The sequence below is a fragment of the Phacochoerus africanus genome, chromosome 1 (genome assembly GCF_016906955.1).
Source record: "Phacochoerus africanus isolate WHEZ1 chromosome 1, ROS_Pafr_v1, whole genome shotgun sequence".
NCBI lineage: Eukaryota > Metazoa > Chordata > Mammalia > Artiodactyla > Suidae > Phacochoerus > Phacochoerus africanus.
Window position 1 is genome coordinate 276,960,038 of NC_062544.1, and position 54,720 is coordinate 277,014,757.

A 54,720-nucleotide genomic window follows, 5' to 3' on the forward strand; every position below is an offset into this window, starting at 1 on the left:
GAATGGAAAATAAGAATAATAAGCAAATAATCAGGAAAGACTGAGGAAAACTGAATAACAAATAAAACAACAAGCAAGACTGGGTCACCCGAGAAACAATCCATGTTCTCTGACGCAAACATGGAAATTGTTTTCCTAGGAAAGCCCCAATTTTTCCCCATCAACATCAAAATGAGAGCTGTGTAACCTGAGGCCTGCCCTCGGCTTGTGCCATACAGGTAGGTCTCAGCCTGACCAGAAGCCCACCTTCGACACGCACCATTCAGGTGAGCTCCCTTCCTTGGTTAGGAACCTGCCTTCAGGTTTTTTTGCCATCAGGCAAGGTCCTTTTTTTTTGAGTCCGTGCTTCTTCTCAGCTCCCTGCAATTAATAACTGGGAACATCCCCCAATAACTGGATTGGAGGTAAGGGGGGATGGATGGATGGATTGGGGGTTCAGGATTGGCATATGCACACTGAGGCACATGGAATGATTGGCTGCAGGGAGCCGAGAAGACACAAGGAGCCAAGGAAGGGAGCTTGCCTGAACGGTACAATTCCAAGGGCTAGCTTTGATCGGGATAAAGTCCTGTCTGAACGGTGCAATTCCGAGGGCAGGTTCCTGAACAAGGAAGTGCCTGCCTGTACTGCGGCGCAATTCTGAGGACAGGCCCTAGAAGACTTACCTGCTGACCTAACAACAACAAAACAAAGGGGCTGCTTAGCAGCACAAGAATGGAAACTACTTCTTGGATAATTCAGTCTTTCCTGTTATTTGCTATTTTTATTTTCCTATATTGATTTGTGACTCAATAAACTGGAACAATGATAGAACAAAAAGAGTTTCACCCTGGTAGAATTCTCCCATTCAAATCTAATTTAGTTAAAATAAGAAATTATATTCATTAGTTTGTTATAAGTAACAATAGGTCTTAAAGTTAGGTATTTTGGAGTACACAATAGATCAAAAAATAGGTTAGGTATGCATTATTCACTGTAAAAAAACATAATAATAATAAAACTTGTTTTTAATTTCCTGGGAAGCTTTTAAGTTTTAATAAATTGGTTGCTTTTAGAAATAAAAATAATTTCTTATTTTGTCCCCTTGCCATAATACTTTGAAGTTTTTACCCTAGGTTTCAATCTAAAAATGACCTTTGTTCATGTCAGATTCTTATGTCTGTGACCTTCTGGCTGTTAATGATTAACTTAACATAATAATAGGTAGTAACCACAAGATGCTTTGTACCGAATCTCCTTATTTTCACATGACGTTTTTTTCCACATAATGTTTTGTATCCATTTACACATGATGTTTTGTGCCCATTAATTCTGGTTTGTTAAAAAATCTTTAGAACATAATGTATATCTATTGTACTGTAAAACCTGGAAACGATGATGGAATCTACAATTAAGCTGTATAAATAATCACCTATGCCAATAAAATTTGAGCAGTTCAGCGCCCTGAAGGAAGGGACAAAGAGGCTGTCTCTGTGTGCGTCTGACCACACTGTCCATCCCCGACAGGGTGTGCCACTCCCTGGCTGCTAGAGCTGGTCTCTGGCAATTGGTCAATGGGGACCTTCTGTGATCATCTATGTGGGAAATGAATCTGAAAGAGAATGGATGGATGGACACGTACACCTGAGTCACTTTGATGTACAGCAGACATTCATTATCACAGCATTGTAAATCAACTGTACTTCAACAAAAAATTTAAGAAAGAGTCGTGGTAAAGGCTTTTAAATGAGTATGATTAATAAGTGCAACCAGGAACTTCCTTCTTCCCTTTAGATCCCCAGATTCTCCGGGGGTATTTTTCCACCTATGCTGTCATTAAAGCAAAACACTAACAAACTGAGAATCAAACCTGAAAATTGATGTCACAAAATAATAATCCAATGTGTTTAAAAATGAGGCCCAAAAACTGGATAAATTTACTGAAGTCATTGTTCACTTAAAATGGATGAGTTTCACAGTATGTAAATTATACCTCAAAGTTTTTATAAGGCAATATACAAGCCCATAGTTCTCTACAAATACTCATTTAACCTTACAATTTATAATTAAATCGTTTAGTTGTAATTAACAGCTAAGCATTTGCTTATTTCATCTTTCACCCTTTATATTTTCCCTTTTGAGTATTTTTAATTCTTTAAACAGTTTATTTATATTTGCTTTTTATTTTTAGGGCCCCACCCAGGGCATATGGAGGTTCCCAAGCTGGGGGTCGAATGGGAGCCACAGCTGCCGGCCTAGCCACAACCACAGCAACGCCAGATCCAAGCAGCGTCTGTGACCTACACCACAGCTCACGGCAATGTCAGACCCTTAACCCCCTGAGCGAGGCCAAGGATTAAACCCGCAACCTCATGGTTCCTAGTCGGATTCGTTTTTGCTGCGCCAGGCCGGGAACTCCCTCTTTGCGAATTTTTATAAGGTACATAATTGATTATTAAGGTGCTTAAATAACCATTTGAATGATGGACTCAAACCGTTTACTGATATGGGCAGAAAATCAAAAGAGCTTAGAGAGCGTTGTTCTGGACACCACCCCCAAAGCCCAGAAGCCGTCACGGTCTTCTCAAAGAGGCCCTTGTCCCCAGGCCAAGATCAACGCGTCTCGGCTTCACTCGGAGGCGCCTGCACTTTGCTCACAGCGCTCCGAACAAAGGAAATGGCCTGGCCCACTCGGAAACTCTCCCCACTGCTTCCTCCCTTAGGACCAAACCGCCCCAACACCGCTTTGCTAGACTCCGGAGTCCGAGACCGGGGCACAGTAGGGTACGAACAGAGAGCGCAGAGGTTGCCCGCCGGCTGCAATTAGCAAGGGGGTTGGGGGGAGGAAACACCCGCCTCGAAATTTGCGCAGGCGCACTGGCAAATCTCCGCGTTCCTGCCAGGGTCAAGCCCTCCAGTTACAGCGCAGTCTTCCCGGAAAGGGAGGGTGGACAGCAAGTGAGCTGTCACTTTCCGGAAAGGGGGCGCGGGGAAGGCGGTGGAGTCTGGGCGGCCCCTGCCGTCCCACGCGCGTGCGCGGACGGTGGCACGCGCAGAAGGCACAGCGCGTGCGCGGGAGTCGAGGGCGGGGGGTGATGAGGGTGGGGCGGGGCGGGGCGACTGTGGAGGGGCGGGGCGCGGGCGGTGTGAGGGGCCAGGGCCGCATGGGTCCGAGGCCCTGGGGTGGCCTGTGCACCCAAGTTTCCCTTGCGCCGCGCTTCCTGATGTGGCCGAAGACGTGATTGGAAGGGCCGGCGGCCGCCCGCGGACGATGCTCGGGTTTCTGGGTGCGACGACCCTGATGCTGGTCGCTGGGGCTCCGTGGGTGTTGCCCGCAGGTGAGAATTAGGGGTCCCGGAGCAGGTGGGGGGCAGGGCGCGAGGCTGGATGGCGGCGGCATGGGAGACCTCGGCCAGGGGAAGTGGGTGGGAGAGACAGACATCCCCTCTGGGAGGCCTCTAGTTTCAGGGCTCACGTTTCCACAAAGAAGTGACGTCAGAGATCTTTCCACACCGCTCCTTTGGGGGCGTCCTCCTCGCCATCACTTCTGCCCTGTGCCTGCTCCTTGGATTCCCACCCCTGCGGGGATGGGTGTGCCTGATCCTTGGGGTGAAGTCTCTTTCTTTCCGAAAAATCCGGTAGCTCGACTGGACCGTTAAATAATAATAAAGGCCTTTAGCCATGAGCTATGCTGCCGATCTTGAAACGCGTTTCCTCCACTTAGTAAATAGTTACTTGGTCATACGTGGGAGGATTTCTCTGCCCTCAGGATTCGTACAGTCTAATAAAAAAATAATAATAAAAGAAAAAGTACACAGCCAAAATGCAAAGGCTGGGAGTCACCAGGCTCGTTTGCTGTCTTTCTTGGCTTAGCTGGGTTGGGTGGAGGAATGCAGCTGTGATAAGGTTGACTTTGTAGGAGGAGGAGGACCCACACACAAACAAGGGCCTAGCAAAGGAGAGCAGGAGTCCAGGGGTTGGTGAGGCCACCTAGAGGGCTTGAAAATACTTAACTGCTTAGAAAACCAGACCCTGATTTTCTGGGGTACATGGTATCCGATCTTGTCCTAAAAAATAAAACGGGCAGTTATTTTACCATCACAATGAGTTTCTTCCAGAATAAGCAGAGAATGGCAATTTGGGACAAGCAAGCTATAGCAAAAATCATACGCAATTCCAACAACCAAAAAAAGAAGAATGTTACTTTACAGAGAAAAAGGAGGAAGTCCAGTGGGGTTGTTTTGAGCAAAGTCCATTGGATGAAAGCAAGGGTTGAGGAGAGTTTGGCTTTTCCCATTGGCGGGGCTTGTTAGGGAGAGGACAGTTCCTCCTGCTGAGGGAGGTAATTGACATTGATTGAGATTATGGCTGGCTCCTGTAGTTGATGGTGAGGGCAAGTGCCTGAAGACTCCCAGGTTCTGGCCTTCTGACTTCATTTTAAATGAGGTTACCTGGAGTTCCCTTGTGGCTCAGCAGTTATGAACGCAGCTAGTATCCAAGAGGATGCGGGTGTGATCCCTAGCCTTGTCCAGTGGGTTAAGGATCCGGCATTGCCATGAGCTGTGGTGTGGGTTGCAGATGTGGCTCGGATCTGGCATTGCTGTGGCTCTGGTATAGGCCAGCAGCTGCAGCACCAGTTCGACCCCTAGCCTGGGAACTTTCATATGCCTCAGGTGTGGCCCTCAAATAACAGTAAATAAATAAATAAATAAATAAGGTTTCCTTTATTCTCTTTCATAAACTCTTCCACAAATACAGCATATAGTATAGTATATGGGTACTAGGGTCTTGGTATAACCCCTGGTAATTTCTTCAGAGTCTTTTGTTCATGTAGATTTTGCATGGAACTCATGTTTGCCTTTGTATTAAAAAGAATTTCCCAGAGTTCCTGTCATGGCTCAGCGGAAACGAGTCAGACTAGCACCCAGGAGGAGGACACAGGTTCGATCCCTGACCTTGCTCAGGGGCTTGGAGATCTGGCATTGCCATGAGCTGTGACATAGGCTGGCAGCTACAGCTCCAATTCGCCCCTTGGCCTGGGAACCTCCATATGCGAGAGTGCGGCCCTAAAAAGACATGACCAAAAAAAACCAAAAAGGATTTCCCCAGAATTTTCCTGTAAAATTTATATTCCAGGAGGACATTCACTAAGATCATAGTTTTAATCCAGATTAGAGGAGAGCAACTGCCATTCATGGCCCTCAACTATGTGCCAGCTGCTATTCTCAGTGCTTTAAAGATATGACCTCGTTCAGCTTTCGGAACAAAGCTAGTCACTATTATCCTCGTTTTACAGATGCGCAGACTGAAGCCATACAGCTAGCCCGTGTTTTAGGAGGAAATCCAACCCTGAGACTCTGGCCTCAAAGCCCTGGAGCCTAAGGCTAGACTTTTTTCTAAAGGTCATATGATTTGATTATCCACCTATATGTTAAAGGCTCAGTTATCTTTGAATTAACTAATCGACTTTTTTTTTTTTTTGGTCTTTTTGTCATTTCTTCGGCCGCTCCCGTGGCATATGGAGGTTCCCAGGCTAGGGGTCCAATCGGAGCTGTAGCCTCCAGCCTACGCCACAGCCACAGCAACATGGGATCCGAGCCATGTCTGCAACCTACACCACAGCTCACGGCAACACGGGATCCTTAACCCACTGAGCAAGGCCTGGGATCGAACCCGAAACCTCATGGTTCCTAGTCAGATTTGTTAACCCCTGAGCCACAACGGGAACTCCTAATCGACTTTTTTCTCAAAGGAAAAGCAATGTTCAAAACTAAATGAAATGTTGGAGTTCCCGTCGTGGCGCAGTGGTTAACGAATCCGACTAGGAACCATGAGGTTTCGGGTTCGGTCCCTGCCCTTGCTCAGTGGGTTAATGATCCGGCGTTGCCGTGAGCTGTGGTGTAGGTTGCGGCTCGGATCCCGCGGTTTCGAGTTGCTGTGGCTGTAGCGTGGGCCGGTGGCTACAGCTCTGATTATAGCAAAAAGACAAAAAAAAAACTAAATGAAATGTTAACCCTACCTTGAGATCATAATGTTACTTTGTTTTTCAAAGCCATCAAAATATTCATACTTTTAAACTTAGTACATTCAGTTCTGGGACCCTCATCTAAGAAAACTATCCAGAAGATGGGAGGAAACTTATATTCGTATGAATATATGTGTTGGGATTTATGTCAGGCTTAAAAACGTAGTAAACCATTTTTGGTCATCAATATGCCTGTGAAAGGTTAGAAGCAACCAATTGTCTGCATAGAAGTATTGGATGAAGTTTCCATTCATATAGTTTACATGCTCAAAGAGGGACATAAACTGTCATCACATTCCCGTTGTGGAGCAGCAGACAAATCTGACTAGGATCCATGAGGATGCAGGTTCGATCCCTGGCCTCGTTCAGTGGGTCAGGGATCCAGCATTGCCATGAGCTGTGGTATAGGTCGCAGCTGCAGCTTGGATTCCGAGTTGTTGTAGCTGTCGTGTAGGCTGGCAGATGTAGCTCTGATTCGACCCCTAGCCTGGAAATTTCCATATGCCTCGAGTACGGCCCTAAAAAGCAAAAGCAAACACAAACAAACACACAGGAACTATTCACTATTCTCAAAGAGATATTGCTAATACAAGTGGATCAAAATCTGTGACATCTAAAATCCTCTTTACTGTTTCCAAAATCCCACCCATTGATGAGTCAATTATTTGTCAGTCTCCCAAAGGCTAAGATGCCTCTAACTCCTGGGTCTCCTTCCCTTCGTAGCAGGTGTTTGGCCCTGAGGAAGTACCTAGCTCTACCCCAGGCATCGAATCTTCTCGTCTTATCTCAAGGCCCAGAATTGCTAGAATTAGATTCTGGGCTGGAGACTACAAATATCACCAGACCTTTTGTTAACCCCATACACTCCGTCACTGTCCTTTGGCTGCATAGAATCTCTAAAGTTCCAACAACCAGGATGGGAATTAAGGTTAGAGTGGAAAAGGGGAAGTAACTCTCTTTAGCAATCAGGTCTCAGAGACTATGAGTGTAAAATAGAAAATTGAGGATGGGGAGATTCTGTGAGTACTTCCCCATATTAAAACAAACAAACAAACAAAAAATCAGCAAATATTTTCCCAGATGTCTCTCCTTTTGACTCTTGAACCATACTATCTCTAACTGCAAAGCCAAGGTGGCAATCTCAGTTTTAAAAAGTTTCTATCTCTATGGTAGAAAGTCTACGAAGAGGTAACATGCTTGCCCTGTAACAGAAGTAAAGGCTAAAAATAATGTAGGGAAAAAAATTTTAAAGCTGGGCTTTTAAAAACTGTGATTTATTGGAGTTCCCATCGTGGCTTAGCAGTAACAAACCCGACTAGTATCCATGAGGTTGCGGTTTGATCCCTGGCCTCGCTCTGTGGTTTCAGGATCTGGCTTTGCCATGAGCAGCGGTGTAAGTCAGAGATGCAGCTTGGATCTGGCGTTGCTGTGGCTGTGGTGTAGACCGGCAGCCGTAGCTCTGACTTGACCCCCTAGCCTGGGTACTTGCATATGCCATGGGTGTGGCCCTAAAAGGAAAAAAAAAAAATGTAGTTTTTCATAGTGAAAGATCAGTCCTTTGTGATAGTGAAGTTCCTTGCTGAGGACTCTGAAAAAGAGATTAAGTATGAAGTTCCTTGCCTTAAGGAACTTGCCATCTGGCTGGAGATTTGCATTTCACACAAAGAAGCAATTTTTTTATTGATGGTCAATGAGGTCGTGCTGTATCAGCACAGGGACCTCTACCCCACATTCTGTGATAACCTATATGGGAAAAGAATCTGAAAAAACGATGGACATGTGTATGTGTATAACTGACTCACTTTATTGGACAGCAGAAATAAACCCAATATTGTAAATCGACTGTACTTCAATAAAATTTTTTTTTTAAAAAAGCAACTTTTTAAAAGACATCTTCTTTCAGCAAGTTTGGAGAGCCTGCTAGATGTCAGGTACTTTGCTGAGCGCATCTTCTGTAGTGTGAAAGCGAGTGGTCAGATTCATGACGCAGCCTGAAAGCAAGATCAGTGGGGGAGTTCCCACTGTGGCTCAGCAGAAACGAACCCTGCTAGTGTCCATGTGGATGTGGGGTCAGTCCTTGCCTTGCTCAGTGGGTTAAGGATCCGGCGTTGCTGAGAGCTGTGGTGTAGGTCGAAGATGCAGCTAGGATCTGGCATTGCTGTGGCTGTGACGTAAGCAGCAGCTATAGCTCTGACTCAACCCCTAGCCTGGGAGCTTCTATGTGCCGCACCTGTGGCCCTCAAAAAAAATTTTTTTTTAATTTAAAAATCAACAAGAGCTGCAGAATTTGAGGAAGGTTTTCTATTAGGGGGCAAACTTGAGCTGAGTCTTAGAGGATTTGGGTGGTCAGAGAGGAGGAGAAACATGGGTTGGAGGAGCCAGAAAGAAAAATCAGAGAAGGCATCCAGCTGGTGGAAGATTTGTCCTCCAGTGTGAGAAATAAAGAGATAAGTTAGGGATTCATAAATACAACCTACTGTACATAAAATAGATAAGCAACAAGGATCTACTGTGTAACACAGGGAACTGTATCGAATTTCTTATAATAACCTATAAGGGAAAATAATCTGCAGAAAATATATATCACTGAATCCAAGAAATAAAGTGGGTCTCTAGTTAGGAGTCCTTAACAATAAACAGAAGGGTTCAGACTTGATCCGTTCAGCAGTCAAGGCCTTTTCAGTTTCCTGTAGGGCTTGGCCGAGGTAATAAACTTTCACATCTCTTGCTGTCGTTCTGTGAATGTTTGGTTCCTGTGAATAGCGCTCAACTCTGATCAACTCTGAAACCGCATCTGTTCAGTTCTCTATCAGGGTATATCCCTCTCTGAACATAGAACGTGAAACCAAACTGAGGCTCTCAAACCGTTGAAGCTTTATCCTTCATGTCAGTATCACGTCTAAGACCAAAGAAAGGTGGTTTCTCTACAGAGACTTTTTCACAGTGAAAAGCCAATGCTTCCCTTTTTATGAGTTTTTTTTCTGCCTCTATTGAGGTATAATTGACCTGGAATGTTTGCTTTTTATAGATATTTTAAAACTCACCCTTTTTCCACCTCTCTCAAATGCAGAGATGGAAGTAATCAGCAACCTTCCACCTGCTGAGAGCAAGCACTCATTTTCTTTAGATTTTTTTTATATACTTAATGTGGTTATATTTAAATGAATTCACTCTTTAATCAGTAATGTGAGGAAGAGAATAACATTTTTAAAATATTGTGTATGTCAGAGTTCCCGTCGTGGCTCAGTGGTTTACGAATCTGACTAGGAACCATGAGGTTGAACGTTCGATCCCTGGCCTCACTCAGTGGGTTAAGGATCCGGCGTTGCCGTGAGCTGTGGTGTGGGTCACAGACGTGGCTCAGATCTGGCGTTGCTGTGGCTCTGGCGTAGGCCGGTGGCTACCGCTCCGATTAGACCCCTAGCCTGGGAACCTCCATATGCCGTGGGAGCGGCTCAAGAAAAGGCAAAAAGACAAAAAAAAATTGTGTATATATGTGTGTGTGTGTGTGTGTGTGTGTGTCACTGTTTTCTTTCTTCTTGCCTTTACAGGGGGTGCAGATCTCAGATCTCCTGAAAATGTCATGGTCTCTATCATTGATGACAACTTCATCCTGAAATGGAAGAGCAGCAGTGAATCCGTCAGCAATGTGACTTTTTCAGCAGATTATCAAATGTATGTTACTCTGCTTACTGATTTGCTAAACCATTTGTAGACTTTTAACACCATGATGATTTTTTTTTCAGATTTGGGAGACATCTGGTTTTTCCTTTTTTGGTTTTTTTTTTTTTTTAAGAAGATGTGTGGCTACTTTGCATGATGTGATAACTTCGTTTCTACAAACAGAGGTGTAGCCAGCTTCAGCTTTGGGTCCTGAAGCAAGAGAGTTGAGAGATGCGGAGAGCAGAGGGCTTTTCCGGTCCACAGCCACACCGGCTCTGTCCTGAGTGGTCCAGGTGCTTTAAATATAAGTTAGGGTCTGACCTAGAGCATTAACTTGAGGATATGGGAGATCGAGAGCCCCTGAAGCTCTATCCACAGTCTCGGACCAGGCCCCCAGGGCTCCTGTACTCAGGCTTTCCTGTTATCTCCATCAGGCACAGCGTTTTAACGTTAGATACACGTTATGAACAGCAGTATGTTGGACCCTCCATTCCTACAGACTCCAGGTTTTTGGAGTTTCCACCTCCTCCCTAGGGCTGACTTTCTACTTAAAGATTGCCAGGAGGATAAGCAGACGGGGAGTTTCAGAAGAAAGGATTGCAGAAGGAAAGAGAGCTCAGGGAGTGGAGCGCTTTGCTTCTGGCCTCAGGGTCCTGTCTGCTACCCATGATCCCGGTCCCAGAAAGAACAGGCAGAGAGCATCGGGCAGTGAAGACGTGGAGCAGGACCTGGGAGTTCCCGTTGTGGCGCAGCGGAAACGAATCCAGCTAGGAACCATGAGGTTTTGAAGTTCGATCCCTGACCTCACTCAGTGGGTTAAGGATCCACAGTGTGGCCCTAAAAAGCAAAAAAAAAAAAGAAAAGGAAAGAAAAAGAAATGGGAGTTCCCATCATGGCTCAGTGGTTAAGAATTGGACTAGGAACCTTGAGGTTTCGGGTTCGATCCCTGACCTCTGTCAGTGGGTTAAAGATCCAGCGTTGCCATGAGTGGTGGTGTGGGTCACAGACGAGGCTCAGATCCCGAGTGGCTGTGGCTCTGGTGTAGGCCAGCTGCTACAACTCTGATTAGACCCCTAGCCTGGGAACCTCCACATGCCTCTGGTGCGGTCCTAGAAAAGGCAAAAAAAAAAATTTTTAGTCCAGAGTTCCTGTCGTGGCTCAGTGGTTAATGAACCTGACTAGTATCCATGAGGATGCAGGTTCCATCCCTAGCCTTGATCAGTGGGTTAAGGATCCGGCATTGCTGTGAGCTATGGTGTAGGTCACAGAGGTAGCTTGGATCCCAAGTTGCTGTGGCTGTGGTGTAGGCCAGCACCTGCAGCTCCCATTAGACTCCTGGTCTGGGAACCTCCATATGGCTCAGGTGTGGCCCTAAAAAAAAAATCTTTTTAAGTCAAGAAAAAGTTAACTATATATCAGAATTATTCCATCGTATAGATAATAACTTGATATGTGTGCATTGAAAGAGTGGGATGGTACATACAAAAATGCTGTCAGGACATTAACTCAAGTAGAGGAAATAGCTACTTCCACTAGTTGTATAAAGTTAATGTAAATAGGAGACAGGTTTGTCACTCTTTCATATTTATAATGTTCACTCATTCATTTGCTCTTTTATTTTGAAGAACAGGGATGGATAATTGGATAAAGTTGCCTGGATGTCAATATGTTACTAGCACTGAATGCAACTTTTCTTCCATCAAGCTTAAAAGCGTGTATGAAAAAATTAAATTGCGTATAAGAGCAGAAACAGGAAACAGCACTTCTCCGTGGTATGAAGTTGAGCCGTTTATACCATTTCAAGAAGGTAAGAAAAAGTTGCCAGCTGAATTATGCTAAATTCTTTATTAAATATTACCAGAAGAGTTCACTTCCCAAGTTCATTCGTTTGCATGATATAAAAATCTCCCATCTTGGAGTTCCCATCGTGGCGCAGCAGAAACGAATCCGACTAGGAACCATGAGGTTGCGGGTTCAATCCCTGACCTTGCTCAGTGGATTAAGGATCTAGCGTTGCTGTGAGCTGTGATGTAAGTCACAGACTCGGCTTGGATCCCTTATTGCTGTGGCTGTGGTGTAGGCTGGCGGCTGTAGCTCTGATTTGACCCCTGGCCTGGGAACCTCCACATGCCACTAATGCGACCCTAAAAAGCAAAGAAATAAAAAAAATTAAAAAAAAAAAACTCCCATCTTAAAAAAAATAAGATTTCCTTAAACCAGTATCTCTTTCTGCTATGGTCTCGTTTTCCTGCTTTTCCTATAGAGGTTGTTCTCAAAATGTGGTCCCCAAGTCTCCTTCAGGAAGTCTATAAAGTCAGAACTATTCCCCTAACAATTCTAAGGCTTTCTTGCCTTTTTCATTTTCCTTTTCTCCTGAGCATGCATTGGCGTGTTCCAGAGGCTGTTTGATGTGATACGGTGACTGACTGAATGCAAAAGTCAGTGTGCGCCACATCTGTCCTCTCTGTTAAGCCGGACATTAAGGAGATTTGAACAAAAGGTCAATAGCACCAGTCTCGCCACTAAGTTTTTTGGCTTGTTTGTTTGGGGAAATATAGTCATTTTTTTAATCACAAATATTTTTTATTATGTAACAGGTGTCTCATGACTTTTTTTTTTTCTTTTTACAGCCACACCCAAGGCATATGGGAGTTCCTGGGCTAGGGCTCGAATCTGAGCTGCAGCTGCCCAAGGCCAGGAGTTGAACCTGCATCCTCACGGACACTGTCAGATTCTTAACCCACTGAGCCACCATGGGAACTCCTCATCATTATTTTTTTTTTAATGAGTTAATGAATATTTTAAATTTTTATCAGTTTTTAAGTGAAGTCAGTCAGAAAGAGAAAGACAGATCCCATATGATATCACTTATATCCGGAATCTAATATATGGCACAAATGAACCTTTCCACAAAAAAGAAAATCACAGACTTGGAGAACAGACTTGTGGTTGCCAAGGGGGAGGGGGAGGGAGTGGGATGGACTGGGAATCTGGGGGTTAATAGATGCAAACTATTGCCTTTGGAATGGATAAGCAATGAGACCCTGCCGTCTAGCACAGGGAACTATATCTAGTCACTCCTGATGGAGCATGATATTGTGAGAAAAAGGAATGTTTATGTGTGTGACTGGGTCACCTCGCTGTACAGTGGAAAATTGACAGAACACTGTAAACCAGCTATAATGGGAAAAAATGAAAATCATTACATAAAAAAATAAAAATAAATTAAAAAATAAATTTTTATCCGTCTTAGTTCCTGTCGTGGCACAGTGGAAACAAATCCTCCTAGGAACCATGAGGTCAAGGGTTTGATCCCTGGCCTCACTCAGTGGGTCAAGGATCCGTGAGCGTTGCCGTGAGCTGTGGTGTAGGTCGCAGACAAGGCTCGGATTCTGCATTGCTGTGGCTCCGGCGTAGGCCGGCAGCTGTAGCTCCCATTAGACCCCTTGCCTGGGAACCTCCACGTGCCCAGGGTGCGGCCCCAAAAAGCAAAAAAAAGAAAAAAGAAAAAAAAATTTGTATCACTCTTAATGTTCAATATGCTAAATATTCAAAGACGTAGCCCATGTAGACAGAAGCTCTTTAGGACCTGTGTCAGAACTCAGAGAAGAATGATCTGTACCCCTTCTCTGGACTTCCCCCCCCCCCGCCGCCCCCACTTCTCCCCCCTCCATTCCAGCTTCATTCCCCATCACTACCCTAAAACCCCTCTTGCCAAGGTCACCTTGACCTCCACAGTGCCTGGGAGAGTCCCAGTCCGCTTCTGGCTCAGTTCCTCTGGGACATCAGCGTGGTTGTCGCTCCCTCCTTCTTGGAAACCTTCCGGCTCTGATCTCCAGGGCCCTGCTCTTTCCTGGCTCTCCTCCTGCTCCTTCTCGGGTTTCTTCTCACCGCCCCAGACCTTTAAGTGTTGGGCAGCCGCAGGGCTCGGTCGTTGAACCCCTTCCGGCTCCATGCCCTCCGCTGGGCGTTGTGCGGCGTTCAATGCCATCTGTGCTCTTGGCTCCCGAAGCGATCTCAGCAGCTCCACTCCTTCCCTTCACCTTAGACTCCTATCACCAGCCCTGTATCAGCTTCTCCACGTAGCGATTTGAAAGTCATCTCACAATTAAAATGGCCATGGAGTCGTGGCTCAGTGGTTCACGAACCCAACTGGTATCCATGGAAACAGGGGTTCGATTCCTGGCCTCGATCAGTGTGTTAAGGATCTGGCGTTGCCGTGAACTGTGGTGTAGGTTGCAGACACGGCTCAGATCTGGTGTTGCTGTGGCTGTAGCATAGGCCTGTGGCTACAGCTCCCACTGGCCCCCTAGCCTGGGAACCTCCATATGCGGCGGGTGTGGCCCTAAAAAGACTACATAAATAAATAAAATGGCCAAACAGAGCTCTATTTGTTCGTGCCAAGAGCCCTGGCATCTCCTTTGATATCTCATCCTGCATCCAGTCCATCAGCAAATCCTCAGAGTTCCCTGGTGGCCTAGCAGCTAAAGGATCTGGCTCGGGTCACCGCAGTGGTGCAGGTTCAACCCTGGGCCTGGGAATTCCTGCATGCCACAGGCAAGGCCAGAAACAAAAACAAATTCTGAAAGATAACTTTCAAAATAGATCCTGAGTCAGATCCCCTCTCACATCCCCCCCTGCGACCAGCCTTCGCCAGGCTCCTCTCACTGTCACTCAGCCTCCTGCCGCAGCTTCCCTATTCCTCCCATGGTACAGGGTGAGCGCCCCAAAGGGAGAGTCACATCTCTGCAGCCCTCCAGTGACTCAGCGCCCAGAGGTCTTCCTGTTACCTGGCTCCCAGCAACCTCGCTGATCTCATTTTCAAGCACTCAGCCATTTAAGCATCCCCTGTCGTCTCTTGAAAGATCAACTGCCTTACCTTGTTCAGGTCCAGCTCAGACCCTACAGGGAGCCTCTTCTCACCATCTTCTCCAAAAGTTTTTGCTGCCGTTCTCTGCCCCTTTATGTTCTTTTTTTTTTTTTTTCTTAGCGCATATGTGACATTGTGACATTATATGCATGTGTTTATTTGCAGGGTTTTTTTTGCCGCATCCCCCACTGAAACATGAGTTCCATGAGAGATTTTCATATGCCAGCCACATATTGCATGCCTAGAATTGTTTGCTCTGTGAAGGTTTGGGCTTGTATCTGTGAAGTTATGTACTGAATGCTTTAATTTTTTACAGCACGAATTGGCCCTCCAGATGTACATTTAGAAGCCGAAGATAAAGCAATAATAATAAACCTCTCTCCTCCTGGCACAAAAAACAGTGTCATGTGGGCTATGGATAGTTCAAGTTTCGTGTATAGCTTAGTTATCTGGAAAAACTCTTCAAGTCTAGAAGTAAGTATTATTTTGACCTTTGTTTGCTGTGAGAGAAGAATTACATGAATTAATTCTAAAATTTGACTTTCCACCTTTTGAAAAAACAGACTTGTTTTTTTTTTCCCTTCGTTGTAGGAAAGGACTAAAACTGTTTATGCCAGAGATAAAATTCACCAACTCTCACCAGAGACAACTTACTGTTTAAAAGTTAAAGCCGGACTACGTTCGCCAAGAAAAGTTGGTGTCTACAGTCCAGTGTATTGTATAAATACCACAGGTAAGAAGGCAGTTTTGCTTTAGATTCAATAAGGTAGATACATAGTTTGGAAACCTATTGATTTGGGCATTTTTTTTTCCCCACGGGTGCTGAAGTTTGTGTGATGGTTTAATAGTAAAACAAAAGCCTTGCTGCAGCACTTATATAAGCAAAAAGTGTTATTTAGGATTTTTGTTTCAAGTGAATAGTCATGAAAATTCTGCGTAAAAGTTCAAATATTTCCTAGTGAGAAAAACTGTTTTTATTTGCTCAGCATCCAAGAAAAGGGGAGGTCGTTGCTAGAACAGTCAGTCCTCCAAAAAGTGTGCGTTTATAGATGAGATGTTGAAATGTGAAAGCATCTGACACATTTGGTCGGTGACATCGTGCCAACAAGTCAGGTGAAGGTTAAGAGCTTGGATCTATTTTTTAATTATAAATTTCAATATGCTTTGTGTTTTTTGGGTTTTTTTGTTTTTGTTTTCTGTTTTTTTGTTTTTGTCTTTTTGCCTTTTCTGCGGCTGCACCCACAGCATATGGAGGTTCCCAGCCTAAGGGTCTAATCGGAGCTGTAGCCACAGGCCTACACCACAGCCGCAGCAACACGGGATCCAAGCCGCATCTGCAACCTACACCACAGCTCACGGCAACGCCAACACCGGATCCTTAACCCACTGAGCGAGGCCAGGGATCAAACCCGTAACCTCATGGTTCCTAGTCGGATTCATTAACCACTGAGCCATGACGGGAACTCCTGTTTATAAAATCAAACAAGACAGAATGATTTAAAGATTTCCCCTCCTGCCTCCTTCCTCCCATTTACCAGAGATAAACATTGCCAACAAGTATGAACACCCTTTCTAACTAACTTCAGGGCTTAGATAAGCATATGCACAGACTTACAGATTGGGAGCAGTTGTTTTTTAAATTCAATATAGGATCCGGAGTTCCCATTGTGGCTCAGCAGTAACAAACCCAACTAGTATCCATGAGGACATGGGTTCCATACCTGGCCCCTCTCAGTGGGTTAAGGATCTGGCATTGCTATGCTGTGGTGTAGGCTGGCAGCTGTAGCTCTGATTGGACCCCTAGCTTGGGAACCTTCATATGCCTCAGGTTTGGCCCTTAGAATAGAATAGGATAGGATAGGATAGGATAGGATAGGATAGGATGGGATGGGATGGGATGGAATGGAATGGAATGGAATGGAATGGAATGGAATGGAATGGAATGGAATGGAATGGAATGGACTAGACTAGACTAGACTAGACTGGATCATCCTGCTGAATATATTTTAAACTTGCTTATTTACCCTATATGTTGAGGCTCTCTTTTTAATGTCAGCACACATAGACTGGCCACATCCTTTTAAATGGCTGCATGGTGTTACTTTGTGCAAATATGCACCGTAACTTATTCACCTATTACCACAAAAGGGTAAGATGCAAGCCTTTTATCTTTCTGCCCGTGCTGTCAAGGATGCTTACCGTATATTATCTCCCTAAAGTACATATGTGTGCTTTTTTGTGTATTCTTTTTCTTCTAGTGAAACATCACCTGCCTTCACCAGAAAATCTAGAAATTAATGCTGAAAACCGGGTCTATGTTCTTAAATGGAATTACACCTATGAAAATGTGACTTTTCAAGCTCAGTGGCTCCAGTAAGTTCTGGTCCATACATGTCCTGTTGTGGTTTATTTTGCTCAGTTTTTTATGCTTGTCCCTCTGCTTCCACCACCGGCAGCTCCTTGCACTCGTGCAGCTTAATGGAAATGGGGTGTTTTAATTCTGGTCCCAGCTCTGCCGGTCGCTGCCTGGGGGACATAGAGCTAATCACTTCACTTCTTTGGGCCTCGGTTTCTTCCTTTGTTGTGAAATGGGTGTAGTGAGTGTTCTTACTGGCTTTTGTTTGGGGAGGGGGGTTGATTCTAACTGCATGTGTCACTTCCTCAGTCTGGAAAACTTGACACGTTTTTTCCTTCAGAACTCACTTCCTTCCACTTGTCCTTGAAATGAGCTCCGCCCAGTCATTCTGCCTGGGTCAGTTCAGGTTAGCCTTCCCATTGTCTTGACTGCCTCCGCGGCTTTGGCAGATTTTTTTAGTGATGACTTACTTTCACAGAAGCTTAAGAACGTTGGAGAGATGCGTGTTGGAGTCGAGAGCCGTCAAACAGGAGTGAGGTCTTAGCACCGCGCCAGCGGACGGGACTGCATGTAGTTCCGATTGATTGGAAGGCTGTAGGGGATAAACAGGAGGAGGAGATGAGGACGATCAAGGAGAAGGGGAAGTGGATTATGGGGAGAAAGGGACGGGAAAGAAAGGGGTTCGAAGGGCAGAGGAATAGAGGGACCAAAGGCAGGTACAGGTAAGGCCGGAAGGGAAGAGCGAGAGGAAGGAGACTCAGAAGAAACAGGAAAAACGAGGGAGACAGGATACTGGTTTTGCTGTGGTTGATTTCCCTCCACTCTCTGCTGTTAGTTTTGAAGCAGTAACAGTGTATAATAGATGCACACCTGCCCTTGCAAATGTGTGTGTGTGTGTGTGTGTGTGTGTGTGTGTTCAGACTGATCAGGAAACAGTGCAGCAGGCTTATGTATTCCTCACTTTCAGAAGTACGTTGAGGAGTTCCCGTCATGGCTCAGTGGTTAACGAATCCGACTAGGAACCATGAAGTTGCGGGTTCGATCCCTGGCCTCAACCACTGGGCTAAGGATCTGGCATTGCCATGAGGTGTGGTATAGGTCAAAGACACGGCTCGGATCTGGCATTGCTGTGGCTCTGGTGTAGGCCAGCAGCTATGGCTCTGATTCGACCCCTAGCCTGGGAACCTCCATATGCCGCGGGAGCAGCCCTGTAAGGACAAAAAACAAAAGACAAAAAAATAATAAATAAATAAAAGCATGTTGAATAATAGGGCTACACACTCTGATGGCTGGTTTCCAAGTTTCCTCTGGGTTCTTAGCATGCTGTCCAAAGCACTGAAGGACACAGCAGAATAAAATACATGGTTAGAGAAATCCTAAGTGATTAGCTAATTTTTCACAGTAAAATAGGATTTAGGACTGGGGCGTGATACACAAATTTTAAGGGTCAAAACTGCAAAGATGGATGGGGCTGGAAAGACCGCAGAAACCATTTGGAAGGAGATGCAATGTGAATGAGACCATGATTATTGAATCATATTTTTAAATGACAGGAGGGGGCATCCTAGGCAGGGGCTGCACACATGGGAAAGCTCGGGATAGGAGGAGACAGGGAGGTATTCAGTTTCCATTACTCTGTAACAAACCACCACAAATTTGACAGCTTTAAAAACACCACTCATTGGAGTTCCCGTTGTGGCGCAGTGGCAACGAATCCGACTAGGAACCACGAGGTTGTGGGTTTGATTCCTGGCTTTAAGGATTCGACATTGCTGTGGCTGTGTGTAGGCTGGCAGCTATAGCTCCAATTTGACCCCTAGCCTGGGAGCCTCTATGTGCCACAGGTGCGGCCCTTTAAAAAAAAAAAAAAAAGGATCATTTATTAACTCTCGGTGACTTGGGGTCTGGAGTCCAGACATGGCTGAGCTGGGTCCTCACTCAGGGCTGCAGTCAGGGTGTCAGCGGGGCTGCTGCCTCAAGCGAGGGGGTCTGCTGCTGTCTCCCAAGCTCGTGGTGGTTGGCAGAATCCACTTCTCACAGCTGTAGAGCTCGTGGTGGCCTCTTCTTGGAGGCCCTCGGGAGAGAGAGTCTCTGACCTCTAAATCCTCTCTTAAAGGCTCATCTGATCAGGCCAGGCCCACCCAAGCCAGTCTCTCTCTTTTTTTTTTTTTTTTTTTGGTCTTTTTTAGGGCTGCACCTGCAGCATGTGGAAGTTCCCAGACTAGGGGTCAAATTGGAGCTGTAGCTGCTGGCCTATACCACAGCCACAGCAATGCAGGATCCGAGCCAAGTCTGACCTACACCACAGCTCACAGCAACGCCAGATCCTTAACCCACTGAGCCAGGCCAGGGATCGAACCCACAACCTCATGGTTCCTAGTCGGATTCGTTAACCACTGAGCCATGATGGGAACTGCCAGGCTCTCATTTGATTAACTCAGAGTCAGCTGGTGTGGGAGCCTTATTTCATTTGTAAAATCTCTTCACCTTTGCTGAATAATGTAACCTAACCAGGAGTTGGTGGGGAGGGGTCTGTGTAGGGCTTATGCACCAGGCGGTAGGAATCCTGGGGCCATCGTAGAATTCTTTTTTTTTTTTTTTTTTGATAGGCAAGAAATAGATTTATTAGGATAGGACACTTGTGAGAGATACAAGTGGGCAGACAAGGAGGCTCTGCCCCATCTTGGAATTCCGTACAAATGGGGAGCTCTCCTTCGAGAGTAGCCCAGAACACTTGGGCTCAGGGAGCAATGAGAGAACGTTGAATAAGCAGGACAGCCTAAGATCAGGCTTAGCCTCAGACCTTCCTATAGGCATTTGGGTACCAGTGGGAATTTTGTGTTGAGGGATGGATAACATGAGGCCAGTATCTGATGACAGTGACGGAGGCCACATTAGCTGTGGTCTAGCGGACCAAGGAGGCACTAAAGGCAAAGGGACCAGTTAGGAGGCTGTTGAAGTTCCAGACTCGAACAGAGATGCCTTGAGCAGTTGGTTTCCAAGCAGCTTACCTAACCTCTCCAGGCTCAGCCCTATCCCGTTTAGACCTGCTCGTGTGACTCTGTGTCACACTGGCGTCTGTATCTCTATTACAGCACGCTCCCACGGGCAGGCCGGTACCCCTTTAACAGTCGGCTTCCCAGAAGGCAAAAGCCTCACCTGTAGTGTCTTGTCAGTTTCCACGGTAGAAATACTCCCACCGTGGCCTCTGTGATGCTCCCAGCCCACGTCACCGGACACGGAGCTGGGAAGATGCACAGTAAGCCCCTCATCAAGTGGCCTTCCTGCCAAGTAGACGCAGCAGACGGAACTAGCCTCGAGCGGAGATCATAAAACATGGGAAAATAATTAGGACAAGATGAGTTGGAGTATTTATTACTTTTCCTTTTGATACACTTTCTTTATTTGGAAGTTCATGTAACTTCATGTGTAATAATGGCTGTTTAAGACTCAGCTGACAGCATTCCAGAAAATGTACCATTGTTTTGGTGCATTGGTACCAGCCGGCTCTAACACCAGCTCCGTTAGCACGCCCTGGAGCAAGATCTTTGGTTTTCTTTCGTGGACATGTCTCTTCCACCGTATTGTGAGTTTCCTGAGGGCGAGGACTATTTACCCTTGTGACCTGCTCCTCCCGCAGAGTGTCTGGCATATTATAGGTACTCAGTGAATATTTACTGACTTAGTGTGTTTGGAATAAAATAAAAAAAAAAAAAAAAACCTTTTTTTTTGTCTTCAAAGTGCCTTTTTAAAAAAGATTCCTGAGGACCATTCAGACAAGTGGAAACAAATACCAAACTGTGAAAATGTCAAAACAACCCATTGTGTCTTTCCTCAAAATGTTTTCACAAAAGGAATTTTCTTCATCCGTGTCCAAGCATCTAATGGAAATAGCACATCTCTTTGGTCCGAAGAGAAGAGATTTAATACTGAAATGCAAAGTAAGCTGATAGTTTTCATCTTTCCATGGTAATTCTCCAATTTGCTGTAAATTCTTTTTTTTAAAAAAAAGGTGGTCTAATTTGAACTTTGTGTCTTTACACATTTTTCCTAGCTATCCTGTTTCCTCCCGTCATCAACATGAAACCCATAAATGATGCTTCACTGCGTGTCGGTATCGGTGCTCCGAAAGAATCTGAGGACAAGTCTGTGAACCAGCTTTACCCACTAATTTATGAAGTTATTTTTAGAGAAAACACTTCAGATACTGAGGTATCATAAAGACGGTGTGGTATACGTTTGTAATTCAGAGTTACAACTGTGATTTGGGTAAACACAGCTCAAAGTTAAGATTTTAGGAAATTTTTAAACTTGAAGGCTATGTGAGGAGTTCCCGTTGTGGCTCAGCGGGTTAAGAATCCAACATCGTGTCCATGAGGACACGGGTCTGATCCCTGTCCTTGTTCCGTGGCTTAAGGATGCAGCATTGCCGTGAGCTGTGGTGTAGGTCGCAGACACGGCTCGGAGCTGGCATTGCTGTGGCTGTGTAACCTTCAGCAAAGTGCTTGACCTCTGAGGCTGTTTGAATACTCATTGCATATCAGGTACTATGCTAAGTATTTTATATGAATGGTCCCAATCATTCTTTAAAACAACCCTGCCGGTTTGATCTGTTAAATTACTCTTCGCAAATTCGTAGGATGGAGTGTTCCTTTCTGCTTCACGGATGCCGGGCTGTACACAGTGGACCGTAAAGTGCACCTGTGTGGCTTGTTTCTGTGCTTCTCCCATTTGCCGAGAGGAAAGGAAGCGCCACAAGGTCTCTGGTCCAGGGCAGAGGAGAGACTGTGGAGCAGACCTGAACCTGACCGAGGGCTCCCCAGCCCATTGGGACGCTCACCAGGGAGAAAAATAAATATGTTATGAGCCGTAGGCTGTTTTGTTACACAACATTGCCCAACATTATTTTGTTGTAATGTTTTCTTACACAACGTTATTGTGGCAATAGCTAATACAAACAAGAAGTCATAGTTGTCCTCATTGTACGACCTGGAAATAGGGCCCAGAGGAATTAAATACCTCGCATAAGGCCTCTTAGCTCTAAATGATATTTTGATTTAGGCAGTTTGAGGCCAGAACCCCTGCACTTGATTCTTCTGCCACTAAGCAGAGGGAATACAATGGCAATCAAACCAAATCAGGGGTTCCCATTGTGGCTCAGGAGAAACGAATCCGATGAGGAGTCATGAGGTTGCAGGTTCGACCCCTGGCCTCGCTCAGTGTGTTAAGAATCTGGCGTTGCCATGAGCTGTGATGTAGTTGGCAGATGCAACTTGGATCCTCTGATGCTGTGGCTGTGGCATAGGCCGGTGGCTGCAGCTCTGATCTGACCCCTAGCCTGGGAACTTCCATATGCAGTGGGCGTGGCCTTAAAATGAAGAAGAAGAAAAAACACACACAAATGAGCATGTTACTGATAAACAAGCTGTCTTAGGAAGATGCTGTATTCTTTTTTTTACAGTAGGTTTTTTTTTTTTCTGCCATCTTCATGGTATGGGGGTGTTCCTGGGCTGGGAATCAAACCCTCACCACAGCAGTGACCCAGGCTACTAGAGTGACAAGGCTGGATCCTTGCACCACAAGGGATCACCAGCATTTTTAACTTTTGAGTTTGGTTATCGTGTTGTCCAAAAAATTTCTATGTCTTAAACATATAGCAACTAAGCATTTGGGAGAGGCCAATCTCAGATTGACTATTTAAAGAATTCAGAAAATTGGGAGTACCTCGTCATGGTACAGTGGAAACAAATCCAACTAGGAACCATGAGGTTGCAGGTTCGATCCCTGGCCTCGCTCAGTGGGTTGAGGATCGGCGTGGCTGGGGCTGTGGTGTAGGCCGGCAGCTGCAGCTCCGATGAGACCCTTAGCCTGGGAACCTCCATATGCCTCGGGTGCACCCCTTCAAAAAAAAAAAAGAGAGAGAGAATTCAGAAAATAAATACTCGCTATATGATTTCACCGGGTACTAAACGTTCTCGATGACTTATTTTTTTATAGAGAGACGTTCTAGAGAAGAGAACGGATTTTACTTTCTCTAACTTGAAACCACTGACTGTGTATTGTGTCAAAGCCAGAGCACTCATCGAGAATGACAGGTGGAATAGAAGCAGTGTTTTTAGTGACACTGTGTGCGAGAAAACCAAACCAGGTCAGAGCCTCTTGTCGTATCTTTTCTTTTTTCGTGTAATGAAACAATAAAATTGTGAAATACTTCCTTTTTACCATAAAAATAGAATATCTTCTCTGTGAGCTGTGTGTCAAAAGTGGACCTTTGCGCCAAAGCTGTCGATCGTTTTAGAAAATATTTTCGATACCTTCGTTCAGTGGTTCTTGCACGCTCTATATTTCACGCATATCCACATGATGGTCTTTCATTAAAATAGTTAATGGTGGAGGTCCCATCGTGGCCCAGTGGTTAACGAATCCGACTGGGAACCGTGAGGTTGCAGGTTCGATCCCTGGTCTCACTCAGTGGGTTGAGGATCCGGTGTTGCCATGAGCTGTGGCGTAGGTCGCAGACGCGGCTCGGATCCCGAGTTGCTGTGGCCCTGGTGTAGGCCTACAGCTACAACTCCAATTGGACCCCTAGCCTGGGAACTTCTATATGCCACGGGAGCGGCCCTTGAAAAGGCAAAAAGACACACACAAAAAGTTAATGATAATGATAGTGTTTTTAATTTTCATATAATCCCTAATGTAATCGTCATGTGGAAATCCCTTAATTAGTCCAGTTGTGGGTTTTGGTGTGTGAGAAGGGTTTAGACCTGCTCTGTATTTGACAGTGCCTCGTGTTGACTTGGAGACGCTCAGTCTCAAAGTGTTGGAAGTTGTGCTGGCTGGGTGTGACCGAGGTGCTGGTGGACACTTTGCATGGGCAGAGCTCCCCATCAGTATCAAATCCTTCAGGGAGGGTGTCTTATTTCACTTCCCAGGCCAATCTTTAAATGCCAGTGCTATTGCTCACCACTCTTGTATGTTCAGTGCTCCCAGCAGTGTTTCTAAGGGCAGTGTTTTATAGAATGTCTCTTTCCTTTCGCATGGCTATATTTCATTCACAAAAACTGTCAGCCTTCTTCAGGGATGTGTGTGTCAGAACTTATACTGAGGGAGCTCCCTTCATGGCTCAGTGGTTAACGAACCTAACTTGGATGCATGAGGATGCAGGTTCGATCCCTGGCCTCACTCAGTGGGTTTGAGGATCTGGCATTGCCGTGAGCTGTGGTGTAGGTCACAGACACAGCTCAGATCCTGTATGGCTGTGGCTGTGGCTGTGGTTTAGGCTGGCAGCTACAGCTCCGATTTGACCCCTAGCCTGGAAACTTCCATATGCCACAGATGCAGCCCTAAAAAGCAAAAAAAAAAAAAAAAAAGCACCTATATTGATGCTAAACACCGTTTGTTTGTTTTTAGGAAGCACTTCCCAAGCCTGGCTTATAGCTGGAATTCTCACGGCAATACTTTTGCTCCCTGCTGTTATTTATGGTGTGAAAGTCCTCTCGCGATGTATCAATTATGTGTTCTTCCCATCAAGTAAACCTCCTTCCACTATAGATGAGGTTCGTTACTTTGCTTTCTCAATAGCCAGCTGGGTTTTTCTGAAAATGACTGGGGAATACCTGTGATTTCAACAGAGTGTAAATTGTTTTCTTGATACTCAGAAAATAATGCAGACTGATTCGGAGGTTTTTCTGTCAGCAAGCTGACTTTAGAAACAGCCATCTAGGAGTTCCCGTCATGGCACAGCAGACATGAATCCAACAAGGAACCATGAGGTTGCGGGTTTGATCCCTGGCCTTGCTCAGTGGGCTAAGGATCTGGCATTGCCGTGAGCTGTGGTGTAGGTTGCAGACGCGGCTCGGATCCTGTATTGCTGTGGCTGTGGTGTAGGCGGGCAGCTGCAGCTCTGATTAGACCCCTAGCCTGGGAACCTCCATATGCTGAGGGTGCACCTCTAAAAAGCAAAAAAGAAAAAAAAAGATAAAACAGCCATCTAGAAGAATATAACATGGAATGGTAAGGTGGATCCCTCGTCTCCAATTTTTCTGGCAGTTTGGCGCCTGTGGCATTTGTCTTACCACGGAAGTCTGTGTTCACAAAAAGTTTAAAACAGTATCGTCAGTGCAGAAACTGTATGCTGTGGCTGACATCACAGAAAATGAAACAACAAAACCTGAGTTTCCTTTCACAACACCTCAGTGTTTGCGTGGCACTCTGAGAGGGTGGCATAGTTCGGAAAAGCACTAAGTGATGAGGGCCGGGGCACAGACCCCACCCTGTGAGGTGTGTTCACCTGGGGCGGCTACCACGCTACCTGCGGCAGGTCAGGTGCCCCGGGGCTTTGGAGGTAGAGACAGAAGGTGAATCGTCAATGGCCTGCAGTGTACTTGCACTGACTGGCTCTATGAACTCGAGCAGGTCTCTTAAGAATATTTGAGCAAGTGCCCTTAGGCTGTAACACAGGGTCAGCAGTGCCTTCCCACAGAGCAGCGAGGAGCGAAGGAGAGAGACCAAAAAGGCCTAGAACCAGATGAATGCTCTGTAACTATGAACTGTCTCACTCTTTAATCTCTGAGTTTTTTTAGTATCATTTCTATATATTCTTCTATTCAGTTATTATTGAAAGCCCATGAGGGAGTTCCCATTGTGGTGCAGTGGAAATAAATCTAACTAGGACCCATGAGGATGCGGATTCGATCCCTGGCCTTGCTCAGTGGGTCAGGGATCTGGCGTTGCCATGAGCTGTGGCGTAGGCGCCAGATGCGGCTCAGATCCCGAGTTGCTGTGGCTGGGGTGTAGGTCAGCAGTTGTAGCTCTGATTCAGCCGTAGCCTGGAAACTTCCACATGCCACAGGTGCGGCCCTGAAAAGAAAAAAACAAAAACTTGAAACTGACAGGTTACAACAGCTCATTATTCTTCGTGGGACAGGGAAGCATTCATTTCTATCCTGTGCTGCTTCTGGATATTTACGGACTGGATTAAAAATGTTTCCTGTTTCAAAATAAAACATCCCCAACCCCAGCGAACCTCCAGGAAACCCCTTGCCCTTCCTCACCCAGCATTTCCATCCCCCGCCCCTGAGAGCACCGTGGACCTCCCTGAGGGCCCCTTTACCTGGTTACTAAAAACAATACTGAGATGTACGTGTCCTCGCTAATGATGCTTTTATTCTAAACGTTATAGTTCAGTCAGTATGCTCTTAGCTCACTTTTTAATATGCAAGCCAAAAGATAGGTTTTCTAGATAAAGGACTTAAACTAAAGCTTGGCGTTCCCATTATGGCTCAACAGGTTCAGAACCCGACATAGTGTCCATGAGGACACCAGTTCGATCCCTGGCCTTGCTCAGTGGGTTAAGAATCCAGCATTGCCTCAGGCTGTGGCATAGGTCACAGATGCAGCTCAGATCCAATGTTTTGGTGGCTGTGGCCTGGGCTATTGCTGTGGCTCAGATTCAACCCCTAGCTGCCAGATGGAGTCATGCTAAATACATCAGAATTCAGATTTTTTTTTTTTTAAAGAATCCAAAGTTTATTCAAACTGGAAAATGACGTTTTGTTACTTTCAATAATCTACTTCTGTTCTTTCCCTTTTAAATTAGTATTTCGCTGAACAGCCACTCAAGAATCTGCTTCTCTCCACCTCTGAAGAACAAACCGAAGTGTGTTTCATCATTGAAAATACAAACACTATTACTGCAATAGAAGAGACTGATCAAATTGATGACAGTCACAGCAGATGCAGTTCTCAAACGAATCGGGATTCAGGAGTCTATTCGAATGAAGATGAAAACAGTGGAAGCAAAATAGGAGAAGAAATTCTGCAACAGGCAGCCGTGTGACCAGAACGCTTTAAAATCTCGGGAAGTCTTGTGGAACTTAGCAGCAGGAGCCTGAGCTCCTTGCTTCTCTCAGTAACTCTTAAGAACGTATTTGCTTGTGGCGGAACAAAAAAGCACCTTCAGATCATCGGTCCTCAAAATACAGGCAAGCACTTAACTCTTTAAAAGGAATCTGGAAAAGAGTTTTCTGTATTCTTTCCTGTACGGAAAGTCTCGGCCAACCTGTCATTGGACCGGCCTTGGATGAGAGGCATTAAATCCCGAAGATGCCCTCCATCTTCCTGATGTCACCGCGGGTACCCCTGGCACCTCTGGCTGAAGGCTGTGTTTGTGTTGGCCGGCCGATAGCCTTGCGGCGCTGCTGCTGATGCCGAGTGTGTCATTGGTCCCTTCTCCGTCCCAGCGTCACAGTGCATTATTCCTCCGGAGACACTCAGAACACTCAGTCTTTTTCTTGAACACTGAAGTGAGCCCTTTGGAAATGTCTTTAGAAAGGTCTGAATCCCAGCATCACATGGTTTTCTGAAAAGTAGCTCACTCTGGAAAACAGCCGCAGGTGCCAGAAACATGGTCCTTACGATTTTTTTCAGGGAAACTCTATCCATTTATCCCAATTACATCAGTTTCTCCATCACAGTGGCCTATCCCTTCTACGATGTAGGATGAAAACCCCGTAATCTTTTCACTACCCATACATTAAGACTTCGTGGTTGAGGGAGTTCTCATCGTAGATCCGGGGAAAGGAATCTGACCAGCATCCATGAGGACGCAGGTCTGATCCCTGGCCTCTCTCAGTGGGTTAAGGATCCATTGTTGCCATGAGCTGTGGTCGAAGACACGGCTTGAATCTGGTGTTACTGTGGCTGTGGTGTAGGCCGGCAGCTACAGCACCAATTCGACCCCTAGCCTGGGAACCTCCATATGCCGTGAGTGAGGCCCTAAAAAGACAAAAAGAAAAAAGAAAAAGACTTCATGATTGAGAACATTAGAACAATCACTTCTGATGAGAATGCATAATCACTGAAATGATAGAGAAATGGGAACCTAAGAACCAAAGATCCTGTTACCTTTTAAGACACAGGAGTGTGTGACATCCATCAGAGCAGAAGCAAGAACCTTGGGACCAGAAATGCTACTGGCAGAATGAGTGGAGTAATGCAGTAGGAAGGATGTGAGTTGAGCGAAAAATAATGATGTGAATAATCAGCTTTCGATGGTTAACGTACTGTCGGGGCTGGTTTGTTTTTACGGCTTGTCTGTACTCTTTCTAACACCAGGCCAGCTTCTCGGCTGTCTGAAAGTGCTCAGCATCCCTTCCCCTCAGCCAGCACACACTCAAGAAAATGCACATTATTCACTGCCAAGGTGTAGGGGGGAACGCAACTGGGAAGAAAACCTAATTTTTAAAATTATATAAGGCCTTCCAAAGGCATCTAGAGCTCACTGTAAGTGACTTGATCCTTGGGATTTCCATGGAGAGCCTACGGAGGAAAGAAGTCGGAATTCCAATGAGGGAAAACTCGGGCATTAAAAGGAAAAGAGGCCACTGAGGTCCCCTGGGTCCCTGGATGTGGGAGCCGTGTCTTCAGGGTTTAAGATCCTCTGTGGTTCTCAGTGAACAGGCATCTGAGCAGCAGCGAACAAAAACCTCTCATTTTTGCCTTGTCTTCTAGACCTACAGATGCAGCCCTCTTCCAGTCTGCATCAGGGTCCACATGTAGCTTATATAGGATGTGCTCACCCGCAAGGTGGTAAGTGTCATTTCTGAAAAATAGTTCACTTGGAAATACCATATGCTTGGGAGCAGCCCTCAGTGCCTCAGAACTGCAAAACTGACATTTCTTGTAGAGGCTTGATGTAATCGAAGCATTTACGTAAAACATCTGTATCATTATAGCCGGAAGTAACGGCTGCATTAATATGTGACATAGATGAGTAGCTACGTGATTAGTGACAACATACATACGTACATACTTAGACCTACCTGTGCACACGCATGATGCGGGGCTGTGTCCCAGGTGTACCTCCCTAAAGCACGCATTTGTGGGATTCTAATGAGAAAGGTATAAACGCTGCTCCAGAACTCTGAACTTCAAAGTCTGAGCAGAAATTTGCAACCTATAAACACGTCATTTCCAAAGTATAATGTAAAGTTTGTATCTTTTCCCTTCCCCATGACCTTCAAGGCAGCCTCAGACGGCTCTCAAGAATTCGGGGAGTGCACAGACACTTTTTCTTTTTCCCCTCCTCCCCGCACCCCTGTCATGTTTGTAGGTGTTTGTCTGGTGTCTGCCTGCCACCCCCCCCCCCCGGAGACCAGAAGCTCTGGGAGAGCAGGGGTTCCCTTTTGTTCATTCCTGTCCCCCCAGCACCTTCCTCGGACCAAGGTAGAAAGTGGCCCAGGAAATAAATGTCACATGACTGAAATCTAAACTTTGAACCAAGTTCAAAGTCAGTGTGTTTCTGACACTGCGTGTGAGTCCTGTTGGGATGTCGAGGCGACACAACGGTGTTTCCAGTGTTTTTATGCAGTGAACTTTTGTGTCTGGTTTCATTTGTGGTTTTTGGTCTTAACCCCCATTGCTGTGTTTTAAACAATTTATTACAACAGTTTTCTATAATAAACACGGAGGCCAAGAGGCTTGGATTTTGTGGTGGTGTGTGTTTGAACTGATTAACCTTGTATGCATTGCAGGAGCGCCAGCTGATGCCTTCCCAGGGAATCCCTAACGGGGGGCTGGTCACCACACCGGGTGTGCCCGTGTCCGATGTTGGTGTCCGAAAGGGGCCCCCACTGCTGTCACCGCCCCCACCGAGCTCCTGGGCAGGGAACCCACTGGCCTGCCCTTTGCTTTTTTCCAGCCTCGACTGAAGACTTGGTGAGAGCCAACGATGGTGTTGCCAACTCTGCTCCCTCCAACTCTACTGCTTCCCTTGTACTAACAGTTCTGCTCAGGATAATCCCTTTGTAAGGAGACGCCCCGATCTGTACATTGATCCTCCGCCATCTAGACACGTTTGAATCGGGTGTTAAACACTACTGACACTCCAGCTGGGGACCTTTCTATGTTTGTGTAAGCTCGCTCAAATTTTTTACCAACATGTACAAGGATGTAAATATTTATAAACTCATCTCTCAGAGTTCCCATAGCGGCGTAGTAGAAACGAATCCACAAGGAACCATGAGGTTGCGGGTTCAATCCCTGGCCTTGCTCAGTGGGTTAAGGATCCGGCATTGCCGTGAGCTGTGGTGTAGGTTGCAGACGCGACTCGGATCCCGAGTTGCTGTGGCTGTGGCATAGGCTGGCGGCTCCAGCTCCGATTAGACCCCTAGCCTGGGAATCTCCATATGCTGGGGGTGCAGCCCTAAAATAATAAAAGACAAATATAGATAGATAGATAATAGATAGATAGATCGATAGATCGATAGATAGATCGATAGACAGACAGACTGACATAGATATAAATTCATCTCTGATGCCAAGAAACACCCCATTGCTTAACAGTCATAACAAATACAAGTAACATCCAGTTTTTTCTCACTCTCTTTTTTTCTTGAGTTTAGATGATCACAGGGCTCATGGGCCACAGAAACATTTCCCATGAGGCTATTTGTATTCATGGAGAAGATCCTTAATTAACCTCACCCGAAGGAAAAAGGCAAGAGGAGAACTTGATAATGTCTTTCGCACCAAGGATATACCGGTTGCCTTTGCTTTTCATATTCTGTCCCCACTTAGATCTTAGGTTCTAGCAAAGGTATCTTCTGGGTGAAGTAGTCATTGACATGGACCAAGAAGTGAGCAGAGTTGATACTCTGGCTTAGCAGAGGGTCTTGGGAAGAGGAAGGAAATGGAAAAAGTACATCTCTTGGTAGCAGGTTTACATTAAATATTTCTTGAGTTCCCATTGTGGGTTAAGAACCTGACTGGTAACCATGAGAATGCAAGTTTGATCCCAGGCCTCGCTCAGTGGGTTAAGGATCTGGCGTGGCTGTGACTGTGGTGGTCACAGATGTGGCTCAGATCTGGCATGGCTGTGGCTGTGGCGTAGGCCGGCAGCTGCGGCTCTGATTCAACCCCTCGCTTGGGAACTTCCATATGCCTCGAGTGTGGCCCTGAAAAGACAAAAACAATTAAATATTTCTTCTCACAGTGACTCCCTACCAGTCTCAACCCCCGACTCCCAGTCATCCTCTCCTAAATTCCTTAGATCTATCAAAGAGAAGGAGCTGAGGAGAAAGTGAATGACTAAGAAGAAACACATTTTCCTGTCTCTCCAGTAGAAAGATGGTCCATTTTCCCAAAAGACTGGAATTAGTCCTTAAATAAATAACAAATAGTGGAGTGCCTTTTTGTGTACTCTTATCTGTTCCCAGATTTTATAACGCTTTAATATCCTGGAATTTAACTTTTAGAGAGATTCTAAGTTTTTAAGAACAAGGCTCATCATCCACTCTTGAAATCTTTCTAGAAGCCCTCCATCATCACACAGGTAGAAGTTACCTTTGTGGTCCTCTGTCCCTGCAGCCTATCCCCCACACCCCCTGGGAGGGATGTTACAGCATTTGCACACGTGCATGTCCCCTTCTGCTAGGGGTCGAATCGGAGCTGCAGGTGCCCGTCTACACCACAGCCACAGCAATGCAGGATCCAAGCCATGTCTGCAACCTAGACCACAGCTCATGGCAATGCCGGATCCTTAACCCACTGAGCGAGGCCAGGGATCGAACCTGTGTCCTCATGGATGCTAGTCAGATTCCTTAACCACTGAGCCACAATGGGAACTCTTTTTCTTTCTTTCTTTCTTTCTTTCTTTCTTTCTTTCTTTCTTTCTTTCTTTCTTTCTTTCTTTCTTTCTTTCTTTCACTTCATAGCTGACACATGGTAACTTAATTCGTTAGAGGCTTGAATTACGTGCATTGACTGGATTCACCACTAGGGGAAGACAAGTCACAACTAGCTAGTATTTTCAAACTAGATTCTTAAATGGCTGCCCTGAGGAAACAGGAAGAAAGCAGCAGGGAGCTGAAGACTGTATACCATTTAGAGTCCCTAGATTTAACAAAACTACAGGACAGCAAGTTACATTTGATTTAAATTTTAACTTCAGGTAAATAATTTGGGGGTATCATTTTGTCCCAAATATTGCATAGGACATAATTTAAAATTTTTTGTTGTTGTAAAATGCTCTGGCACTTTACTTACAGAAAGAGATGACTATGGGAGCTCCCTTGTGGTGCAGCAGGTTAAGGGTCCTATGTTGAACACTGTGCATGTTCGATTCCTAGCCTGGGAACGTCCACAGGCAGTAGGCAAGACCCCCCCAAAAAAAAGGAGAGATGATTATGATTTTTTTAATATAAATGTATTTCATTCCCTCTTTGAAATCTTCTGCATGACTTCTACCACATAAATATGTAGCGGTCATCTTTGGGCCCTAGCTCTAAATTCAGATGAACAATGAAAAAATGTTTAGTCTATGTTCCAAGCAATATTTGGGACATATCCTAAAACATTGTCCATCTGTTTAAGTGAAACTCACGTGTCATTGGATGTCCTGTATCTTATTTATTTATATTTATATTTAATTTATTTATTTCTCTTTTTAGGGCCGCCCCCGAGGCACATGGAGGTTCCCAGGCTAGGGATCCATTCAGAGCTGTAGCTCCCAGCCTACACCACAGCCACAGCAATGGGGGAATCTGAGCAGCACCTGCGACCTACACCACAGCTCACGGCGACACCGGAGCCTTAACCCACTGAGGCCAGGTATCGAACCCGCATCCTCATGGATGCTAGTTGGGTTCATTAACCGCTGAGCCACAATGGGAACTCTGATGTCCTGTATTTTAATCTGGCACCCTTAGGAGGGTTAAGTCTCAAAAGCATTATTAGGCCCTCCCAACACCCCAAAGCAATGTAAATATCGCTTCATGCAGAAATGGATATTAGCTCCATTACATGTAACATGTTTTATTTACAATTTAAAACAGAAGTTAGGAGTTAGAACCCGACTGCTGCAGATCAGGTCATAGCAACTCAGCTCAGTGCCAGTGCAGGTTCAATCCCCGGCCCAGCGAGGTGGCTTAAAGGATCCCACGTTTCCGCAGCTGCAACATAGGTCACACTTGTGGCTTGGATTCTGTCCCGGGCCCGGGAGCTTCCACATGCTGCAGGTGGGGCCATAAAATATAAACAAATAAATAGTGGTTGAAAGAGTTAACACTGAAAAAATTCCACAGCCAGAAAAACATATTCCAATCTAATTCTGCCTGGATGCTTTGAGGGAGGCAGCTCCAGGCTGTGGGACGCAGGACCTGTCTGAAGAATCTGGCCGGCTGCCCACCTTCCCTCGCTTCCCAGCCGGTTCTGCTCCCCTGTCCTTTTGTATCACAGCTACTCCTACGCTTATCTTTCCCACTGGACTGTGAGCAGCTTGAGGTCAAGGGCCAGGTCAATTTACCGGTGATTCCTCAGGCCACATGCTGCGTGATGTATTCAGTAGCTGCCCCAAAAGGGAGTCTGTGGAACTGAGAAGAAGTCGCCGTTTCCTTTCGAGCTGTTTCATTCCGATCACTCTCCAGGAGGAGGATTACATGGTCAAAAGGCAGGAACGTTCCTGACACCCGAATCCACTGCCTTGCATTTATCTGTGTGCGCATCTTTCTTGCCAAACGGATCGCCTTCCCTGGGGGCAGGGCAGCCTTTTACTTGCCTCAGCACCTCCATGTATTGACATCTTACTAAGACAACAATAAATGTAGATGCAGAGAGGAACCTCCAGGAGTTCCCATCGTGGCTCAATGGAGATGAATCTGACTAGCATCCATGAGGATGCAGGTTCGATCCCTGGCCTCGCTCAGTAGGTTAAGGATCGGCGTTGCCGTGAGCTGTGGTGTAGGATGAAGACACAGCTCAGATTTGACATTGCTGTGGCTGTGGTGTAGGTCAGCGGCTACAGCTCTGATTGGACCCCTAGCCTGGGAACCTCCATATGCCTCTGGTGTGGCCCTAAAAAGACAAAAAAATTTAAAAAATAAATAAAATAAAATAATAAAGAGAGGAACCTCCAGGCTCCCCTCCAGGGCACTCTGTGCCAGCTCCGGAAGCAGACCTATGTGCTCAGACCAAAAACCCACGTGGTGTCTCCGACTCTCCCTTCTTCCTCATTCTGTATCCCGTCTTTCCCCACATCTCGTTCATTCCACCTTCTCACGTGCCCTTGAATGCCTCCACCTCTATGCCATCGCCCCCCATCTGTGCCACTTTTTTTTTTTTGTCTTTTTGCCATTTCTTGGGCCGCTCCCGAGGCATATGGAGGTTCCCAGGCTAGGAATTGAATCGGAGCTGTAGCCACTGGCCTACGCCAGAGCCACAGCAACTCAGGATCCGAGCCGCATCTGCAACCTACACCACAGCTCACAGCAAGGCCGGATCCTTAACCCACTGAGCAAGGGCAGGGATCGAACCCGCAACCTCATGCTTCCTAGTCGGATTCGTTAACCACTGAGCCACGACAGGAACTCCTGTGCCACCTTCTAACTGGTCCCGCTCCTCTCTTGCTGTTTTCCAAGTCATTCTCTTTACAGGAGAGAGTGGCTCATCGTGAGGTTGGGGGCAGGCACTGGGGGTACCTGTCAGATGCTTTTCCATGGCGCTTTGGTTAAGCCCCAAATTCTTTCCATGCATCACCTGGCTCTTTCTCCAGCCCAACCTTCCCAGCCTTGCATTCCTTGAATTCCTTGAGCTATTACTCTGGGACCAGGCTGTGAGCTCCCTCTGTGGCCCCCTCCGCACTCTGTACTCCACCCCACCCTGGAAGTTACTCCCGTAGTGACCGTTCCCTGCCTAGACTGCCAGCTCCTAGAAGGCAGGACAGAGACTGCCCTGCTCACTACAGTGGCCACAGGGCTCAGCATCACACCTCGTACAAGGTGGACATTAAGACTTGTTTTGTTTTTCATTTTAGGGCCGCGCCTGTGGCATATGGAGGTTCCCAGGCTAGGGGTCCAATCGGAGCTGCAGCTGCCAGCCTACGCCACAGCCGCAGCAACACAGGATCTGAGCCACTTCTGTGACCTACCCTACAGCTCAAGGCAACACCGGATCCTTAATGCATTGAGTGAGGCCAGGGATTGAACCTGCGTCCTCATGGATACCCGTCGGGTTTGTTACCGCTGAGCCATGACGGGAACTCCCACCACACATTTTTAAATGAATGAATAAATTGAGTTCCCGACGTCACTCAGTGGTGAATGAACCGGAAGAGTATCCATGAGGACATGGGTTCCATCCCTGGCCTCACTCAATGCATTAAGGATCCGGCAGTGCCATGAGCTCTGGTGTAGGTTGCAGACTTGGCTCGGATCCCGTGTTGCTGTGGCTGTGGTGGAGGCCGGCAGCTGCGGCTCCCATTAGACCCCTGGCTTGGGAACCTCCATGTGCCACGGGCGTGGCCCTAAAAAAAAGAAAGACAATAAATAAATAAGTTACATGCCTTCCCTTGTACCCCTGAATTCCCCAGGTGGCCTGGAGTGAAAGAAATTGGAAAATCAGGGACAAAGAGGTCCGGGGAAAGGGCGGGTCTCAGTGTCTATTATCAGCGCTCTCCAGAGCACTTCCACCATGGGGGAGGCACTGGTCCACCAGGTGAATGAGCCCACCCTTCCAACGGAGGGCATCAGCCTCCATCCTCAGCCCCCGTGGTGTTTGCACAGTGAGCCCAGGACTAGAGTAGCCGTGAAAGAAACTCCACCAGGGCCCAACATCCTGGATTCCCTGGCCCCAAGGCTGATCATCCAAGCAGCCTACATGGATGCTGCGTCCTACGCAGTAACATCCTTCACCCACCCACGCTCCAAGCTTCTGGTCACTTCTATCTGGAGGGGTAAGAATTCATTTCGACTGAGATGAATGCTGTTTCTTGCATGCCTGGCAGTGCCTCAGTCCCCACCGCTATCCAAGGGTCAAAAGACTGTATGGTGGCCCTTGACGGCATCAATACAGCCATGCAGAAGCTATATTTGACACAATATGGTTGTATTCATTTTTTTAAGATGACCACTGAAGTGAAAGCAAATTCTGAAATTTCTGGAAGAGGGTTAGTATACCCCACACATAAATCAGCAACTTGAAAAACACTGGCTTGGAACTTTTTCTTAAATGCTCTGCTCCAATTCTTTCCAAAGGGTTGCACACTAAGCCCTGGGTATTTTTACCCTCAGAAGATAGTTACTCAAAGCGTGGTTACGCAGGGAGCTTCTTCTGCTTCTTATTCTTCTTTTTTATTTTTACTTTATTTTATTTTATCTTTGGCTTTGTAGGGCTGCACCTGCAGCACATGGAAGTTCCCAGGCTAGGGGTCCAATCGGAGCTGTTGCTGCCGGCCTATGCCAGAGCCACAGCAATGCAGGATCCGAGCCGCGTCTGCGACCTACACCACAGCTCACGGCAACACGGGATCCTTAACCCACTGAGCAAGGCCAGGGATCAAACCCACATCCTCATGGATACTAGTTGGATTCCTTTCCTCTGCGCTGCAATGAGAATTCGCACAGGGAGTTTCTTGAAGTTCTTGTCTTTGTGACCATCTCAACCTGAACAACAAGGAAAGGAAAGAAGAATTCAGAATCTTGTTCTGGTCACCATGACCTGACCCAGAAATGGTTTGTTTGTTGGTTTTACCAAGAACGAGAAAAGAGTTGAGCCAATACTTAGCTTCCTTTTGCCTTGTAGTGAGTACAACGTTGTAGATGAGTCATTGAGAAGGAAGCCCTCGGTCCACAGAGACAGCCTTGGAGAGGATGGGAAGAAACAAGCCCTGCTTCAGAGCTGAGCTGGACCTGAAAGGAGACAGCTCTGGCCCCAGGGTATCAACCCTGCACTGCATGTCCTCCCGGCTGAGTTGTCTCTGACTCATCTTTTGGCTCTTGTCTTTTGAACAAGAATGTGGGCGGTACAGAGCAGTCACAGCTATGACCCAAGACAGAGGACTAACACTATAGCATCTCCTGCCCCCATGACCCCAAGGAGAGGCCAGACCCTGCTGGGTACCACTTTGAAGTTATGGTGAGAGTTCAGTGTGGGGACAGCGTTTGGCATCACTCCTTCCCTCTTTAACTACTGAACCCTATACATAGCCTGTTTTTTGTTTTTTGTTTTTTGCTTTGCTTTGCTTTTTAGGGCCACACCCACGGCATGGGGAGGTTCCCAGGCTAGGGGAGGGGTCCAATCAGAGCTATAGCTGCTGGCCACAGCCACAGCCACAGCCACATCGGATCTGAGCCTCATCTGCAACCTACACCACAGCTCACGGCAACACTGGATCCTTAACCCACTGAGCAAGGCCAGGGATCAAACCCGCAACCTCATGGTTCCTAGTCAGATCCCTTTCCGCTGTGCCACGACAGGAACTCCAATAAACAGCCTTAATATAGTCTATGAGATCTCCTCCTTCTACAGAGCATGGTGCAATGTATTCCCTTCAGTTGACCCGTGTGGGGAAGTCTTGCAAAGACTCAAATTCTTCCCTTTCATCTTAATTCAACTAGTTAACTCAGGAGCCATAACGGAAAAATGGTTAAGTTCTTGAAGAAAATGACAAAACAAAAATAGCTTTTCCCCAAATGACAAGCAAATTAGTTTATTAAGTATACTCTAAAATTCTCATTTAAAATTGCTTCTTAGGAGTTCCCGTCATGGCACAGTGGTTAACGAATCCGACTAGGAACCATGAGGTTGTAGGGTTCGATCCCTGGCCTTGCTCAGTGGGTTAAGGATCCAACGTTGCTGTGAGCTGTGGTGTAGGTTGCAGACTCGGCTCGGATCCTGCATTGCTATGGCTCCGGCATAGGCCAGTGGCTACGGCTCCAATTAGACCCCTAGCCTGGGAATCTCCATATGCCGTGGAAGCAGCCCTGGAAAAGGCAAAAAGATAGATAAATAAATAAATAAATAAATAAAATTGCTTCTCAGAGTTCCCACTGTGGCACTTCAGGATCAGCATCTCTGGAGTGCTGGGGGCAGGTTTGATCCCTGACCTGGCTGAGTGGATTAAGGATCCAGTGTTGCCACAGCTGCGATGTAGGTCACAGCTGCAGCTGGGATCTGGTTCCTGGCCCCAGGAACTCCATATGCCACAGGGCAGCCACAAAAAGAGAAAAAAATTGCTTTTCAACAAACCACGGAACTGAGCACCTCCATAGGTTTTACTCAGGGGGCTCAATTTCGGGCAAATTTTTATAAGATTGCATCTCATTGAAATCTGTTCAGAGTTATGTTAAGAATTTTTGCAATGTTTATTGAACTTTCTGACTGCACGTGTAATAAGAAGAACATGGAATAGCTATCTAATAGAGGTGGAACAAGAATCAGGTCCTTGCAAAACTTTCCTTAAAAAAGACACATGCAAAAAAAATAAAAAATACCTGCTCCTGGGCATCTATCCAGAGAAAACCACGACTCACAAAGGCACATGTACTCCAATGTTCATTGCAGCACCATTTACCATAGCCAAGACATGGAAACATCCTAAATGTCCATCGACAGAGGAGTGGATCCAGAAGATGTAGTACATATACACAATGGAATATTACTCAGCCGTTAAAAATAACAAAATACCAGCATTCTTAGCAACATGGATGGACCTAGAAACTATCATGCTAAGTGAAGTCAGCCATACAAAGAGACACCAACATCAAATGCTTTCACTGACATGTGGAATCTGAAAAAAAGGACAGACTGAACTTCTTTGCAGAACAGAATCTGACTCACAGACATTGAAAAACTTATGGTCTCTGGAGGAGACAGTTTGGGGGATGGGGGGATGTGCTTGGGCTGTGGGATGGAAATCCTGTGAATCAGACTGTTATGATCATTATACAACTACAGATGTGATAAATTCATTTGAGTAATAAAAAAATAAAGTAAATAAATAAATAAATAAAATAAAAAATAGAAAAAAATTTAAACAAACAAAAAAAAAAGACACATGCACCCGTGTGTTCATTGCAGCACTATTCACAATAGCCAAGACATGGAAACAACCCAAATGTCCATTGACAGAGGATTGGATTAGGAAGATGTGGAATATATACACAATGGAATACTACTCAGCCATAAAAAAGAATGACATAATGCCATTTGCAGCAACATGGATGCAACTAGAGACTCTCATACTGAGTGCAGTAAGTCAGAAAGAGAAATACAAATACCATAAGATATTGCTTATATCTGGAATCTAGTATGAGGCACAAATGAACTTTTCCACAGAAAAGAAAATCATGGACTTGGAGAACAGACTTGTGGTTGCCGGGGGCGGGGGGGGGGGGGGGGGGGGCGCGGAGGGAATGGGGTGAATGGGGTGCTTGGGGTTAATTGATACAAACTCTTGCCTTTGGAATGGATTGGCAATGAGATCCTGCTGTGTAGCACTGAAAACTACATCTAGTCACTTATGATGGAACACGATAATATGTGAAAATAGAATGTGTACATGTTAAAAAAAAAAAAACTGGAAACACACTTCTCCAGAAAGCCAAAAAAAAAAAAAAAATCAGGTCATTGGAATTTCCTGTTGTGGCACAACAGAAACAAGCCCGACTAGTATCCATGAGGATGCAGGTTCGATCCCTGGCCTAGCTCGGTGGGTCAGGGATCTGGCATTGCCGTGAGCTGTGGTGTAGGCCAGCAGTTGTAGCTCCAATTCGATGCCTAGCCTGGGAACTTCCATATGCCACAGGTGCAGCCCTAAAAAGCAAAAAAAAAAAAAAAAAAAGAAAGAAAAAATCAGGTCCTTAATTTTCACCATCTGGCATCTCCCCTCAATCACATGGCACATCTACGGCTCAGGCCCCGGAGAGATCACCTTGAGAATTGCTCTCTATCTCGTCTCCCCAGGGTTGAGAGCATGGCAAAGCATCAACGAGAGTTCATCTAACCACCGGCTTTTCTGAACATAGAAAGCAGAAAATGGACCTTTTATTTTGGTCTTATTTAGTCCCGACCCTCAGCATATGGAAGTTCCCAGGCTAGGGTTTGAATCAGAGCTGCAGCTGGTGCCTACACCACAGCCACAGCAACTCCGGATCTGAGTGGCATCTGTGACCTATACCGCAGCTTGTGGCAATGTGGGATCCTTAGCTCACTGAGGAAGGCCAGGGATGGAACCCACATCCTCATGGATACTCATCAGATTCTTTAATCTGCTGAGCCACAGTGGGACCTCCAGCAGCAGATGGACTTTGAAGTACCCTCTGAATGTTCCTTTGCTAAACCACAATTGGATGATATTCTTCAGGCTTTTCAAGGGGCCATGGCTTTTCCCATCCTCACCTCCTGCCTTTTTGTCTGCTTACCTACTGCTTGCCTATTGACCTTTTTACTTTTCAGAGCTCTTTCCCAGCTCGGCCTTCATAAACAAGGGCTTCCCCACATCCCTCCCCACCCATCCTCCTTCCTCTGGGTGTCAGCTTCATGTCACCTCCCCAGAGAGACCTCCTTATAGTGCCCAACATGACTCCTGGGCCATTTTCTTCATGATTCTCATCACAGTGTGTCATCTTTTTTTTTTTTTTCTTTTTTAGGGCCAAGCCCTCCACATATGGATGTTCCCAGGCTAGGGATTGAATTAGAGCTGCAGCTGCTGGTCTACACCACAGCCACAGCCACAGCAACCCCAGATCCTAGCCATTTCTGTGACCTACATCACAGCTCACAACAGTGCTGGATCCTTACCCTACTGAGAGAGGCCAGGGATCAAACCCACATCCTCATGAATACTAGTCAGATCTGTTTCCACTGAGCCACAATGGGAACTCCACAGTTCATAATTTTTGTGTGTTTAGTTACTAGAGCCTAGACTCAATGAGGCAAACACCAAGTATACTTTATCTATCGATATATACCCAGATCCAACATGGTGCCTGGAATACACAGCCACTCAAATCACTCAATTCACAGCCACTCAATTCACTCAATCTATCAATGAAAGAATAAATAAAAGAAATGATGCTTAAAATGTTTCATTATTTTCTGCAGAATAATGGCCAAGGATCCGACCTATGATATTACTCAATGATGTGCCAGCACTGATCAATGAAATTAAATTCTCCGTGAAAAAGTTTGTATTTTCAGAGCGCTGCATTTAAGGCAGCCTAACAAATTAAGCAAAGTTGCAGGATATAAAATCAACACACAAAAGTCAGTTCCATTTCTATACATTAATAATGAACAACTCAAAAAGGAATTTAAGAAAACAATCCCATTTATGACAGCATCAAAAAAATAAAATGCCTAGGAATGAAATTAACCAAGGAGGTGAAAGTTTTGGATGCTAAACACTATAAAACATTGCTGAAAGAAATTAAAGTGGAGTTCCTGTCATGGCTCAGCAGAAACGAATCTGACTAGTATCCATGACGATGTAGGTTCGATCCCTGGCCTCACTCAGTGGGTTAAGCCATGAGCTGTGGTGTAGGTCGCAGATGTGGCTCAGATCTGGCATTGCTGTGACTGTGGTGTAGGCCAGTGGCTATAGCTCCAGTTCGACCCCTAACCTGGGAACCTCCATAAGCCACAAGGGTGGCCCTAAAAAAAATATATATATATATATATATATAAGATAAATTATATATATATATAAGAAATTAAAGAAAACATAAATAAAAGGAAAAACATCCCATGTTTGTGCATTGGAAGATTTAATATGTGGTTAAATGCCCCATACCACTCAAAGCAATCTACAGAGTCCATGCAATCCCTTTGGGATTTTTGCAGAAATAGGAGGAAAAAATCCTAAAGTTCACATGGAATCTCAAAGGACCCTAAATCATGAAAACAAACTTGAAAAAAGAATAAAGACATCACACTTTCTGGTTCAAAACATGTACAAATCTGTGGTAATCAACACAGTGTGGTATCAGCATAAAAAGAGACCAATTGGTCTATAGATCAATGAAACAGAAAAGAGAGAGCAGATGAAAACCTTTGAGAATGTGGTCAAATGATCTTTGACAAAGGTACCAAGACCACACAAGGGGGAGAAGACAGCCCCTTCAGCAAAGAGTGTTGGGAAAATTGGGAATCCACTGCCAAAAAAATGAAATTGGACCCTTGCTTTTTACCATCTACTAACTCAAAATGTATTAAAGACCTAATTGTAAGATCTAAAACTATAAAACTCCTAGAAGAAAACATAAGAGGAAAGATTCACAACGTTGAATTCGGCAATGATTTTTTGGACATGACACCAAAATCACAAGCAACAAAAACAAAAATGACAACTTCAGTGACATAAAACTGAAAAATGGCTGCATATCAGGAGTTCCCGCTATGGTGCAGTGGGTGAAGAATCTGACTTCAGAAGTTCTGCTGTGGTGCAATGAGATCGGCAGTGTCTGTGAAGTGCCAGGATGCAGGTTCAATCCTGGGCTCAGCACAGCGTTGCTGCAGCTTCAGCGTGGGTTGCAACTGTGTCTGGGATCTGATCCATGGCCTAGGAATTCCATATGCCATCCCCAGCCTTGTGCAGTGGGTTAAAGGATCTGGCATTGCTGCAACTGCAGCTTGGATTCAATCCTGGGTACTTGCATATGTCCCAGATGTAGCCTTAACAACAACAACAACAAAAACGACTTGCATGTCAAAGGACAAAATCAACAGAGTGAAAAAGAAGCCTACATAAAGAAGAAAATATTTGCAAATCAAATATCTGTTAAGGGGTTAATGTCCAGACTATATAAGGAACTCCTACAACTCAACAACTAAAACAAATAAAGTGATTTGAAAATGGACTTCTATCACAAGGGATTGGATATAGTTCCCTGTGCTATATAGCAGGACTTTTTTTTTTTCTTTCAGAGATGCACCTGCGGCATTACGGAGGTTCCTGGGCTAGGAGTCAAATCAGAGCTGAAGCTGCTGACCTACACCACAGCCACGGCAATGCCAGATCCTTAACCCACTGCCAGGAGGACAAATACATTGCCTGAGTTCATAATTCTAGAGTATGAGAATGGATAATTCAGAGTCATCATCTTCATGGATCCTGGTCAGTTCGTTTCCGATGAGCCATGACAGAAACTCCAGCAGGACTTTTTTTTTTGTCTTTTTTTTTTGCCATTTTCTTGGGCTGCTCCCACAGCATATGGAGGTTCCCAGGCTAGGGGTCAAATCGGAGCTGTAGCCACCAGCCTACGCCAGAGCCGCAGCAACAGGGGATCCGAGCCACGTCTGCGACCTACACCACAGCTCACGGCAACGCCGGATCCTTAACCCACTGAGCAAGGGCAGGGATCGAAACCCCAACCTCATGGTTCCTAGTCGGATTCGTTAACCACTGCGCCACGATGGGAACTCCAGCAGGACATTTTTAGAGCCACGTCTCCAGCATATGGAAGGTCCCAGGCCAGGGGTCCAATCAGAGCTGCAGCTGCCAGCCCACGACACAGTCACGGCAATGCTGGATCTTGACCCTGTGACTTAGACGGCAGCTTTCAGCAATGCTGGATCCTTAAACCCACTGAGTGAGGCCACCTGGCATCCTCACAGACACACTGTCTGTTGGGTTCTTAATCCACCAAGCCACATTGGGAACTCTCTTTTTTCTTTTTCTTTTCTTTTCTTTTCTTTTCTTTTCTTTTTCTTTTTTTTTTTTTTGGAGTTGGTCATTCTTGAAGCTAGGTACAGTGGTCAGAATTTAAACATGGTTCCCAAGATCCCCAGGACTCTATGATGGATTTTACTCCCGCGGTTAGGTTATATTATCAAACACAGTTGACCTTGAGACAGGGGCATTATCCTGGTTGGGTGTGACTTAATCACATGAGCCCCTTAAAGGCAGAGCATTTTCCCTGGTTCATCACAGCAGAAGGAGTCAGAAATTTGAAGCGCAAAGATTCAACACGCCATTGCTGGCTCAGAGATGAAGGGAGCTCCGAGGCAAGGAATTCAGGCAGCCTGTAGGCACTGTTTGACAGTCAGCATGGAAATAAGGTCCAGATCCTCAGGCCTACAGCTTCAAGGAACTGAATTCTTTTTTTTTTTTTTTTTTTTAGGGCTGCACCTGCAGCATATGGAGGTTCCCAGGCTAGGGGTCAAACTGGAGCTGCAGCTGCCAGCCTACACCACAGTCACAACAATGCAGGATCCTTAACCCACTGAGGGAGGCCAGGGATCAAATCCGCATTCTCACAGATCCTAGTCGGATTTGTTAACCATCAAGCCACAAAGGGAACTCCCACAAGGAACTGATTTCTGCCAACAACCAGAACAAGTTTTAAGGAGAGATTTTTTCCCCAGAGCCTCTAGGCAAGAACCTAATCCAGGAGTTCCCGTCGTGGCGCAGTGGTTAACGAATCTGACTAGGAACCATGAGGTTGCAGGTTCGGTCCCTGCCCTTGCTCAGTGGGTTAACGATCCGGCGTTGCCATGAGCTGTGGTGTAGGTTGCAGATGTGGCTCAGATCCTGCGTTGCTGTGGCTCTGGTGTAGGCCGGTGGCTACAGCTCTGATTGGACCCCTAGCCTGGGAACCTCCATATGCCGTGGGAGCAGCCCAAGAAAGAGCAAAAAGACAAAAAAAAAAAAAAGAACCTAATCCAGCCAACACTTCGATGTCTACCTGATGACATGCTGTGCAGGGCACCTAGCCATGCCTACATGGCGTGGTCACCAAAGTGCAGGCTTAGAGATTGGGAGCATTCATCTGATATGACCAATTACTTAGAGAGTTTAAGTATATATTTACCCTGCTCATTTGATTTTATTAAAATCATAAGTATATTGGAAAATATAGATGCATTTAAATTTTTTTTTTTTTTTTTTTGGAGAGGATTCGGTCAAATGAAGCATTTGCCTTGCATATCTGTTTACCTCGGAAGCTCTGCTGAGGTTGCACCCAAAAGCTTTCTTCTGAAACTGGCCCTGTACCAGCTGTGGCTGGTGTCTGCTTCCTGTAACTCACATTTTGATAACAGGAAGATGTGAAGTTATCAAGAAGAAATACGTGACCAGAAGCCTGGGTGTTCCTGGTTCCCTTACTGTCTGTTATTTCAGGGAAAGGAAGTTGAAAAAAAGAAGAAGGTCAAGATCAAGCCATCACTCATCCTCCAAACCTCCACTGTGACCTGTTATGGCCCCGCCCTCTACAGGTCTCTTCATGACCACGTTCAAGGGTCATCAACTCAGACTGATTACAGATGCAGAATGCATACTGCTTTTGAGTTGGCCCCTCGGTTTTAAATGCTTATTATGGAGGACGTGTGAATTCCTCTGATTCTTTGTTGGCTTCTTGGCAAGTGGCCTGTTAACTTACTTCCGCAAATATAGACTGTCTTTTATTTCGAAAATTTCCCCTTGACTAAGCATGCAGTTAACGAGTTATACTTCCTCTAAGGCAGAGAAGCTTATTTTTTCAAGTATGGAACTTGGGCAAAAACTCAACTGCTATGAGAACAAATAAATTCCTGCGTTCATCATTCTAGAGCTTCGGAATGGATAATTCAGAGTTATCGTCAAGCACCTCTTCCTGAGGTGACGCAATATTCAGTTCACAATTAGGCTGTCAAGGTCCAGCCAACTGGATCAAATCCCAACTCTGCCACCTACCGGCCAGATGAGTTTGGGAAAACAGCTTCCCTTCTGCTTAAAGCCCAGGAAGTGCTCAGGAAGTAGGGGCAGCGATCATTAATTAAACCCCAGATATAACATAACACATCACTCAGTAAAAAATATGTTGGTTAGGTCACACCATGTCACCTGGATGAGCCAAGATAAACACTTACTGAGCTAAGCAGTGATGAACATACAGTTTTTAGAACAATTCATGGATGCAGGATTATCTAGAAGATTCTAGAATCAGGCTTCAGACATGATACTTTAAAAAAAAGAAAAGTCTTGGGAGTTCCCTTGTGGCACAGTGGGTTAAGAATCTGGTGTTGTCACTGCAGCAGCTCAGGTTCATTCCCTGGCCCGGGAATCTCCACAAGCCTCGGGCACAGCCAAAAAACAAACAAAAGTCTTCTGTTATAAAATGAGAGATATTGATGCTGATAGGAAACCTCCCCCGTACCTCCGCCTCAGGCTTCCCCATCATAATAAATAGCAACTCCTTTCTTGTATTTTTCAAAGCCAAAAACCTTGTGCCATCCTTGGCTCCTGTCTCACATTCTATCTCTTGGGAAATCCCACCAAAACCAGAACATCTCAAATCTGACTACGTTTATTTATTTATTTATTTATTTTTGTCTTTTTGTCTTTTCAGGGCCACACCCTCAGCATATGGAGGTTCCCAGGCTAGAGTTCTAATCGGAGTTGTAGCTGCCAGCCTACACCACAGCCACAGCAACGCCAGATCTGAGCCATGTCTGCGACCTACACCACAGCTCACGGCAACACCAGATCCTTAACCCACTGAGCAAGGCCAGGGATCGAACCCACAACCTCATGGTTCCTAGTCGGATTCATTTCTGCTGCACCACGACGACGGGGAACTCCAAATCTGACTACTTTTACCGTCTCCGTGGCTACCACCTGGTCTGAGCCACCATCCTCTCCGGGTAGATGATTTCATGGCTTCGTAAATGGTTTTCCTTCCTCTTTCAGCCCTGCCTCCTCTTCAGTCATGTTAGGTGACTGTTCAGCATTGTAAGCCAGATCATGCTGCTCGTTGACCCAAACCCTCCCGTGGCTCCCTTCTCAAAGTGAAAGCCCACATCCTTCCAATGATCTAAGGGGCACCTCACCACCCCTCTGACCTCATCTCCCCTTTGCCCCCTCCTCCTCAGCCACATTGGCCTCCCTGCCGATCCTCAAGCACCCAGGCGTGTTCCTGCCTCGGGCTCTCTGCACTTGCCAGTCGCTCTGCCTGGCATGCACTTCTTCCCCTGCTCATCCCCATGGCTCATATGTTCACATCAGGTTTTTACTTAAATGTTCTCTTTTCAGGGACGGCTGTTGTGCTCACTTTAACTTAAATTGCACCCCACCACCACACACACACACACACACACACACACACACACACACATTCTCTAATTCCCTTTCCTGATCTTTCTCTTTAGGAAAAAAAAATTATCTTATATCTCTTGAATATTCTCTCTCCCCACCAGAATTTTTTCTTGCTTTTAATTTCCTTTTTTTTTTGGTTGGTTTGTTTTTCTAGGGTCGCACCCATCACATATGGAGATTCCCAGGCTAGGGGTCAAATCGGAGCTGCAGCCACCAGCCTACACCACAAATCCGAGCTGCATCTATGACCTACACCACCGCTCAAGGCAACGCTGGATCCTTAACCCACCGAGCGAGGTCAGAGATCGAACCTGCGTCCACATGGATGCTAGTCAGATTCATTTCCGCTAAGCCACGACAGAAACTCCTCTTTTAATCTCTTTTGTTCACTGTAGTATCCCTGATTTTAGCAAGTACCTGGCACACCTACACAGTGGATGCTCAATAATAATTTAATAATTTAAATGATTATTATTAATTATTAAATAATTATTCAATTATATAACAATTAAATTAATCAAAACTTAAATGATGAATGAACAGATGAATGATTTCTTCACTAAATGGCAAAATGTTAAGAAAAGCGAACCATGGGGAGTTCCCGTCGTGGCTCAGTGATCAACGAATCCGACTAGGAACAATGAGATTTCAGGTTCCATCCATGGCCTCACTCAGTGGGTCAAGGATATGAGCTGTGGTGTAGGCCGGAGACGCAGCTCGGATTTGGCATTGCTGTGGCTCTGGGGTAGGCTGGCAGCTACAGCTCCCATTAGACCCCTAGCCTAGGAAACTCCACATGCCGCGGGTGTGGCCCTAGAAAAGGCAAAAAGACACACACACAAAAATTAAATTTTGGAATTCCCATCATGGCACAGTGGAAACGAATTCAACTAGGAACGATGAGGTTGTGAGTTCCATCCCTGGCCTCCCTCAGTGGGTTAAGAATCGGCATTGCCATGGCTGTGGTGTAGGCCAGCAGCTATAGCTGCAATTAGACCCCTAGCCTGGGAACCTCCATATGCCGTGGGTCCAGGCCTAAAAAGAAAAAATAAGAATAATAATAATAAATTTTGACTTTCTCATCCAGGTGTTATGGACTGGATGTTTGTGTCACCCCAGAATTCATGTGTTGAAACCCTACCTCCCCACGGCTGTATGAGGAGGCAGAGCTTCAGGGAGGAAATTAGGATCGGAGGAGTTCATGAGGGTTGGGCTTTCGTGAATGGGATTGGCGCCCCCATAAATTTCACCAGAGACCTTGCTTCTCCTCTTTGCTCTCCTCCAGGTGAGGACATGAGAAGTCCAGCCGTCTGCAACCTGGAAGAGGGCTTTCACCAAAACACCACCCTGCCAACACCCACACCTTGGCCATCCAGCCTCCAGAACTGTACGAAATAAATTTCTGTTTATAAGCCACCCAGGCTAGGGTATTTTTGCTATATCAGCCCAAACCAACTAAGACACTGTGCGAAAATTTTTTTTTTCAAGTGAATGTCTCAAGAGGAAAAATAATAGAAAGATTTTTAAAGGAAATTAGCCAAGTAGATGAGATTTCCATCTGCTGACTTGTGCCTCTCCCTAAAAATCCCCTAGAAATGCAGATGTTGAAGTTCTGACACTCAGCAGTACCTTAGAAGGAGCCTGCATTTGGAGACAGAGCCTTTGAAGAGGTGATTAACATAATTAGCCTTTGAAAAGGTCATTAGTGTGGGTCCTAACCTCTTAGGACTGCTGCCTTTATGAGAAGAGGATATTAGGACAAGCCTGCAAAATGCATTCACAGAAACATCTAGAATAATATCTGAGTACCGTGGCTAAATCATGTGGACACACAAAATTAACCATGATGAAATGCTTGACAAATTATTGAATAGTTGATTTATTCAATAAAGTGAGTTCAATTGGCTTAGTTTCAGCTATGGTCACTGAAAGAAAAAAAAAACACCATTTTAAAATACTTTCAAATTTCAGGGCTTTTTAAAAATAGACATCTTTATTTTTTCTAACACTAATGGTTCTTAAGATGTTTTTAAGAATTGGGTATGAATGGGCAAATATTCTGGATTGCTATAGTGGTTACCCAGAGCTATAAAATTACTACGAATTAGTGGATTATACATTTAAGATGGATGTTTTTGTGTGTTTGTTTTGCTTTTTAAGGGCCATACCCTCAGTATATGGAGGTTCCCCAGGCTAGGGGTCTAATTGGAGCTACAGCTGCTGGTCTATGCCACAGCCACACCAGATATGAGCCTAGTCTGCGACCTACACCACAGCTCACAGTAACACCGGATCCTCAACCCACTGAGCGAGGCCAGGGATCGAACCTGCAACCTCACGGTTCCTAGTCAGATTTGTTTCCACTGCAGCACGACGGGAACTCCAAAGATGGATGTTTTATGGTATATAAATTTTACCTCAAAAATCTATTTTTTAAAAACTAAATTGGGCAATAAATGAACGTGAGTCATGTAAAAACATTTGTATTTCATGAAAAACATCCAAACAAGAGCAAATTACAGGGCTAAAACAAAACTAGACACCAAAGGAGTTCCCGTCGTGGCTCAGTGATTAATGAATCCGACTAGGAACCATGAGGTTGAAGGTTTGGTCCCTGGCCTCGTTCAGTGGGTTAAGAATCCGGTGTGGCCGTGAGCTGTGGTGTAGTTGCAGATGCGGCTCAGATCCCGCGTTGCTGTGACTCTGGTGTGGGCCAGCGGCTACAGCTCCTATTAGACCCCTAGCCTGGGAACCTCCATAGGCCGAGGGGACGGCCCAAGAAACAGCAAAAAGACAAAAAAAAAAAAAAACTAGACACCATAAATTTCAACATAAGTAGGATAAAGTCTGAGGACGCTTGAAAAACAGTACCATGGGCAAAATCCTGACTGGCACAGAAAATAACCTATAAAACAATCTTTTTTTTTTCTGTTTACAAAGGAAAAAATGTGTTATAATTTTGAATGACATTGAAAATGTCCACTGCTTTGGAATAAAGAAACTAAAAACCATCCTTTGGATTTAGTCTCAGAGAAGTCACCAGCCCCCTGGAAAGGGCTAGAAAGACTTTGCCACTGGGCTTCCAGAGGTGTCTAGAGGGAGGACCTTCCTTCCTGCCTCCTCTGGAGAAAACTTCCAGAAGACTCTGGCATCATTGCTCACCTCCGGGCCTCTCATTTTCTCTCAACAATCACGTCATTCTCAAACTACTCTTTTCTTCTTTATTCTCCTCCTGTCCACCTGGCACCTCCAACTTCTCCACTTTCTCCAACTTTGCCAGTGTTTCTTATTGTTTTTAGGGTAAGTGAGATGTTTTTCCCACCCTCACAGCATGACTGTCGTCTTCCCAGTCTTTTCTCTTTTTTTGTCTTTTTAGGGCTGCACTACAGCATATGGAAGTTCCCAGGCTAGGGGTCGAATCAGAGCTGTAGCTGCCAGCCTTCCACACAACCAGAGCAATGCCAGATCCCTGGCCCACTGAGCGAGAGCAGGGATCAAACCCACATCCTTACGGATACTAGTCAGATTCGTTTCTGCTGCACCGCAATGGTAACTCCTTCCCTGTCTTTTGACAGGTGTCAAAAGAGACTCAATAGGCCAAGGCCGACTGCCTGCTCAATTGCCCTTCTGAAGGGCCCTGGACTATGGGAGGACACAGACACAGATGCCCAATCATACCTACTGATTCACATGAAACTCAGGGACTCTCCTATACAGACCCCACCTCCAGAGGGCAGCTTCTGGGAGGAGGATGAACTGGAGGAAAAGAAAGCACTGCCCCTTTGAGAAATGCCGCATGAGGGCAGAGGTCTGGCTGGTGGTCCAAGGTGACAGAGAGGGTGGCAGATCCCAGAGACTATGAGAATATGCCCTTCCTGATCACCCTTTGGGCCAACCTCTCAATCACCTGCTTCCCCAAGGTCCCAGCGGCCATGGGAAGATCAAGGCAGCACCAAAAGAACTGTGGCAGCCTCTCTTCAAGGCCTGGCCAGTGCTTCCAGGATGTCAGTAACACAGTGTGAGGGAGGGCTTAGAGGGTGAGCACACAGTAGGGCTACTCGCAGCAGGTGTAGCTCTGGTGATATGTGTGAGCCCTCCTCTGCCTTCCCATTCTGTCCCATCTTTACTCATGCAGGAGCCCCAGAAGGAGTGGCGGGAGTAAAGGAAACCTTAAAAAGCCTGGACTCCCAGTAACACGAGCCAAAAGGACATCTGGATTGTTGAGATTCCAGATTTGCTACTAAGTGACATGATGTACACACACACACACACACACACACACACACACGCAAAGTGGAGCCTGGGACATTCCAGAGATGCTGATATATGGGAAAGTGGTTTGTCTTCATATATTTATCATTTATCTAGCCACATTATCCAGCTAACACACTAGTAAAACGTTTAGTTGAGTCTCTTGAGTGTTCTAGATCAGCAATTCTCAAAGTATGGTCCCAGAAACATTTCAGGAGGTTTTCAAGGTCAAAACTATTTTCATAGTAATAACCAAGAGGTAATTTGCCTTTTTCACTCTCGTTCTCTCATGAGCGTGCAGTGGAATTTCCCACCAAAAGCATTACGTGTGATAGTGCACCTGCTGAGCTCAGAGCAGACATAAGCACCCAGCAGCCTTCCAGCTGAACAGATGTTAAAGAGATCTGTGAGTTTACAAAATACTAGCACATTTTTTACCAAATGCTTTTCATTTGGAAAAATATAATTATTTTTCATAAGAATATATTGCATTAACATATAACTTTTTTTTACATCTGAATGGATTAATAACTAAATGTTTTAGGAGTTCCCTTCGTGGCGCAGCAGAAACAAATCCGACTAGGAACCACAGGTTGTGGGTTTGATTCCTGGCCTCTCTCAGTGGGTAAAGGATCCAGTGTAGCTTCGAGCTATGGTGTAGGTCGCAGACATGGCTCAGATCTGACGTTGCTGTGGCTCTGGCATAGGCCAGGTGCTGTAGCTACAATTTGACCCCTAGCCTGGGAACTTCCATATGTTGCAAGTGCAGCCCTAAAAAGACAAAAGCCAAAAAAAAGTTAAAAATAAAAAAAACCAAGTAAATGTTTTAATGTTTTTTCTCAGCCTTGGTTTCTAACATGGTAAATATCTATCATCTATCTATCTACAAAATCCCATATACAAAAGTCACTTGGGGTGACTTAAATTTTAAGAGGGTAAAGGGGGTTTGAAGCTGTAAGTTTTTGCTGCAGTGACAACACAGGATCCTTAACCTGCTGTGCCACAAAAGAACTCTCTAAAAGTTTTGAGAACTGATATTTCAGGAAGAGTACTATGCTATATACAAATAGTGGTGGTTTTGTATTCTTATTTCTAATAATTATAACCTTGTTTTACTTTTTTATCTTACTTTATTAGCCAGAACTTCTATAGCCATGATAAATAACAGCTATGAGAGAGTGGGGAGCTAATTTCATTCCTGGCTGAAATGAAAAGGCTTCTAATGTTTCCCAAAGCCTGGTCATATTTTTCAAGCTGGGTCCTATTCTAGGAGATGTTGAAAGGAGTTTAAAAAGAGCAACAGTTTGGGATCCACTGCTCTGGTGTTTCAGAATTGTTTCAAGGGAAAAATCTTTCTTTGTGTATTAAAGGAAAATAGTAGGAGTTCCCACTGTGGCTCAGTGGCTTAAAGACCTGATGTCTTCTCCATGAGGATGCGGGTTCAATCCTGGCCTCACTCAGTGGGTTAAGGATCCAGTGTTGCCCCAAGCTGCAGCGTAGATCAAAAATGTGGCTCAGATCTGGTATTGCTGTGGCTGTGGTGTAGGTCCCAGCTGCAGCTCCGAATGGACCCCTGACAAGGGAACTGCCATATGTTGCAGGTGCAGCCATACAAAGGGGGAAAAAAAGAAAAGAAAAGAAAGGTTGGGGAGTGGCATATTTTCATGTTGGCAACATACTACTCCACTGATTGCTGAGTAATTGCAGTGGGGAAAATGGATCTTTGCAATGGACAGATCTGGCTGTGACCACTTAACCGAGAGATCATTAAAATTGAAACACAGAGACATTATGGGAGCACTGATTCAATGTATGAGTATAAAGTATTCTTGCCAACATGTTTAACTTGAACCTAAGTGAGCTTTTAGACCAGAGGCAGATCCCAGGTGTTGTGGGGCATAAGCTCACAGAACCTTGGGAGTCCCTTTTTAAGAAAAAGAATACGAAATTAGGTGCAAACGTGAATCGTTTATAGAGGAGGCGAAAATAAAATTACAAGTTACAAATATCAAAAAGGAATCAAATATCTTAGACTTCACAACACCCAGGAAAGTAACCCAGTAATTGTATTAATTAACTGCCTGAGTTCCCTGGTGACTCATTGGGTTAAGGATCCAGCGCTGTCTCTGTGGTGGCTTATGTCGCTATTGTGACAAAGGTTCGGTCCCTGGCCTAGGAACTCCCACATGCCGTGGGCGCAGCCAAAAAAAAAAAAAAAAAATTAACTTCCTGAGACATCTATTCCTTTCCCCCTCTGTTTTTGCCTGCATGCTGTTTTATCTGTTATGCAATATTTTCTGCATGAGGGCTCTCACCCTGGCTGTATCATCAAGGTGGGTGGGCCCCCCCACCCACCCCAATAGGCTTAGAGACCCTGAGGACAATCCTGGGCCATACTGGTCTCTCCCCAGACCCAGGTATTTCTAAAGTGCAGCCAGGGGTTCCCGTTGCACCTCAGCAGGTTAAGATCCTGACTGGTATCCTTGAGGACTCAGGTTTGATCCCTGGCCTCGCTCAGTGGGTTTAGGATCTGGTGTTGCCACAAGCTTCAGTGTAAGTCACAGACGTGGCTTGGTGGTGGTGTTGCTGTAGCCGTGGAATAGGTCGGCAGCCGCATCTCCGATTGAACTCTCAGCCCGGAAACTTCCATCTGTCACAGGTGCAGCCCTAAAAAAGAAAAACAATAAATAAATAAAGTGCAGCCAGAGCTGAGAACCGAAGCTGGGCCACCTCTAGGCTTCCCACACCCCCAGTTAGGACTTGCTCAAACTGACACAACAGGATGGCAAACAGAAGCTTGATAGAGACAGGAAACCAAAACCCCAGGGCAACAACCAGCTCCGAGACCCAGAAAACCCACATTCGAATAAAAGAGACTCGGGACACAGAGAGCACGGGGTCTGTGTGGTCCTCTCTCTGCCTGGGTTCTGCCTCGCACCCTCCCTGGGCCTCAGAGACTCCTTCACAAAGATGTGGTCTGGGAGCAGGACGGAGTCTGTGGCTGATGGGCCCACAGGGGTTAAAGAGCCCCCTGGTGGAATATGCGACCCCAAAACTGATCTTCTGAACCCCTCAGCTCCCCATCCCCCACCTCCCATCCCCCCACACCCATGACTCTCTTTTTTGTCTGCAGATATCTTTATCCTGCGCATTTCATATAAAGAGAATCATACAACATGTGACCTGGGATGGGTTGTTTTTTTGTTTTTGTTTTTTGTCTTTTCTAGGGCCGCAGCATTTTCTAGGGCTGGGGCATATGGAGGTTCCCAGGCTAGGGGTCGAATCGGAGCTGTGGCCACTGGCCTACGCCACAGCCACAGCAACATGGGATCCGAGCCGCATCTGCAACCCACACCACAGCTCACGGCAACACTGGATCCTTAACCCACTGATCGAGGCCAGGGATGGAACCCACAACCTCATGGTTCCTAGTCGGATTCTTTAACCACTGCGCCACGACGGGAACTCCTGATGGTGTCTTTCATTTCAAAGTTTTCAAGGCTCATCCATGTGGTACCATGTATTAGCACTCTGGGGTTTTGGTTTTCTTGGTTTTGTTCGTTTTTTCTTTTGGGGGGCCGTACCTGCAGCACAGGGAAGTTCCCAGGCTGGGGGTCGAATCAGAACTACAGCTGCCAGCCTGCACCACAGCCACAGCAACCCCAGATCCGAGCTGCATCTGCGACCTACACCACAGCTCACACAACGCAGGATCTTTAACCACTGAGGCA

General features: G+C 45.7%; 1 protein-coding gene across 2 annotated transcripts; it reads left to right on the top strand.

Moving 5' to 3' along the window:
- The first annotated feature begins 3,079 nt into the window (after positions 1 to 3,079).
- Positions 3,080 to 29,378, top strand: IFNAR1 (interferon alpha and beta receptor subunit 1). 2 transcript variants are annotated; one of them, XM_047795647.1, is made up of 11 exons: positions 3,080 to 3,317; positions 9,556 to 9,679; positions 11,293 to 11,474; positions 14,854 to 15,011; positions 15,129 to 15,270; positions 16,796 to 16,910; positions 20,635 to 20,834; positions 20,948 to 21,105; positions 22,891 to 23,041; positions 24,304 to 24,449; positions 26,492 to 29,378. In XM_047795647.1, exons 1-11 carry the CDS (start codon positions 3,251 to 3,253, stop codon positions 26,729 to 26,731), a joined length of 1,683 nt encoding a protein of 560 aa, XP_047651603.1. In that variant the 5' UTR covers positions 3,080 to 3,250; the 3' UTR covers positions 26,732 to 29,378. The 2 variants fall into 2 exon arrangements, with proteins under 2 accessions (XP_047651603.1, XP_047651614.1); XM_047795658.1 differs by lacking the exon at positions 3,080 to 3,317 and having other exon boundaries at positions 9,562 to 9,679; positions 11,298 to 11,474.
- The last annotated feature ends 25,342 nt before the right edge of the window (positions 29,379 to 54,720 follow it).

Coding starts and splice junctions, on each gene's coding strand:
- IFNAR1 (XM_047795647.1), top strand. CDS start 3,251: ATGCTCGGGTTTCTGGGTGCGACGACCCTGATGCTGGTCGCTGGGGCT. Junction 15,271..16,795: donor GTATTGTATAAATACCACAG/GTAAGAAGGCAG, acceptor TTTTTCTTCTAG/TGAAACATCACCTGCCTTCA. Junction 20,835..20,947: donor ATTTAATACTGAAATGCAAA/GTAAGCTGATAG, acceptor CATTTTTCCTAG/CTATCCTGTTTCCTCCCGTC.